This window comes from Balaenoptera acutorostrata, chromosome 3, assembly GCF_949987535.1.
Source record: "Balaenoptera acutorostrata chromosome 3, mBalAcu1.1, whole genome shotgun sequence".
NCBI lineage: Eukaryota > Metazoa > Chordata > Mammalia > Artiodactyla > Balaenopteridae > Balaenoptera > Balaenoptera acutorostrata.
In genome coordinates, this window is record NC_080066.1 from 100,742,581 (window position 1) to 100,814,669 (window position 72,089).

Here is a 72,089-nt window from a genome sequence, read left to right on the forward strand (position 1 = left end):
TTTTTGAATCTAGAATAAATTTGCTAAGAATTTGACTTGGAAAAGTAAAAATGGGATTGTGACTACCCTTCCTCTCATACGTGAGGAGTCAGGAGGATAACTGTTAGAATGATTTGGAAAGAAATTTTTAACTAAGCAAAAGGGTTACATGTCAATCAGAAAGTAAGTAATAGGTTGTTTGCATTGATTGGGTCATGTGTCAATATTTTTGGCACCTATAGTTTAAGCAAGACAGTAATCCTTGATATACAGGGTAAATTGCTTAGCATTTCAAATATGCCTTCAATTTAGGAGAGTAAGTGGTAATGAAGTTCAGAAGGTGGCATGTTGTACCTCATATTCAGTGATGGCTGCAAGTGTTTACTTAAGGGTCTACCATTAGAATCCTGCATGGATTTCCTTTACTGACTCTGTCTCTGGTTTAGTAGAGCTGCTACCTACTATGCCATCAACTCCAAATCAGAAACTTTCCTGCTGCCTCGGTTTCCTTTGCCATAACTGTATAATTTTTTTCTTTCAAACACTGTAAGCTGATTATCAATTTTTAACCCCCAAATAATAGTTGGTATTTTATTTATAATGCACACCCTACTTTTTCCAGAATGGATCTGAGTCAGAATTACAGGAACATTTTAGTGCATGTCTTCATAAATATTGGCACATTTCTGACTGCTTTCTCTCTCAGTGTTTACCTATCTATAAGGATATATTTCCTTCCTGTCTCCTGTCAGCCAGCCCCTTTGGCCATGTCAAGTTGGTTCCTACAGTTAGAGGAAATTAACAACAGCAATGTAAATACCCTTCTCTACCAAAGGACATTATTTGGCTGAGTAAATCCCAGTAGAATGATTCAGATAGTTTTTCCGAAGTTACAAATGAACAATTAAGTGAGATTTTACAAGCTGGTAGAGGTAGATAAGTCAAACTCAAGCAAAACCTAGAGCTTAGGCATAGCCATCCAGGAAAGGAGTGATAAATAAGAGACCACATGTAATAGCTGCTGGTCCAAGTCAGCAGGACATCTTCAACAACAACGTGATCTTAAGACACACCAAATGAATGAATGAATGATAAGTGACCTCGGGCATCTGGAAGTGAATTAGTAGAGAAAACAAACAAACAAACAAACAAAATATACTTTCTTTAAGCCATTCCATACTTCTGACAGTTTCAACTTCCTTAGTTAGTTTCTTTATTATTTTCCATAGCATATAAAAGCACCTGGCTGATATGCAGAAAAAGAGAGAAAGAACATTTGTGGATGTATTTTTCTTTGTGTTAAGAGGCTATATATTTGTCATAGCAATATTCCCTATAAGCTATTTTTTAAACACAGATGAGAAGAAGAGCTTAGATTGTGGTGCCAAAATTAGAATAAGATATGTGGTCACCTGCAAGGAGGAGGCTGTCTCCCAGGTAGGCATGGGAGTATATGCTTTTGTCTTTTTTTCCACCCAGGCTCCAACCCCACTTGAGCCTCCCTTTGGGAGAGCAGCCCCTTCCCTTGTGTGCATTTGTGTTAGGAGTTGGTGCCTACTGCTTTCTATAGGAGCTATGGTGTCCAGACCATCCCCTCCCTGCCTCAGCATAATCAAGGAGACACACCTGACTCACGCTCAGCAGATTAGACACCCTTTTCTGGGAGGTGAATTTAACGGGGTGCAACGAGAAACTCCAGCCTCTTCCTGCTTCAGAATCTGTGCTTCAGTTCTTGGTTCCCAGTCCTCCAGAATTCCTCTCTTCTTGCCTGTTTTTCCACCTGATCCTCCAGGTCCCCACTGATTTGGTAGTCCCCAGAGATTTCCAGGTAATCAGGAAATTCCTTTCCAGCTCAATATAGACAGCCATTTCTGATGCTTGCAGCTATGAACCCTGACTAATACAGGTATAGTTAACAGACACCAATCTTGCTTAGAGTGATATTTGGGTACTCAAGTTCCTTGTTGTAAGTGTAGCATGAACTCAACTTGATGAAATTCTCTCTGGCACTAGACGAGTGACCTACTTAGTCCACTGAGATCCATTAGATCTGACAGTCAGCAAACAAGAACTAAGGGTCACAGATGTAACACCAGAACATAGAACTGCAGGGAATGCTAAAATGAAAGGCAGACTCCACTGTTAACCCAGTGGATGGAATGACCCACTGTGATTCTTTCACTAGGATAGGATAGAACCATAGAAGACTTTCAAACTTTAGGCTGCATAAGAATCACTTTGGAAGCTTGTTTAAAAAATGCAATGTCCCACTACTTTATATAAAATAGATAACTAATAAGGACCTACTATATAGCACAGGGAGCTCTACTCAATACCCTGTAATGACCTATATGGGAAAATAATCTAAAAAAGAGTGGATATATGTATATGTATAACTGATTCACTTTGCTGTACACCCAAAACTAACACAACATTGTAAATCAACTATATCCAATTAAAAATTATTTTTAAAATCCCATGTCCCAATCATCCTCTCAGAAATACTAACCTAAGTGATATGATTTGAGTCCTACTTCATTTAAAGGATATTCCTTTCTCCCTTCCCAAGTTTCCTACAATTTCTATTAGGAAATTGGGAAAATTGGGAGGAAGAGAGAAATAAATATTGTCTATAAAAGGACTCTATTCCTTAAAAAATGTAACAAATCAACATACAGTAGTGTTGTATCCAAAGTGTACTTAGCCTGCGAGGATTCAATTATGCAGGCTTAGAAAAAGGAAACAAAACAAATAGAGAGAAAAACTATAAACAGTGTAAGCGATTCTTTAGAAAAGGGCATGTGTCATCAGCCAGGCTCGGCATCACTGCACCTCTCAAAGTGACCATTTCACCAACTGCAGGTGATTCTAGTGTCTATACATGTGGACATTTCTATCAATATGGTCCCCAAACATGCATCAATTACTTTATCAGGTATTCAACCAAGCAAGCAACAATCTGTCCCAAGCTGTCAGAAAAAAATACCACATTGGATTTATCAAGAGACTTTCTTAGGAATCTTCAGGGTAATTTTGCTAACAGTGATTTTAAGCTACATAATAAGCTCAGAACTTGATCCCCTAGTAAGATGACTCTGCTCTTATTTAGCCCAGCACTGACAGAGGCAATATAGTGTAAATCAGAGGTTAAATGCCTTTTCTTCTAGAGCCAGATTGATTGAGTTCAAATTCTTGCACTGGCATTTGTTAACTGTGTGACTTTGAGCAAGTTGCGTACCCTTCCATGCTCAGCTTCCTCATCTGTAGAATAGTCTCTCTTTCATAAGGAGGGACTCCAGGTTACAGAGTGGCAAAACCACACATAAATCTTGGTGCAGATAAAAGATAGAATCCCTTCTATCTTTATCACTTTTCTATCTTTATCACTTTTCTCCACTTCCCAAGACCAGAGTCCTGCAACAGGGTGCTCGACTAATGTTGCTGCACTGAAATTCAAGCCAAGTGAAAGCCAGGCAAATGCTGGAAAAACATCTGCCTTGGTTTCAGTTGGCAACCACTGTGGCTGTAAGTAAAGCCACAGTCGCAAGATTCCACATGTGTGCTGAAAAATTCAGCCAAGTCTTTCAGGTACCGAATTATCAGAGTAAGGATTATGACTTGGATTAAAACTGGAAGCCTCCCCTGACCACCAGCCTAGATTGGGTCCCCCAGTGGTATACTCTCAAGGCATCCTCTGATTCTCCATGGTAATACTTAAAACAATTTTATTTAAATAATATTTAGTGTCTATCACTCCTCTGTCCATGATATCATTCAGCCCCAATGCCCCCAGAATGTAAACTCCATGAGGATTCATCCACTTCTATATCACCAATATTTAACATAGTGCTGTGAGCAATTCAGGCACACTCAATAAATATTTCCTGAATAAATGAATGTGTGAATGACAATCATATACATGTATAGATTTTAGATATTTTCTATTTTTAAAGTGTAGGCTATGAGTAAGGAATGGGACCAATATCTGTTTCTATATTGTCAGTTTTAAAGTCAGCCATTTCTCCACCATACTAAGTGTTCACTCAATTCATCTGAATTCAACAACACTTCTTGAGCACTACCATGTGCTACAGTGCTCAGGATACAAAGATGTTCTCAATGAGTTTATCCTCCCACACATTCCCTTTTCCCATCAAACACACAGGAGGGGGAACTTCATGTTATTCTTTCATTAAACAAGCCTTTTTCGAGTGATTGTTGTACGCTCTTTCTGTGCCTTCTTTCAATGGTATAGACAAGGACATGTACTCTCTGTGTCATGTATTGTGTGACTTTGCCTGTGAATAATTATTCATTTGCTGCATGAGTATAAATGGGTCACCTGGGTGAGCCACCTGGGTCTGAGGCAATGATATGTTCTTGTCTACAGAACAGATAACATTGCAGTTAAAGACCTCAAAATCTCACTTATTCAAATGTATTTCTTACTCTCCCAAGTTCTTTGCAAGTTCAATGGCTCTCCAGGGCAGCTCTCTTCCAAGTATCAGTGATCTGATCATTTCCATCTTGTGGCTCTGCTATCTCAACATTTAGCTTGCAAGGCTGCTATGTCAGAGGAGTAGAGACAATGAAGAACTCTCATTGCTCTTCTATTCTTTACTCCAGAGAGACATTCTATCTAGAGTCCATTGATCAGAAAGATTCACATGTCCCTACCTAACTGTAATGGATCCAGGAAGGAGAGGAGAACCAGATATGGTTAAATGCTGAAAGTTTCTACCATGTTGTTGTATCATATTCTTATCAGAAGCAATCTCAATCAGTGGAGTGAACGCTGAGATAATAGTAGACCACTAAAGCTGGACTAGATATTAGGGAGTATCTTCCATTCCCCTATTTTATAATAAAGGAGACTGAGGCTGAAAGATCATCCATGGCTTCAGAACTACTTAGAGGAAATACCAGAAGTGGAAATTAGGTGTCCAGAATCTCTATCCAGTATATTCTTCTCACTGCATAATGATCCTCTCAAAACACAGTCCATGTGGCATTCTACGTGGCTTCCCCATCAGTAGGAAGCTGCAGAATGAGATAAAAACAGAGCCTTTACGGTTCAACCAGAGCCGAGTGTCTCATGTCGGTTGATTAAATGGATTAGAGCTGTCTATCTAATTTCAGTAGAAATTCCATTTCCCTAGACTTTCCATTTTCCATACAGTATGTTATTTTCAATGAGAATTTCAGTAGGCAGGAACTAAATTTGTTGAGCCCTGAGGCTTGGATTTTAAATTTTTATTAAGCATGTATGTTGCCCTCCCACATCAAGCAGATAGTTAAATTCTGGTTTGGAAAATTTGCTGGCATTTATTGGGCGTATATGAACTGGATTGTATCTTGCAGCACAGTGAGCTTGTTTTATAGGTTATTCTTCTCTATTTATAATTTTTACTGGTGTTGAAAATAGATTTAAAATTGGCCAGCTTAATTCCCATAATAGCTGAAAACACATTTGGTACAGGCGAAGTTTTAAAAGAGAGTATATTTAAAGTTACCTGATCTAGGGTTCAGTTTATAAGCGGCCAAAGTATACATAATGTCTGTCTCTCTTCTTTCCCCAGAGTCTCTTCTTTTCACATATCTGTACCAAACATGCTTCTCTACTCAAATGTCCTTTTCACTCTGACATAAGCGGTGACAAAGAAGGTGATGGTGGCAAACATCTTCTTGGCAGGAGATGGAAACTCATGGTCCCTCAGACAGACATCAACCAAACCCCAAAGTGCCCCCTGACACAAGTGTGCCCTCTGATGTGCTTACAAAGTCCTTTTAGGGGCACAGTAGCCAGAAGCACATCTTCAGGCCATTTCAAGTTCCGGTCAACAGCCACTTCTGGACATTTCCTAGGAAACTTATCTCTGTCCTTGGGCACTCCTTCAGCATAGCCTCTCCCACCATACCTAGCAGGCCGAATAGTTCTGACACCACACCATTTTCTTTCTAAGTCACACTCACAGTAGCATGGAAGGAAGGAAGGAAGGAAGGAAGGAAGGAAGGAAGGAAGGGAGGAAGGAAGGAAATTATATTTAAAATAGGATTAGGTCTCATTTCCTTCATCCCTTTCAAATTATGTTCTTTAGCCCAGTGCCCTCCAGCTGTGCATGGAGATCAGTGACTTTTTCACATTCAATGCCAATGATCAGTCTGCAAATTGTCTGGCAAGCAGTGCCAAGACACCAGGCAATTGGCTGGTGCCCTCTGATGAATGTACACTTTCCCTCCCCTTCTCTGTAACCCAGTTAGCTACATGAGTTGCCATGACTCTCTCCAGTCCAATCCAGTGCCCAAAGTGGGCATTATAGCATACAATTCAATATGTTCCTATTTAGCAGTAGGACAGCTCATGATAGATTTTATCACAATGTTCTATGAATTATTGGGAGTAGAACAGGTAAGGTTTGTCAGGGCAACTAGATCATACTCAGGAGAATGTCCCTTTACATAGCCCCACAGGAGCACAGCATTTCTCTGTAAGACACCATATTTATCCTTGATACCCTTACCTATCAGCAGACACTAAATTATGAGACATTGGTCAAGTCACTGAACTTCCCTCAGTTTCACCCCTCTGAACTACTGAGTGGAGTTCTTAAGGTACTTGTTCTTCTTTCTCACATGGTATGTAAGGATAAAAATGAGACATAGTTATAAAATGCTTTGAACAATTATAAAATAACATATGATAATTACATGCTCATTTGTTGCTTGTGGGGCTATTAAACAATACAACCACTGAGAACTAACTTGGAGTATTACTGCATTCGTTGGAATTATATCTGGCTGGCTGTGACAGAAAGTCTAAAATAACAAAGGCTTATACAAGAAATAAGTTCATATTTCTCCAATAAAGTCTCAGAGAATAAAGTCTGTTGCTGGTAAGGCAGCTCCAGGAAGTTACCCAGGTTCCTCCTGGTTCTGACTTCCTTACGGCAGGGCCCTTATGCTCTTAGTCCAAAATGGCCCCTAGACCTTTAGTCAACATATCTGTAATTCTGATACCAGAAACAAGGAAGGGAACAAAGCAAAGGAAATGTCAATGGATATATGGCAGCTATCTTTTAAGGTCATATACTGAAAACTGTCATACAACATTTCCACTTACATATCATTAGCCAACATTTAGTTAAATTGTCAGACTTAGCAGCAAGGAAGGGTAGGAAATGTTTCTTCCAGACAACCATGTATCTAACTGAAAATCAAGGAAGAATGAGTTTTAGGGTTGGCAACTAGCAGTTTTTGCTCCACCTAATAAAATTGAACCTGCACGTACCTTATGATCCAGCAAGTCCATATCTGGGTGCATGCCTTAGAGAATCTCTATCACATGGCAAGACTGACAAATGGACAGAAATTTTCATTGTGGCACGATGTCAAGTAGTTAAACTGCCTATCATGAGGGGAATGGATAAATAAACTGTGGTTTATTCTCGCTATGGAACACCATACACCAACATTCACGATTTAAAATAATTAATCTTATTTACTTAAATCAATCTAGATATATCTCGAACAACTTTTGGGGAAAATAGCAAGTTGCAAAATATATATGAAGTATGATACTGTTTATACAAATTTTAAAAATACATGAAGCAGTACTATGTATTGTTTGTGGACAAAAATACATTTATAGAAAATGTTTAGAATATGTCTGGAAATCGTATGAACGTCAGAGTAACTATCCCAAGAGAGAAGGGGGGGGGGGGAAGGATGGAAGAGTGGGCTTTAACTGTATTCTATAACATCTTCTTTTAAAAACAAGCAAAAACAAAGAAAGTTCTGAAGCAAAATGGCAAATTGTTAACTTCTATTAAATCTGGGCTATGAGTATTTTGATATCTGCTTTGTTATTGTCATCATGTTTGAAACATTTCATGATTATAAACAGAACATTTAGTTATAGAATATTACGCACAGCACAGGGTGGTGTTATTGATGGCAGTTGCTGTTTCTTGGCACACACAGAAATTTCTTATGGCAGAGAGAGATTTGTGTATAAGTCCGTGATGGTTAAGAAACGTTCTTGGCTCATACAGAAATTTCTTATTGCATTACTTCTGCAGCCATGCAGTAGGTATCAGTTGAATAAATACAATGGACAGTGAAGGTCTGTCCAGTGGTATACATATACTGATTTCCAAAAATCATTGGAAAGATCTTTGGGACAACCTCTCTTCTGGAAGCTTCCCTGAATAAAAGGAAACAGGCAGCAGTAGGACCCATCGCCAGCCCATTGCTCCAGCCTCATCTTCCTCCACTCACTATTTTATTCTCCATACTTGGTGACACCAATTGTCTTTTTGAAGCCTCAGTCGTTTAAACTTATTGTTTCTCTTACCTAGTATATCTTTCCCCATGCAGCCTCTTTCTCAACACTCAAGGCTCAGTTTAAAAGACACCTTCTCAGAGAGGCCACCCAGGATCACCCTAACTAAAGATGATTCCCTAACTCCTACCCATATCACTCTCTATTCCACTACCATGCTTTATTTTATAATTTCCTTCACATTGATTATCATGATCTGAAATTATTCTAATGATTTTTTAATGTATTTGTCGTCTGCCACAAAGTGCAAGCTCCATGGGGGTAGGTACTTGATCCATTTTGTTTACTGCTGTATCTCCAGAATCTAGAACAGTAGAGGCTTGGCATTATTGGCTCTCAGTAAGTAGTTGTTGAATGAATAATAAATGTCAGCACATGTTGTAACCTCTAAAAATCAAGGAGGGAAGCTTAGAGGTTTTTCCCTAATTGGTTAGGGAAATTAATGGCCCTAGAGGCCAATATTTCAAGAAAGTATAGTTTTTGTTATTGTTTTTTATTTTAATAGACTTTTTAGAGCAGTTTTAGTTTTACAGAAAAATCATGTAGAAAGTACAGAGAGTTCCCATATACCCCTTTGTCCCTTCACACACACCTTGCGTTAATGTGGTACATTTGTTATAATTGATGAGCCAACACCAATACGTTATTATTAATTGAAGTCCATAGTTTACATTAGGGTTTGCTCTTTGTGTTGCACAATGTACAGGTTTTGACAAATGCATAAAGTCATGTATGCACCATTACTGTATCATACAGAATAGTTTTGCCACCTTAAGAATTCTCTGTGCTTCACCTATTCATCCCCCTACCTTTCGCCTGAAGTCCTGGCAACCACTGATCTTTTTGCTGTCTCTCTGGTTTTACCTTTTCCAGAATGTCATGAAGTTGGAATCATATAGTATGTATCCTTTTTAGACTGGCTTCTTTCACATAGCAATATGCATTAAAGATTCATCCATGTATTTTCCGCTCTTGATAGCTCATTTCTTTCATTGCTATTGTAATGTACTGTATTGTAACATTTATACTTAAATATAAAATGTATGTTTATTTTATTTTAATGAATAATGGTCCATTGTATATATGTTTCATAGTTTATCCATTCACCTACTGAAGGACATCTTGGTAGTTTCCAATTTTTTGCAATAATGGATAAAGTTGCTATAAATATTAATGTGCAAGTTTTCGTGTGGACATAAGTTTTCAACTCATTTGGGTAAATGCACAGGAGCACAGTTGCTGGATTATATGGTAAGCTTATGTTTGTAAAAAACTGCCAAACTGTCTTCCAAAGTGGCTCTACCATTCTGCATTCCCACCAGCAATGAATGAGAGTTCATGTTGCTCCACATACTTGTCAGCATTTGATATTGTCAGTGTTTTGTATTTTAGCTATTTTAGTAGTGTATCTAGTAGTGTATCTCATTGTTGTTTTAATTTAAATTCCCTAAAGACATATAATGTTGAGCATCTTTCATAGGCTTATTTTTTCCATCTCTATATCTTCTTTGGTGAGGTACTTATTCACCTCTTTTATCCATTTTTAAAAACTGGATTGTTTGTTTTCTTGTTGAGTTTTAAGAGTTCTTCATATATTTCGGTTATAAGTCCTTTATCAGATATGTATCTTGCAAATAATTTTCTCCAGTTTGTGGCTTGTCTTTATTCTCTTAAGAAAGCACTAGTTGTCATAGAGACAGTTGCCTCAATAACTTTACCTAGTGTCTTCCTAATGTCCTCTGAGAGCCCAAGCGTGCCTGACTCTTTGCTTCCAATGCCTGATTTCTGTTCCCCTACACCCATTTTGCCTCATAGCACTGACATTAGGAGGGCAGGTGGGAAAGCAAAACATCAAGTATTATACCAGTTTCTCTGAATTCATCATATGAAAGACATTGATTTAAAATTGACTAGTAGTTATCCAAAGGCTCTGTACAATCTATTCCAGAGGATGGGGCAGAGACTTGTACCTATAAGAAGGTACAGTTCACTAATTTTTTCTCTTTTGTACTATATTAAAAGCTTCTAATTCCATTGCTAGAGATACTTCCCTTTTGCAATCCTGTGCCACCCCTTCCCACCCTTCAGAAAGGGGGGAATTCAGGGAGACAATGCATTTACAGTTAACTTTCACTAGGAGAACACAAGTTTGTGGAGAAACTTCATCAGGAACTATTGTTAAAGAAAACCCTTCTGCTAATTCTACTGGAGATTACTGAGATACATAATAATCATTTATTGACATAAAGGCCTATACCTACAGAAACAAATTTCTTTCTTTTAAAGTCTTGGCAATCAAACATCCTCTGATTAAACCCTAAATTAAAAACCTTTCCACTGATTACTAGCCTGCTTATAAATTTCAGTTTCCAAATGCCATGGGACTATGTTCTTGGTCTTGGGTATAGTATTTCTTCCAATAGACTCCTATATGTACAAAAAGGTTCATGCAAGTTTAGAGGTTCCATTACAGATTCCCAAAGAGGATTTATTTTCCTTGTTTTTTCCTGGTTTCAGGCACAGTAACTAGAGTTCTCAAAGGAAATTCAATTGTCATGCTAAAATTTGAAATGGCAAATTAAAAATTTTTTTTATTATTTAATAACAGCATAAGTTATTTTCAAAGGGGAAACAAGGTAGGTGTTATTTTTAAAAAGGAATGAAGATAGTGAAAAAAAAATATTGCTTAGTTTCCAATTCTTGAGGGCATGGTTTCCAAAATGCCTCATTTGTATGTCATTTGAATGTCCAAAATTGACACCTTTCATAGATGGAGTAGACACCCTCTGTGACTTGCTTAGAGAATCTTCAGAGTAGCCTCCAAACTAAAACTATTTTCTTCACTGAGTTGTCTCTGTGCCCAAAATCCTCACCAGGTATGTTTTCCCTTTGTGCCTTTACATTCCTTATAAGAATTCTCCTACTCCCTGCTGCTCACAAAGCAACAAAGTTGATAACGTACATTATAATATTGGAGCAAATAATATATTAGATTATCAATAGTTTATTATTTTTGTCATTTCATAGTATTCCATTGTATTATGTTCCACAATCTGTTCATCCATTTACCAGTTGATGACTATTTGAATTTTTTCCACTTGGGACTCTTATGTATAAAGCTGCTATGAGCAATTCATATACAAGTCTTTGTATGAAGGTATGCTTTCATTCCTCTTGGAAAAATAACCAGAAGTGAGATTGCTGGATCGTATGGTAAATGCATCTTTAACCTTATAGGAAATGGCCAAACTGTTTTCCAAGTGGTTTACCATTGTACATTCCCCCCAGAAACGTATGAGGGTTTTAGTTTCTCCTCATCCTCAAGGCAAGTAACTTATAGAGGAGGATAGAAAGAATAACAGAAGGAGATAGAGGGATTGGTACAATATGAAGCCCTTGTCAGGATCTCTCTATATTGGGAGATACCTCCCAACAGCTGCCCTTCTCTCTCATCTACCTCACTCACCTCTACCTGCAGATGCTCAGAAATGGGTATTGCCCTAGTAGGAATTGTCCCTGGATGAGACAAAGGTCTGCCTTAGATTATCAAAGTTGTTTTGTAGCCTATCTACCTGTTTCCTTTCCCCTGCCTTTTCAGATTTCTCAGTCCTCCTGACCCTTTTGCCTTCATTCGAAGCCTTTACCTCTTTTGATCTTAGTTAGTTGTGCCCTCCTGGTTGTCACCTGTACAGTGGGCCTGTTTTACCTTCCCTTTTCATTGCTGCCTGGACTTGGGCTCCTTATGCATGAAACTACTTTGCTCAGCCTGGTGGCTTTACTCTTCAACTCTTTTTGCAAACTGGCCTAAGCTAATTTGCTCACATGTATTTTGACCTTTTTGGTACATAATTATAGTTACTATATATAATTACAGTCATAGCCTCTTCAATAAGAGCACATTTCTGACCAAAGTCTCCCAAATGTGTTGACATTTATTAAACATTTACTAGCAAGCAGGCATAGAACATTTTGTACAGTTTGCTCCATAAGTTCAAAGAAACAAATTCTCTGTGTCTTAAGTGTGCCTGCCACACCTTGTATGAGAGATGGTCATCATCTAGTCACCCCTGAAAACTGAATTTCTGATTAGGACAGTGCATAGCATGTGACTCAAACTAAGAAGTACCTACATACATCACACATGTTGCTTGTTTTTTTTTCTTTTTGCAGAAGTATTTTAAAGTAAATTATAGATATCATAACAACTCTTGAATCCTACCTTTGAAATAACATTTATTGAGTACCCACCACATACCAGGCGGTCTGCTAGGTGTTTTAAAATTGCATTTATATTCTTCAATTAGAAAATTATATAATAACTCAATGAAGCAGGTATCATTGTATGTCCCTGTTTTACAAATAAAAACTGTAATTTACCCAAAGTCATTTGAAGTGATAGAGCTCTAGTTCAAATCTAAGTCTACCTACCCCCAAAGCGATATTTCAGCCATCTTTCAGTTTAAGCAATATAAACATAGTTCTTTAGTATCCACTCAAAGATGTAACTAACTCACTGTTTATTAATCTTTCTTATACTTTCTGGTTAATGAATACCTACCTTCGAGAATGTGATGAAAGCACTTGCATCTCTCCTATCAGAATGGACGTACATGGCTTATTTTGTCAATAACTTCAAGAAATTTGTGAAAACTTCCCCTTTCCTCCCTATGCCCAAATGAATCTCAGATTAAGAATCCCTGCAATAAGGAACATGAAGTGTTTCCCTACTTTAGGACTGTAATCTACACTATTTGCTCTGGTTCCTCTGTTTGCACTTCTGAACGTGTTACTTGTTTCCAAGGTACAGAAGCTATTTACCCTTTCTGTAATGGTGCTCCTATTTCTTTGGTTTAAAATGCCCCTAGACACAGGCAGTCAATCTGCAGATATTAGCAGCAGAAACCCCTTCTTGGTGACTATACTTTGTACTTACAAGGTATAGTTTTCCCTGAATTCATACCTCAGAAACTGTACTTAATGAGTACAAAGCCACTGTGAAAATAGGGTCTTTAACCCAAAGACAATATCCCTGCCCATTCTGAGGTCAACTGCTGCCTGACAGGTTACTTCAGAGAACTGGCCATGAAAAAGCATGCCTTTCATCACCTCAGCACAACAGCACACCTGTATTTTTCTGTTGCCCTCCAGGTTCTTCAATGCTTTTGACATTATATGAACTTTCCTAGGTTTGGCATGTTGCCAGGGCTCTGTGTCATGTGACCAAGGGCCTTCTCTAAAAAGAACGCACAAACCACTCATTAGCATAATTTAAACATTAATTATGAAAACAGTCCCCCAAATGCCATGAAAGCAAATAAACCGCTGAGCAACTACCGAGCAAACTATTTTACTGCTGAGGTTCAGAAAAACAATAGAATGATTAGCAAAAATGCATTACTAGGCCTAGTTATATTTCACACAATATTTGATAATCCATAGGGCCCACTTCTGTTTGCCCATAAATAAGATATACAATTAATGGTTCTCTTTTATCTGACACATCATAGTGAATCTGTGAGAACATCACTTAACCACTTCAATCCATCTTTCAACTACTGTATACTTACATATAAGAATGAACAGAAATGTAACTTTCTTGATTTTATTCTGTGAATATGTACTTCTGTGTTGCCTCTGATAGAGTGAAAAATGTATATTCAAATACAGAAAAATTGCTATTGTCGTACATTAAGAAAGATTCTAAAGCTTATTAAAATATAATAAACTACCGAATTTGGCATTTTTGGTACTTGTTGAATCCATTCCAAGGCATTTCATTATTTGGAATTACTAGAAGAACCTCATCACAAGCTAGCTTTTCCAATAACTCAATCTTGAGGCATGAGTAGAAATTATAGCATGAAAATGAAGCTATAATGCAAACTGAACATATATGAGTTTTATCCTAGGCAGAAAATAACCTAGTGTTATAACTAATCTCTGCTTTAAAGAAAAAAAAGTGCTTTTAAATCATTCAACACTGATTCTTAAAAGAAGCTATTATCTATAACGTGACCATCAAACAAGTTTTGGTAAAACCAGATATAGGCAACACTTTGAGAAGTTGCATTTTCCTAAGAAACTATCTTTTTTCCCCTCTCTAATATTCATAGCATTTTGATTTTAGTTTTTAATTTCATTTACAAAATTTAAGATTCAATGGGTCAATTAATTTTTCTCATATATAAAATGAGGGCAATAATAGTAACTACAGGCACACTTTGGAGACATTGCAGGTTTGGTTCCAGACCACTGCAATAAAGCAAATATCGAAATAAAGTGAGTCACACAAATATTTTGGTTTCCCAGTACATGTAAAAGTTATGTTTATATTATACTGTAGTCTTTTAAGTGTGCACTATGTTAAAAAAAAGATGTATATGCCTTAATTTTAAAATACTTTATTGCTAAAAAATGCTAACCATCACTGAGCCTGCTACGAGTTGTAATCTTTTTGCAATTGTAACAGCAAAGATCACTGATCACAGGTCACCACAACAAATATAACAATGAAAAAGCTTGAAACATTGTGAGAATTACCAAAATGTGACACAGAGATATGAAGTGAGCAAATGTTATTGGAAAAATGGTGCCAACAGACTTGCAGTGTTGCCACAAACCTCCAATTTGTAAAAAACTCAGTATCTGCGAAGCACAGTAAAGTGAAACAATAAAACCAGGTATGTCTGTACTCAACTGGCTTGTTGAGAAAATTAAATATAATAATGCATGTAAAGATCCTGGCATGGAAGACTTCTAGGTTCAGCTCCAACATGGAAACAGCTTGGATGTTGTCACTCCTGTCTCTATAATAAGAAAAAGCTGGACAAATAAAACATCAACAACTTTTTTGGATTCATAAGAGAAATGAGGTCACAAGGCAAACCAGCATCCACAATCTGGAAAGACAAACAAATCTAGGGGGTCACAGCCAAGATCTGCTTACCTGGAACAGAACAGCTGGAGTCATAAACTAGTAAGAACACTTAAATGATAATTTTGATGAATTGTTGAAGGCTGAGTCTGGACTAACATGAGAGTGAGAAACTCTCGGGGGCTGCAGTCTTAGGAAGGCCCCCACACTCTCATGGGTTTTACCTCCAGGAATCTCACAAGGTTCTCATGGTGAAAATCAGCAAAAGATCTCCTAGTTCATGGCTCTGGCTTTGGCAGGAGTTAGAGAAAAGTAATCACTCTGTAGTAAACCCAGACCTTCTCCATAACAAAGGCCTACCCTCAAAGAGAGAAGACTTTGCCAGAGCCTTATCTCAGCTGGGGGATATTCCCCCAATAGCCTTCCTGTCTCACCTAAGATGAAAAAGAAAAATCTACAGGGGTCAGGGCTTCAAAGAAATAGGTTAGGAATGCTGAAGCCAAAGAAGTGAAAGGGGGAGGAGGAGAAAGCTATATCATGGAGAAATACTTGTGAAGATTGCTTCCCAGAGACACAGGCTCTCTAAAAGACTAAGATTTATTCACAAGATTATAGAACACTTCCCTTCCCCCATACCTGACCATCACATTAACAGGGCTCCTATTGATATATAATAGTGATATATTATAGCTAAAGAGCTGCAAGCTGCAGACTCCCTCTGGGAAGGAGTATTTAGGGAAGCCTAAAGTCAAGAAAGGAGACAAAAACTAGGACAATGGAGAAATTTAAACACTCTATTATCTATAGCCACAGCAAATATTAAACATAGTCCAATTACTAGACAGATTAATATAACTCCTCACACTCAATCCTATTTACCTCAGTTCCTATTACTCAATACATTTTCACTTTCAACAGAAATTACAAGGCTAGTGGGAATGAAAAAGTTACAGACATTTTGGAAGACAACTTGGCAGCTTTTGTAAAGCTAAACATAGAATTACCATATAATCCAGCAATCACACTTGTATATATTTACCCAACTGATTTGAAAACTATGTCCACACATAAACCCACATATAAACACTTACAGAAGCTTTATTCATAATCGCCCAAAACTGGATGCAACCATGATGTCCTTTAGAGGAAAATAGATAAGTAAACTATGGAACATCCATATAATGGAATATTATTCATACACTAAAAAGAATGAGCTATCAAGCCACAGAAAGACATGGATTACATAAATATATATTACTAAGTGAAGGAAGCCACTCTGCAAAGGCTAAATACTTTAAGATCTCAGTTGCAATATATTCTATAAAATGCAAAACTATAGAGATGGTAAACAGATCAGTGATCACAGGGGTTCAGAGCAGGGGTATTAGTAAGTGGCACACGGGTGATTTTTTTTAGGGCAGTCAAATTGTTCTGTATGACACTGTAATTATGGATACACGACAAGATGTATTTGTCAAAACTCATGGAAATTTGCAGCACAGAAGCAAACTTTAATATATACACATTAAACAAAAAAATTTAGAATGTTGGAGGTTCCCAGGATGAACTGTAGAATGTGACAAAATAATCTAACTGTATTACAAATATATGTAACAACCTCACTGAAGGAGGTAGAGTGGAAAGGTCTTTACCTTTGTAACTATGGAAATGAGTAGAGTCTGCGTGACTAAAGGCAATAGAAACTGCACATAAGTACTATACTCTAGTTGATTAAGTTGCTTCCCATAGAGGCATGGGTTAACAATTCTGCAACCACTACTTATAAGCAAGAGGTTGAGGCTAGAATGATCCATGATGTAATGGATTTGAGTTAGAAACATCAGTATGAACTCATATTTAGTTTAATATAGATATTGATGGTTACATGTAGAAATATTTATAAATATGTGTATATACAGATGTTAGTATACACATATGTTTCCTTGCTATGTCAGCTAAGAGGGAGAAAACCGACAACACCCCAGTAGCAATGAGCACATCTAGCACCCAGTTCTTGATTTCTAATTCTCCATTGAAAGGAACCAGGGATCCTAGAGAAATTGCTGAGTTTAGGACTGAGGCAGGAAATATACAAGATGAAGCTGAAGCATCTTGTAGTGTCAGAAAGTAAGCAAGTGCTCAAAAAAGAAAAGAAACCCACAAAAATCAGGGCATGTTAAAGGGACTTGGGAGCCAATCAACAGAGCTCCCTATTGCCAAAGTTGGAACAATTTAAGCAGGAAAATAAATAATGTTAGATTATAATAAAAAATATAAAGCAAATACCATGAGTCCATACTGATACAACAAATCATTTGGATAAATAAATAAGTTGGGGAGAGCAGACAAATCCCTCATGTAGAAAAATTCTAAATAATTTATGTATCTACTCCACCCTCAAGGAGGTAGAACATAACTCTTTACTTGTTAAATGTGGGCTATACATAGTGACTTCCTTCCAAAGAACAGTATGGAAGGGGTTAGGGAGGGAGGGAAATTGTAACTTTACAGTTGAGAGAACCTGACACACACTACCTCAGCTAGGTGGTCAAGGTTAACATCAATAATGATGTCATCTTGACAGCATGAACCCTTGATCTGACATGATGAGAATGATACTTTATTCAGTAAAGTATCTTCCTATTATCTTATTAAAGTATCTCTGTTATCTTCCTCCCCAAACCCATAACTTCAGTCTAACCATGAGAACATCAGAAAAATACCAATAGAAGAACATTCTACAATCTATACCTGACCATACTCCTTACAACCATCAAGATCATCAAAAACAAGGAGTTTAAGAAACTGTCATACCAAGAGGAGCCTAAGGAGACAGGACAACTAAATGTAATGTGTTATTTGGGATAGGATTCTGGAATAGAAAAAGGACATTAGATAAAACTAAAGGAAATCTGAATAAATAATGAATTTTAGTTAATAATGTATAAATATTTGGCTCATTAAATGTGATAAATGTACCATATTAATGTATATGTACCAGATGTAGCATTACATGTACATATAATTAATTATTAATAGGTGGAATTGAGTACAGGGTATATGTGAACTCTCTGTACTATCTCCTTAATCTTTCTATACATCTAAAATTATTCTAAAACTAGAAGTTTATTTTTAAAAAAAGGATGTGACATGGGTCCTTCCTCATAAGAAGTACTTGATAAAGGTCCACTGTTATCATCTACACGATAAATACTAAGTTTTCAGGGATCTCTGTGGTCAAAGAGAAGTCAGATAATTATTAGATATTTGAATAGACTATTGACTGTAATTAACCTGAATAATTCAGAAATTAAAAGGAATTGCTGGACCATGGATTAGCCAGATTACCTGTCTCCCATTTTGCTTATGAGTCAACCATAGAATAAATAGTCAAAATATGAGGTAGAAAAAAAGCAAACCTTAAGTGATTTCCCTCTTACCATCCAAAGGAAAAGTGAACAGTATTGCCTCCTGATTAAAAACCCTGTATTGCTTTCAGGGTGATGTCATCCAATACACTTCTGAAGACTTGTGCACAGTTCTCTTAGTGCCATTTACATTTCAGTAGTGAACTCCTACAGATCTAAAGACCCTTAAGATACAAGCAGGCATCCAATACTACTAAGGCTCAGAGAGGCTCTGGAAAAATATGAGAAGGGATAAGGTATGTGAATAATAATGATAGACAATTTCATTGGAAGAGTAATTGAATTGTCTGCTTTAAAAAACTTACTCCTATGCCTTGGCATTCATTTCTTATCTCATCTTTCAATAGATCCCTTTGAGAACTTCTTAGTTGTTGAAGAAATTGTCAATTGACCATTCATTTATAATCAGGGCCACACAGCATGGGGGAAAATGCCAAAGTTTTATTTCTAGTTCACTTTACAAATTTAAGAGAATCACTCAAACTCCTATAACTCTGGGTGAACCACATAGACATAACCTCACCTCTGAATTCAGTGAACCTTATCCTACCATCATGTGTGTTCTCTTCTAGATGGGTTACGATTGTTGATGTTTGCCTCCATCACCTCTGGTATCTCTTTGGATAAATAAGAAGTTAACAAAGTCATGAGGACCTCTGGATTTAAAGGTTTCATTACATTGTAAATAGAAAAGCAGGCACACAACCTTGTCTCTGCCATTGCCTGACAAGGTCCATCTTATTTTAAAATTTTATGAATTAATGAAAACCACTGTCTATTTAATTTTTTTTAAGTAAATACTAAATTTATCTACCAAAGATGAAGCTTCGTGTATAAAAGGATCTGGTTTTTAATGCTCCAAAAAGGAATGTGCCTACCAATAAGTCCCTCTGAATCTCCCTTTCATCAGGATGTACACATGAGAGTGTGCACTCAGTGGCTACACTGGCCAATAAAATGTCCACGTCAGCCTGAATTATGAAGCTGGTCAAGTTAGTCATGGGAAGGCTCTATTTGTCAGCACACAGGTCCCATTCTTAGAAGCACTTGCTTTAAACATGATGTCAGTAAATCCTCTCCAAAGTGTAAATTTATACTAGATTAAAGTATATTACCACCCTTTTCAGGAGTATTTGCATTTTGATAGCAATGCCTAAAGATTAAGAAAAAAATTCCATAAAATTGAAAGGTGTACCTCTCTAATAGTGGAATTTTAGACTCTGTCAGATGATGGAGAGAGAGGAAAGGAAAAATGCTTAGAAAAGGTTTTTGCTCAAAACCTCTTGAATCACAGCAGACAGGCAACCTCCTATTCTTCTGTCTCCCAATTATTTCTCCTTTACATGGCCTCTTGCTACATGAAATGCTTGACTTTATCTACATTATATTTATTTTATAGAGTTTTAACAACATTGAATGACATTTTCAGAATAAAATTCATATATAGTCCCATGTCGAACATAGTTTTTGCAAGTGTTTTTACATAGCTATATTTCAGTGTAATCAGCTTTACTGATTGTGTTTTATTCTTGCTAATGTATTCATTCATTCAACAAACATTTGTTAAATGTCTACTACGTGCCAGGCACCATTCTAGGTGTTAGAATATATCATTAATCAAAACAAAAAAAAATTACTGATTGCATGCAGCTTACATTCTTTTGGAAGAAAGAAAGATATAAACAATAAGCATAATACCTAAAAAAATTGTATATGCTATTTTTAAAAATAATAAAGCAGGGTAAGAAGGGTTGGCAGTGAAGATTGAGGAGAAGGATAAAATTTTAAATATTATATCTGGGGTAGGCATCCTTAAAAAGTGACATTAGAGCAAAGACTTGAAGGAGGTGAGTTAGACGTTGTAGATACTTAGGGAAAGAGACTTCCAGACAGAGCAAATAGTCAGTGCCAATGACCCCTTAGCTGGGGCTGTGTCTTGCATGTCTGAGGAGCAGCAGTGAGGCCAGTGTGGCTGGGGCAGAGTGAGTGACAGAGAGGGTACAAAAAGATGATGTCTGAGAGCTATTGAAGGCTAGAAAATGTAAGGCCTTGTAAGCTATTGTAAGGGCTTTGGCTTAACTATTCTGTGATGTTGGACAAGTGGTTAACCATTGTAAAGCTCAGTCTAATCTGTGCAGTGAGGAACAACCAACTGAAAAGAGAAGTATAGCTAATAAACCAGCAATGGAGAGGAAATGGAAAAACAAAAATTAATTAATATTAAAAAAAAAGCCCCAAAAGGGGAACAAAAAAGGTGGGACAAAGAGAAAACAAATAGTAAGATAGTACATTTAAACCCAGCCATAATGTAATAATAATTACATTACGTGTAAATAGTCTAAATACTTCAATTAAAGAGCAGATTGTCTGATGAATAACAAACCAAGACCCAACTGTATACGTCTATTAGAATCACACTTTGAATATAAGCTACAGAATGGTTAAAAGTAAAAGAATGGGAAAAGATGCTAAGTTTGATAAAAAGAAAGTTGGAGTAGCTACATTAATATCAGACAAAATAGATTTCAGAGTAAGGATTGGGGCAGATACAGTTAGGATTGTCGTGTTTTATCGATGTATTGACCACTTTGTCAAACATCCACATCCATTCTTGATAAAAATGCTCAACAAATTAAACATAGAAAAGGACTTCTTCAATTTGTTAAAAGGTATGTTTGAAAAACTCACATCTAGCATCATACCTATCGGTGAAAGACCTTGTAAGATCAAGAACAAGGAAAGGATTGCCCCTCTCACTGCTTCTATTCACATTATACTGAAGGTACTTGCTGACAAGGAAAGAAGAAAAAAAAGAAAAGGCAGATTAGAAAGAAATAAAAATTTCTTTGCAGAAAATATGATCATCTATATAGAATATTTTAGTCAATATAAATTTTATCTATGCATAGTAGTAACAAACAATTGGAAATTTCAATTTAAAAATACTATTTACAATATTAGGGAATATGTAAAAACTTAGGGATAAATTTTATAAAAGGTGTATAAGAATTGTACACTGAAATCTACAAAATATTGCTGAGAAAAATTAACAATGATTAATAAGTGTAGAGATATATCATTCTTAAGATTATAAGACTCTGGACTTCCCTGGTGGCGCAGTGGTTAAGAATCAGCCTGCCAATGCAGGGGACACGGGTTCGAGCCTTGGTCTGGGAAGATCCCACATGCCGTGGAGCAACTAAGCCCGTGCGCCACAACTACTGAGCCTGCTCTCTAGAGCCCACCAGCCACAACTACTGAGCCCATGTGTCACAACTACTGAAGCCCGCGTGCCTAGAGCCCATGCTCCTCAACAAGAGAAGCCACTGCAATGAGAAGCCCGTCCACCACAACGAAGAGTAGGCCCCATTTGATGTAACTAGAGAAAGCCCGTGCACAACAATGAAGACCCAACAAAGCCAAAAATTAATTAATTAATAAACAAAACCACTCTTACTTCAAAAAAAAAAAAAACAATTATAAGACTCAATACTGTCAGTATGTCAATCCTCCCCAAACTGAGGTATATATTCAATGCAGTTCAACTCAAATTCCAGTAGAAACTCTCATAAATTACTAGTAGAAATGCAAAATGGTACAGCCACGTTGAAAGACAATTTGGCAGTTTCTTATACAGTTAAACACAGACTTACCACATGACCCAGCAATTGCACTCCTAGGTATTTACCAAGTGAATTGAAAATTACATTCACACGAAAACGTGTAGTAGCTTTGTTTATAATTGCCAAAAGCTAGAAGTAACCAACTCAATAATAAATAAACAATCCAATTAAAAATAGTCAAAAAAGAATAGAATTTAACCAAATAAAAGATATGGATGCCAAATAAGCACATGAAAATATACTCAATAACATTAGTCATTAGGGAAATGCAAATTAAAGCCATAATCAGATACCACTACACATCTAGTAGAAAAGCTAAAATTTCAAATACTGACATTGCTAAATTTGCAACGAACTCACATCCATGGCTGGTGGAAATGCAAAATGATTAACTACTTTGGAAAACAGATAGTGGTTTCTTAATAATGTCATCATAAACATTTGCTACAAAGATTTGTATAGACATATGTTTTCATTTCTCTTGGGTAAATTTATAGGAGTGGAATGATCCAGAGGAACTTTCTAAGTAGTGAGTAATGAACTACATGGTAGCAGTAGGAAGAGAGATACTTTCCCAGAATTTCTCAGTGTTAGAAAAGAGGAGAGTTAACAATGAAGTTCAGGAAAGTGAACGGTGTTACCTGGAGCACCATGAACAGTGAGAGAATTGATGAGGAATCCTGGAAAGGGAACAGCTCTGGAGGTAGGTAAAATAAAGGGTTCTATTCTCTAATATAAACTAGAGGGGCATGGCCCTTGAAAGGGGCTGAGAGGAAGAGCTGACTTAGTTAACTTGTAGGCCCACAATCTTTCCAAATCAGTTCTGGGACAATAAGCAATCTCATAAATGTAATAGAAATGTAAGCACCCACAAAAGATCTGAGAATTTATCCTCCAGATCAGGACGCATGCCGCTCAACATCCCCCAAACGTAATGTGGCTCCAAGAGCTCTAGTTGTTACGGGGAAGACGTTCTAGGCTGAACTAGTCGTAGAAGCCCAAGGGCATGCAAGAGCAGTGGGTTGTGTGATAGGACTAGGCACATGAGGGAAACAGTAACTTAACTGACTAGAGCATAAGGTGTGTGAAGAGGAAAATAAGATTGAGGAGAAGTAAATCGAGGCCAGACTCAGAAGGGCCCTGAATGTCCTCCTTATGATTCTAATTCTATTGTATATTTGGTGCTTAATTCTAGAATTTCACAGTTGGAAGAATAGAGAACAACATTTTGTTAAGAAATATAGGATTGCATGGTGAAAACATTATTTTTTTAGGGCTCATATTGCTGTTGGCATACATTACAAGCTGAAAGTGCACTAACTAGTCTTTACTGCAGGGAATTGAATGGCGTGGCTCCGTCTCCCATATGCACCAGAACCTACGGTACTAGCTACAAATGATTTAAAAGAGAGAACTCAGTCCCCTTCATGCCTTTGCTCATACGGTTTCCTCTGCTAAGAATACGTGTCCCTCCATAGGAACCACATCCTATGGTTTAATGGTTAAGAAAAAAGACTTTAGAGTCAAAGAGTGCCTGGTAACATAAGAGCTCAGTAAATGTTAGCTGTTTCTATTAATACCCATCCTTTAAGCCCACATGTCAATCCCTTGATAGTTTCCCTTTCATGCCCTCCATATCTCTCTCTCCCAAGCCATAAGGATTCTTTCTTTCTTCTGAAAATCCATATCACTCTGCCAATGTCTACTCTTTAGTTGGCACTCTAATGATCCGTATACATTCATTATTGCCCTTGCTAGATGGTGAGCTCCTTGAAAGCAGGTCCATACCTGTCTGCCTTCATGTCCCTCACAGTGCCTGAGAGGATGCCTTACAGTAGATGTCATAGTAAGCATTTATTGATCATGATGTCATAAAAAGGTATCATTTAGCTTTTAAAGATACTTCCTACTCTTCGTATAAAAGCTGAAATTTGGTAACATATGAAAGGTAATGATCATTATGAAAGTGTTTTTGAAAATATCAAGGTACTAATATTTGAAACTAATCTGCCAAATAGAGACACAGATGTAGAGAACAAACTCATGGACACCAAGGGGTGAAGGGGGGGGTGGGATGAATTGGGAGATTGGGATTGCTATATATACACTACGATGTATAAAATAGATGACTAATGAGAACCTACTGTATAGCACAGGTAACTCTACTCAGTGCTCTGTGGTGACCTAAATGGGAAGGAAATCTTAAAAAGAGGGGCTATATGTATACATATAACTGATTCACATTGTTGTACAGCAGAAACTAACACAACATTGTAAAGCAACTATACTCCAATAAAAATTTTTTTTAAAAAAGAAACTAACCTGCCCCCTCCATACTGAGATAATCAAAAGAAATAATATCTAAAGAAATCTGCACATCCATGCAGTGTATGATAGCTATACTGATCCAGCAGAGACGACAAGGAGAAGCCACTTCATTTTGTTTTTGCTAAAGAAACACATGACGTTCATCAGCATACTTTTATGTGAGATAATTTTAAGAATCTCACGTTCTTAAAGAAAGCCTTAGTTATTGTTTTTTCTTTATTCTAAATTACAAGAAGAAAAATTTATTACTAATTCCTCAATTATTTCATTATGCAGCACTAATAAAAAGTCTTGACATCTCCATTATGTTTGAAAATTTTTAATAAATAATTTTTGACTAAAGTGATTATTTACTTAAAACAGAAGACGCAGAAGGAGCTTTAAATCATATTTTTCTGGTGCCATATAATAAAATAATTGTGCAATTAGTAATAAACAGCGTGCAAGAATGACAAATCTTTTATTTAAAACTTGGCAAACAAAAGCACATCACTTGTGTTTTTTCCAAGCGAACACAATCCTGTGGTATATTAATCAAAGGGGCTTTTTTATGCCTCTGGCAGCAGTGTTTTAAAGTAAACCCTTAATATCAGATCCCAATCCCCAGTTTCAATTTGCTTTCAATGGAAAGGACATTAGAGTTTATAAAATACTCCTTGATTACTTTTCTGAAGGCCTGAAATCTTGACATGTCCATGACTTGCTCGCACTGCATCAATATACAGTGGTTGAAAGAGCAATACCCATCGTGAACATTGCCACATTGACTTATAGAATCATGCCCTTGAGAAAAAGCCAGAGAGAAAAAAGGAGCAGCAGGCAGTGACAAAAATGAAATAGAACTGTCATCTGGCAGTTCTTCATAGTCCGTCAAGGAAACTATTAAAGATGTACAAAGAGCCAGAGAGTGCTTGGGCAAAGGTTGTTAAACTCGCACTTCAAGGGCAGGTCACTGCAGGCTGCTCAAGACTCAGTGAAAAGACCAGCCAGCACTCACTGAGGGGGCTCTGGGCAAAGGAAATGAAGCTTTCTGTCCCAAGGCAGTTGAAGATGAGGAATTTAAAATAAATTGTAAATTAACTTCTAAGTGTATCCTTTTTCTAGTAGCAGATATCATGGAGATTATTTTTGGTCTGGTTAGGAATTTTATTAAGAACCTTCCTGGTGTCATTTAACCCAGGTTCAAATATCAGTCTGCACAGTTTGCAGCACCTTTACCAAATTATTTAGATTCCCTGATCCTCAGTTTCCTCCTTTTCACACATAGGAAGTATGAAATTAGAACTTGTCCTTTACCTCCTTCCTCATTTGCACCCACTCTATTTTTCTTATCCAGTATTCTGCTACTCCTCTGTGTCCCCCTCATTTGAGAGTTTCCTAAATCCTAAATCCATTAAATCAGATATACTTCACTGGCCACCTATTAGTTGATTTGAAGAAAAGTAGTGGGTCCTTATGGGGATCAAGGGGCATTTTCAGGGAACTTCTCCCCCAACCCTCACCCTCAACACACACACACACACACACACACACACACACACACACACACACTCACACACACTGCCCTGATGTCATGCATATCAGCTTTCTGGAGTAAATGTAATGGTTCCTGAGGCCTTTGTCTATTCCTCCAATTATACTAACAGTCAGAATTTCATCTAGGAAAGGAGGAGCAAAGGATGCCACATCCAGGCATTTAGGAGAGATATTTGGAGAAGGTTAGGCCTTTTTCTTCTCTTCATATCACCCAACATAGATCCCTATCACTCAAAATAGAATTGGGGAAGTTATCTAAAAATGGAATAAGCTCATATATCACACTATGTAAAACACTGGTGACAAATATACCTTGTCCTTAAATCTCATTATGATTTGGGTTTAAAATAAGTAATAAGACATCTTGAATATGAAAGGCAATAGAAAAGTATAATTCAATTCATAAAAATTAAAAGTTTAGCTTCAGTCACATATAGTAATTAAATCCATAAAGTGATTATGAGAATAATGGTAATTCAAATTTTACTCTATTTTTGTTGTTAAATCAACTTTTTATGGTCATTCAAGCTCAAAATCTTTATGTGTGTGTTTGTGTGTGTATGTGTGTGTACGTGTGTGTGGTGTAGGCGACCATTTAGAGGCCTCTCTAGAAGACAGTTTGCTTCTGGATGTAATTTAGAGTATTCACATAATCTAAAAAAAGGAGAGAAATCCAGTTTTTGAGAGTGGGGTGAGAAGAGCTTATTATGATCCTCTTTTCTAGCCATAGTCTTATAGTCATTTTAATTCTAACATGCTATTATTTATCCCAAAGATTTATTTTTCCAAATAGAGAGTACCACATTCAGAATAACTTCTGGTTTTTTATTCTAATGGAATTTTCACCTTCAGCTACCACAGTTTAGTGGGCTATTTTGGAGGTATTTCTTTCACAATTCTCATATTTAAGAAGTGTACTATAGACTTTTAATAGTAAGTATACTGTAGACTTATAGCAATAATGATTTTTTCATTTCCACTAATCTCTCATGCAGATGGGACATATTATTTTATTCTAGGCTTCCCCCATATTTCTTTGGCAAGACCAAACATACACTATTTCAACCCAAAAGATTTTATTTCTCATAACATTAGAAGGTATGCTGTAGAATTCAATTTACAAACTTGGCTACAGACATAACTACAACAAATAATTACAAAAACATAATATAAAATGAGTAATTTCCTGCTGCATGGAAGATATAGAAACCTGCTGTAGAATCCAATTTTTTTGGACAGATCATCAGGGGGCCATCACCACAATTGTCACTAAATACTTTTAGCAGTGACCCAAAGCTTCTGCATTTAAGAGAATGGCCTCTTACAAAAGCTTCTGCATTTAAGAGAATGGCCCTCTGGAAATTTCCTTTTCAAAGGAGATGAGAGACAATAGGCATGGATAGCATTTAATTCACATATTACAGTTTTGGGGTTTTTCTTTTTTTTGGATGGTAGTGCTTTTAAATATGTTCCCTTTTTTTCATTCCCCAGTTAATGTAATCTATAAATTCTTTTTCTGCTAAAAGAATACAAAGCAAATTGTTCCTGACTGCTCACTGTGACCAGAAAGAGGGCCAGGTACATATAAGATATAAGCAAAACTATAGAGGCATTATTAATTTCAATGATCACTTAATACTGAAGCTCTGTATTGGTTAATAATTTTGCCCAAATCTGCACTATGCTAGAAATTGTATGTATATGGTAATAATCATAATAATGAGGAGGAGGAGGAGGAAATCTAATATGGGTAAGGCAGGTATTCGACATACATAGTCATATTTAATAAGAACTTTATGAGAGAGAGAGACTTTTATTTTCCGCTTTTTACAAATGAGGAAACTGAGGCACAGCCAGTAACCTGTGTGAGGTCCTAGTAAGTAGCAGAACCAGGATTTGAACCCTGAACTGTTTGACTCCAGAGCCTTTGCTCACAGTTGCTGTACTTACAACTTGGAGGTATAAGAAATACACATATAGGAGAGTTCATGAATATGGCAGCAGAGCACTGCAGATTGATTCTAGGATATCGGCATTGGACTAGAACCATGTATTTTCATGTTAATGGTGTAACGTAGATAGTAACTGTAAAGGTGATTTATTAAAGAAGAGAGTGATGTGAGTTGGCATCATTGCAGGAAAATGTTCAAAGAAGGCAGAACCTGAAAATGAGCAAAATCTAGATCAGCTGAGACTGGAGTGCAGTAGTGAGAGACTGTACACAAGAGAATAATATGAGTATGGGCACATGGGTGCAAGTTGTACATATATGTCCCTGGGAAAAGGACAGCTGCAAAATTGCCTCGAACTGTCCCAGTCAATCTCTACTACATTTAAATTTTACCCCAAATATTGTATGGGACGTACTTATGTTAAAAAATTATTATTTATCTGATATTCAAATTTATCTCAACAGCTGGTATTTTTATATGCTAAATCTGGCAACCTTATGTAACACTTAAATTTACCTGATTTTCTTAATTATCTATCCTCCCCTACCCCCTATGCTAAAATATTTGCTCCATTCAACCAGAAACCTCACCAGTCTTGTTTCCCCAGCCTATCCTCAGTATGTAGAACATCACCTGGCATCTGTAGGTGCTCAATAGATGCTTGTGAATGAAAGAGAAATAGGCTTTTTACTATTTATTTAATTCCAAAGTTGCCAAGTTTGAAAGCAAAGGGGCAAAAAATAGGAAATTTAAGATTGGGTTGGGGAATGAAGGATCGGATACAGAGAGGCAGTAAATATGAAAATATAAACCTAAGTAAACTGGAAAGGAAAACATGCACAGCACATATGGAAGGGTTTGGGGGAGGAGGAGAAGGAACAGGAAGAGGAGGAGGGGGCAATCCCTTACCTGGGAGGAATATGAAAGGGATGAAAACAGAGTTTTATTGACAGAGATAGGAAAGGATGAGGGGAACAATATCAGTTTGCTTTAATAATTTTAGTGAAAAAGGCAATGCAGAATCCTTAGAATTTTGGTTAAGGACTACAATTTTAAAAAAGAGAGGGAGAGAGGCCCTCTTAAACTACGATGGAACCTGATGTAGATGAAAAATGACATGAATAGCAACAGATGTTCTCCTTATAACTCTTCTTTTTTTTTCTCGAAATACCAAGATGGATTAGAAATGTGCAAAACAAAAGAGTCAAACTAACCCAAATTCTTCTAATTCTCTAACTGCAGAAACAGGGCTGTAACCAATTTTGCTTTTTTCTTTTTTTTTTTTTTAGTTTAAAAATGGGGAATAATTTTATCCAGACTAGTACTTCCATCTTTCAGCCTATGAAATATAATATTGTAGAGTTGCTCTTAACTAAAAAATCACATTTCTGTTGGGTACACATTTAGGCTATTTAAACGATCGTCCTGGTAGATGTATTTGGAGGTTTCATGACCAAAATTGAACAATGCAGACTTTTTCCCAATTCATTAATTTGTAAATCAAATTTCTTTAAAGTATTTTCATCATAGTTTTTCTTGTATATTTGGCACCTGCCACTCCTCATCTATAGGAGAATCTAGCATAAGATGGCATGTGATTTAGCACAAAATGGTACATTACACAATTTTAGCTTTATATGTCAACATTTTATGATGTTCAGTAAATGCCATCATGATTTCCAGATGTTTCACCACCTGAATCAGATTTAAATCATGGTAAAATCTTTGATACAGATGCTTGAGAAATAAAGAGGAGCATATATGTTTGAATATATCATATAAGCCTAAGCTCAAAAAATACCTTCTCTCCAGCCAGGTCACCAATTTCAAAATTCACTTAAAAGTCTCCCCAGTGGGAACTGTATCCCACCCTTTCCTGTTAGTGTTAGCACAGCAACATTCACCTCCCTTTTCCCTGGGGGCCACCGATGGGATTAGTAATGCTCGATGTCATGAGCACTACTGGTATACAGAAGTGATGACTCAATTAAATCAAGTTACCAAATAACTAAAAGACAACTAAAGATAACTAAAAGACAATTTGTGCAAGATAAGGTGCTCTGAAAGTTACCTGCCCTCAATGAGAGCAAAGTCAAATTCACAAAATGCCAGGTAAATATGACCAGGTTAACTTAGTACAACATTTAAGAAAATATTGATTTAACAGATAGTGAAAAGACATACATGTATGCATTTTGACAATAAATTGAAACAGAAAAAGAGTCAGGAATAAAGGGGAAAGATAATGGTAGAAGGATAAATACATGAAAAAAGAAGCGAAATGGAGAAATACATCCAGCTCCTGCCTTTGTGTGTTACAGTGTTCACAACCAAATTACAAGTTTTTTACCTTTACTAGTTGGTTTATAAATTGAAATGTGTATCTTTGTTTTATTATTGCTTCTGGTGAGTACTACCCCAAACTAGTCTATATACTAAAAATATATAACAAAATAAATTATAAAGAGTATAAAGACCATCTTTGTATCTTCCTCCTAAACCCAGAAAGGAGTCAGAAACATAGTAGGTGCTTAATAAATGTTGAATTTATTAATTAGTTAACTAAATGTTGAAATATTATTATTGGTCAGGCATAAAGCTATGATTCAAATATGTATATATTACATAGAATTTCCCAAACCATATTCTATAAAATATTAATTCAGCTAGGTGTACCATTGGGGGTGGGGACACAGATTCTGAATTGAAATAGATTGCGGAAACATGCATAGTCATACTTTCTCTCTCCAAGATATCCAATGCATGTTAATGTAAAGAGTTTGAATTGTAATTTTTCTAGCTCCAAAGTGGAAAAAGTTGTCATGCAGCTAAGACAGCTTAACTTAAAAAATATATATACTGCCTTTGTTACAAATAAAATATAGAAGGAAGAAACTTCTATAACATCAATCTGATTTACATATAATTGTTTGGTGAATATTTTATGGGTAATAATGGTCACTCTATGGCATTCAAGGAACACATAAATCATGGAGCTCAGGAGTCCAGGTCGGTCATTTTTGGGCTTCAAAACATTCTATCTGATACTTAAATTTATGAATTAAAAATTTTTTAAATAGTAAAGAAAATGTGAAAGGAGAGCTCTCATGTACTAGATATATATGTATACTACACATATATTTGGGAGAGACCAAGTATGCAACAGTCAGTCAGTCCATCTTGGCACAGCTGGCTAATTTGGACAATGACAACAAAATATCAAATTCACCAGGTAGCACAAGTGTATGTGAGGCCATACTAAAGACCATATTAACTTAAAAAAATGATGTTCTGCAAAACAGGTACAGAATAGTTCCAATCACAGCAGTAAAACATCAAGAAAGTCACTTCTCCTGCCTTATAAATTACACGAGGGAAGTCTTGCATTTAAGCTCTGTTGTTGTGACTGAGTGTGCTACTTAGATACATTCAATTATCTTTTTGACTTCTGGAAACTGGATACATGGTGGTTGACAACTATGGTTAAGCATTTAAACAAATTACAAATTATTATTTAAATGTTCAATGGTAAATGATTGTGGGTCATGGGACTTGATACCTCAGTGAATGAGATCAGAAAGAGACTCAGCTTTAGGCTATATGTAGTACCTGACTAGAGAGATCTATATATTTTTATTTTTGTAGCCCCCATCCCCTATCCTAGTGAATGTCATTAATTGTTTTGAGCAATTTTTTTTCAAAAAGTGTGATTCTTTTGCTGTATTAATAAACAAACTATGTCTTTTGATGTTTGTATCCCCAGGGCCCAGACCAAGGCTATGTATGTATATACTAGGTGTTCAATAAATTGTTGTGTTTAACAGTGAATGTGAATTAACCAGAAAGCTATTTCAAATTATCTATCCCTTAATGTTAGGCAGCAGTGGTAAAAGTTCTCTGTGATTGTACATTTCTGAAAACGTCATCACAGCATCTTCCTGGATTGATTAGGCACCCTGTCCAAGTTGCTTATCTGATGTATATTAGGATTAGAGGAAATGTCTATGGAAGTTCCACAGAAGGCATCTGCAAATCCCTGCCTCTGCTTAACTATTGAGAAAGGCTTGCAACATGATATTATGTAACACCCCAGTACCTTAAGACAGTGTTTACCAAACTTTAATCACTAGTAGACCAACATCATAATTGCTCAATCCCCAGACTCCAGAGCATCTTACAATTGCAACTGCAATTCATATGGCCTAGATGAATTGTCATGGCACTGCCTACCTTACACTTAACCTAAGCACTGCTATCCATAAAACACACTGAGTTCAACAAACTTTTATTAGATAAATATTTTCTATATGCCAAACATCATGTACTAAAAGTAACTATAACTGACAGAACATTCATTCTTAGGAATTTATATTCTGGAGTAGATAAAATTTTAAAATGCAATATGTCATTAGGGGATATATGAGTTATATTTTGCCATAATAATGTGGCATAACAAAGCACCCCAATATTGAGCATCTTAAACATAATCATTTATTTCCTCCATGAGTTTGTAGGTCGTTTATTTAGGACTTGGCTGTTCATCTCTCTTAGTCTCCAGCGAATTTGCTTACAAAGCTGAAAGTCAGACAGCTGTGGGCTACTCTAGACTGCTGTGGTTGGGATGAGAGGGTGATTCAGTCTTACTCCAGGAAACTTATCCTCCAGCAGGTATTCATAGAAAGTGCATAAGAGCAACATTCAAACAGAAACAAGCACACACTTTTTCAAGCTTCTGCCTGCATCATATTTGCTAATATACCATTGGCCAAAGAAAGTCATATAGCCAAGCCCAGTGTCAGAGTGAGAGAGATTAGAGTCACATGGCAAAGAGGGCAGATACAGGATGGGATGACAAATAGAGGCCATTTCTTCAGTCTACCACTGGGCATAACAGCTATGGAGAAACACAAAGCAGAGTGAAGAGATAGAAAGTGAAGTTACTAGGAAAGGGGCCAAATCAGGTGATATTTGAGCAAAGTCTTGAATTCAGTGAGGAAGAGAGCCATGTGAATAGTTTGGAAGAGAATTCTAGAAAGAGGAAAGAAAAGAAATTCCAAAGGCCTGAAACCAACTTACATTCAGCATGATGGAGAAATAGCAAGGAAGCTGAAGCAGAGTGGCAGGAGATAAAATCAGGCAAGTAGCCAAAGGAAAGACCTGGCATGGCTTGTGGGCCAGGGCAAGGATGCTAGCTTTAATTTTGAGTGAGAGGGAAAGCCACTGCAAGATTTTGAGCTGACAAAATCAGGACCTAACCTATGTTTTTAAAGCTTATCTCTGATTCCCATGAGAAAGATCAACTGCAGGTAGGAAGAGTAGAAGCAGGGAGGTCAGTTAGGAGACTATGGTCTTAATTTAGCAGAGATATCACGGTGGATGGGTCATGAATGTAGTGTGAAGATGGTGAGATGACATACTGGATATTTCTAAGGTACTGCTAACAAGATTTGTTAAAAACTTTATACACACACTATATATGTGTGTGTGTGTGTGTGTGTGTATTCAATTACTCATTAAAATATCTACATAGTTAAAACAAAAAGTACTCATTACTGTAGCACCTAAAGTCATCTCAGGTACCACCCAGAGGTGATTATGTGAGAACTAACCTTGGGAAACAATGCCTTGCCTTCAGACAAACATTTAGACTAGTCACCTAAAACTCCTAACATGAATTAAGTGGTCAAAGGCTCTTGGATTAAAAAGTCACAGACACTTAAATTGTCTTGATCAGTCAAAATATAAAATCAAAGTAAATGACACATTTATTTTACTAGAACTTTGTAAAGGGAAATTTCTCTTGTCCTCAATGCTTTCCATGTCTTAATGATTTCCCCATTATCACAGAAATTTCTGGCATTGACTCCTCACATCAGAGAAATTTTCTCAAATTGTTTAATAACCTAGGTTTTATTTCCTTGGTTTATTATGTTCATAACTTGTGAAGCTGCCCAAGAGTTCTTTCTTATGGGAATAGAGGCACACACAATCCTCAAAATTTTAAGTACCCACTACTGTTGGGAAAGGTGCTATGTAAATGCAAAGAGAACAGAGTACTGCCGCTCCCCCTAAAAATTATAAGAATCTACATGTTTTATTCTTGTTGTCACTTTATTAAAATGAAAATTCGTTTTCACAGGGATTAAATTTTCATTTTGCCGCAGAAAAAAGCGAAATTTTCTGCAAAAATTATAAATTTCCACAGCAGCAACTTCATAAAAATGTATGATCTTGCCCCTCAGGGTGACTGCTCGCTTATTTGAAATGAAAAGCTGTTTGTATTCATGGTTAGAAATACACACATGAGGAAAAATTAGTCATGCAAATATTTATAAAGTGGGAACAGTAATTGTTGGGAGCCTCTGCAGTGAGCTGGGCACAATACCACAGATAGAAGTGCTAGAGAGAATTCCAAAGGACAACTCATTTGACAAAGCCAGGTCTGAAGTCCCATCTTATGGACTGACAATGCTATAAAAAAAATCCCGGGTGTACTTCTTACGAAATTAAGTTTTGACAGTCATGATGCCAAATATTATGAGAGATAAAATAATTTTCATTAAACGTCTGCTAATGGTACAATGGTAGGCAAGATTTAGAAATTAGAATGGGCATTTTTTGTGGAGGGTGACTATTTGCTCTGGCAATGTTCTTCTTATCTTTATCTGAGGAATATTATTATGAGACTTCAGATTTATTTGATTTATAGTTTTCAAACGGGAAGGGATACTATTTTTATTCTGTAAGTCACTTTAATGTTTATGGGAAATCTAATTTAAAATAAAATGCACTTGTTGTTACTTTAAAGGATAAAAAGTTGACTGGTCCCATTGGAAGAGTATTACCAAGAGCACTGGGAAGGGATTTTGATGAGTCCTGTGATGGCCCTGTGTATGACCTGGAACATGATGCTGGGTCTCCCTGGATGAAAGTCTGGAGAGCTGGACATGAGACATGCTTAAAGGCCAAACAACTCCCTTATGTATCTCTGCCTACAGATCTCTACATTCCTTCTGCTCATAAGGGATGGAAGAAGAAAGAAAGCAACTTAGTATGAGAGCAAATCAGAGGTTCCTGACAGGACTGACCACATAATGAGTAGGGACCAGTGCAAAAGGAAAATGTGAGGCTCTTTGTTCAAATATTATTAAGAAGCTCAAGATGGCAGCAGCAGAGCATGAAGCAAGCACGGAGCCCTAACTGCACAGGTCACATACCCATGAAGTTAGTATTGGTTCCTAATACAAGAAATGTAGGCCTCAAGTCAAGAATCTTATGCGTTTTTGGTATTCAGGCCAAGCCGCTAATAGGACATCTCTGATCTGAAAGGAAGGTACTGAGGGACTCACTTGGAGGGGTTCAAGAAATGTATTTAACAAGGCTTTCTGGATTGGGTGTTTTGAGAACTATAGAATCTTTGTGCTGTCCTTTAGTTTCCCATTTAAAATGGCATCTTGGAATAAGATGAAAGCCAGCATTACATTTTCTAAACACTAGAAGTTTTATTTTATCTTATATCTTAGAACTTGAAGGCCACAAGCAACTGCTAAGTCATTCTACATCCTCAACTACATAGGTGGTCATGAAAGCATCAATACATGCTTAAGAGAATCATGCCAAGACCCCTCCCCTGATTTCCTCTAATCCTGGATTTTTTCTTTTTCTTTTTTTTTTTTTTTTAAAGTGAAGGGGATGAGATTTTTTTTATATTATTTTTTAAATTTTATTTATTTATTTATTTATTTTTGGCTGTGTTGGGTCTTCGTTTCTGTGCGAGGGCTTTCTCTAGTTGCGGCAAGCGGGGGCCACTCTTCATCGCAGTGCGCGGGCCTCTCACTGTTGCGGCCTCTCTTGTTGCAGAGCACAGGCTCCAGACGCGCAGGCTCAGTAGTTGTGGCTCACGGGCCTAGTTGCTCAGCGGCACGTGGGATCTTCCCAGACCAGGGCTCGAACCCGTGTCCCCTGCATTGGCAGGCAGATTCTCAACCACTGCGCCACCAGGGAAGCCCCCTGGATTTTTTCATCGTCAAGAATTCTGTATAAATATCTATTATCCACTTAAGGTAGATGTCCCAAAGAAGGCATGAGAAATTGCCAGAAACAAACAATAAAATTCAACCCCTCAAATATGTAAATAAAATGAAAAAATAGGCAAAAAGGAAATAGTATTTTAGGTATGGACTTTTTGTTGCTGTCATTTGGCTAAATCTTTATTTGCTTTCTGATTTTCTTTTAGTGATGATACATGATGATTTCTTAAGCATTCAAACCACTAAACACTACTATCAGTATATTCCAATAATTATAGTGATTGCTGTTTACAGTGACCAAACTTTCTTGATGTGGCGAAGTCTGCCAATTTTTGAAGTTGGAGAGAAAAAGGTATTTTGTTCTTTTATGATGCATCAGTAGTAAAAAAATAAGACACAGTTTCTCTATTAGGTGCTCTTCACATATCCAATCAGCTCAGGAACATCAATATTCTCACCTAAAACCAAGATAAAGAGAAACCCTTGAGATATTCCCTCATCTTGGCATATCTTCAAGGCTGACCAGGGTGATCAAGTTGTGCTGTTAAAAATGTCATTGAAGGAGGGTGAGGAAGAGTGCAACTTTGCCCTCACTCTCACCTCTGGTGACCCTCTGATTGTGGTGTCAAATGGATTCTAAACAGTCAACACTCCATTATCTGCACTGTCAGTCCTCTGGTGTAATTCTTGCTTTCATGTTCGGCTGGAATAACTAAGCTTGATACGTGGACCCAATTAACTATCTTTTGCTTATTTTTACCTCCCTATGCAGCCTGCCACCCCAGCAGGAGGACTTCAAATTCCAACACTCAATTACCTTCTCCAACCCAGGAGAGGTGTGAAAAGTAAATAGAGTGAAGTCAGTAAAGAAAAATCAAGTTTTATTAGGCTGATCCATCATATGAACTCTCAGTTGACTATAGTTTTTGGCACAGAGTAGGAAGCAGACAACAATTCTATGCAAGGAGTAGAGTGCAAGCACAGCCTTCAGCTTCTCTAACCAATGACAGTGCATCACTAAACAGCTTTGTGATGGAGTTTATCGTATAGGAATGGCTCCTGCCAAAAGAATACTATTGACTCCAGAAATGACAGACAGCAAGGAAGAAGTCACAATGAGGATTCTGCTAATTCCACAGGCATCATTATCAGGAACCTCCAAAATACCGTATACAAAAATTTTATTACAACCAGTTTTAACTTGCAGTAAGCTTGTAGAAGATATCTCTTTTGGTAACTCTTCATAAGATACAGGTCTGAGTGGAGAAAGTGTAAAAGCTAAAGGGAGTCAGAAGAAAAGAAGCAATCTCAGCCAGCAGCCTCAGTGTTCATCTCTCATATGTGTAAACACCACATAAGCATTTCTTGCTGTTTAAACTACAAAAGATATAGGGTTATGGGCCCTTTAAGCAATCATTATTGCTTAAAAGTTTGGAATTTAAATTTCTATCACTGATTCAAAGTGTTATGAATTCCCAGAACATCAGACAAATCCTTATGATTGAGGACATATGTGATGTCAAATACACATTCTAAAACTATGTGATTCTAGATCATCCTTGGTGGTGCTCCCCTCCAACTAGCTAGATTATCCAACAAATACATGGATACACTATTGTCAGAGGCTTTGATCCAAGAAGAAAACTAACTGTGGCACCATTACAAAGGCCTGACTTTATCCTGACCAGTCCACCTGGAAACACCAGAAACCCATTTATATTTTGGTATCTTATTAACTAGATTAATAACTTTGATGTTTGAAGGCTTTTATGTATAGAGGGGAATGTCAAATTGGGTCACTTGTACAAAATGTTATGCTCATTGCCTTATTCTTCCTACCCACCACTACTTATGAGACAATACACTTTTCAAACTTGCTAAAAATGCAGTGACAACATTAATCACCCAAACTAGACCCTTGGACTACAGAGCTGAACTTTCCTACAGGCAATGCTGCAGTCTTCCGAAAAGTTCAGGGATCTCTCTAATTAACTGTCTAAAGGGGAAAAAAGAGGATTTAATACTTTATTTTGCCAATCAAAAAATATCCGTGGTATGGCTCTTGGCATTATAGCTCTTGGCATCACCAGGACTGCACACCTACCTACTCTATCTTGTTAGTACTTTTTGGTCTTTCATGTGACAATGACTTGTAATGTGTAGTTGCTGTCTCCTAGCAGGGAGTGAGGTGGGGAAAGAGGGGAAAAAGCCCAGCAATTACTGTGCAATACTCAAATCTGCCTGCCAACAGGAGAACGGTGATTTGTGAGACACATCAAGAAGTGCTGGCAAGATCAATCCGCGGAGATCCCTCTGATAGTGGAATAATGAGTTGACAAAGACCAATGTTCAATTGGGTCCAAGCCCAATAAGATTACTGTTCAGCATCATCAATATTGTCTCTGTTTGGAACTGACACAATCAGACTGGAATCAATTGTATTTTCCACAGCACTGTCACACATGATTTTTAACTTTGGCTCACAACTCTGTAGAGGAGCTTGCAGATGTTGGCAGATTTTTGCTAACTTACAGGATGTCGTTATTAAGTAGGAGTTGCACCCCACAGTAATTTGTGGTTCTGTAGTGTTTCTCTGAGGTCTGTATATTGAAGAGAGTAGACAAGGAGGAAGAGAAGGAGGAGATGAGAGATTAGCATGACAGAGAGATTTTCTGTTTAACCTCCCTGCTTTTGTTTTTGTTTTGTTTTTTAGTGTAATGACCAAATACCATATGTAAATATGTAAGCTAGTTCTTAGCTTCAGCTCAATTTAAGTTGGGGATCAAAGATTTTTAATGAAACACAGAATCATAAAATTTTTTCTGCTATGAAGCAACATAACAATAAAATTGTTATGTTTTACCATCCAAAGGCAGAGCGTATATGTAAATGGCTCTGTCTAGAAAATATTAGAAGTTGTTCAAGGAGCTGGAAAATCTAATAAGCGATTTGATTTTTAAGCAATCTCTCCAGTCTCCTCCAGTGTGTTTTATAAGTCATTACTCCCACCAAAGAAAGCGATCAGCTTATTTCATGAGATGAATTTGTGCCTCTAGTCTTGCCCAAATGGGCATCCTAGACCCCTGATACTAGCTGACAGATCAAGTTATCCAGTAATATAATGTGGTTCATGGCCACAGAATTAATATTGGAAAAATCCGATAACGGACAGGGGCTGGATTTCTCTTTTGCCACAAGCATACATAACAATGGCATGACTAGATCTTCCCCCACTGAGATCCACCTAAATGTAAATTTTGTGAGAAGTAAGCGCTGTGGAAAGACAACGAAATTTGCTATTCTGAACTCTCCAACTTAATAGGCTTAAATTTTACCTAACAAACTCAGGCTTTTAAACCTGATCAAATGTCAGTAATCCTGTCCCTTCAAATCTAATCCCAGTTGTTAGAGTGTATCTCTCCCCAGTCCAGGATGACATCAGTGTTTCAGAATATTATGTAAAGCAGAAATTTATGGTGGCCTCTCTGGTCTCTGATCACCCCTGACACGGTTTTTGTCCAAGCCCATGTTGGTCCCTAAGAGGCAGGCATGTGCCCACATTCTTGGGCAGGATATCTTTGTGGAGCTTGGGAACCTTGTTACCTATGGTCCAGCCTCCTTAGGTGAATCACAGTCATTTCCTCCTGATGTCCTGCTTCCACTCCAAGGCTCTGTGAAGAAATGAAAGCACCAATTCCAAGGTATCTCAGATCGCTGCTGCTTCTCCTTTGGGAAAGTCTTCCTTTCCCTTCATGCTCACTGCAGCAAACATTCCCCTTCCCTACAATGCTCTCACTGCTCTCCATTTCCCTGGAATAACCCCCTCAAAGAGTTCAGGTTAGAAAACAAAGGTGGGTTACTTTGATGTTGACCCCATCACAAAGGGCTCAAGAACAAAAAGGCCAGGTTACCATTTCAAGATGAGGTTGGAAAAATTGAGAACAAATTGCAAATTAAAATCTTAATGAATAATTCTGTCACACCTGCGGCTAGGTGGCCTTGAAAAAGACCTAGAAAAATCCCAAATCTACAGCCTCATCATAATCCCAGATCTAAAAAAAGAAAAATAGTACTTGTGAGGATCAAAGGAGAATATGCATGCAAAAATGTCTTGTTGATACTAAAATATGAGTGGCATCAGTTATTCTTCATTGTTTAATGCCTCTTGCAAAGCAGATAGCAATTTGCAGCTGAGAAATGAGAGAGAAAAAAGAGAGACCAGTCTTCCTCATACTTGATTTCTTAGGTGGTTTGGATCTAGTCTGAACAGCCTGCTCTATTGGGCTCCAAGCTAACTGAAACCCCTGGAGACTTTGCAGTCATTGCATTCAGCACTCCTCTGGCAGACTAAGAAATGCCAGTTGCCCCATTAGGCAAACTCACAGAGGAGCAGCTCCATTCTCATGGGAGTTCCCAACATCAGCTCGGCCTTAAATATTGTGAGCATCTAGGGAAGCAGGGGCAGGAAAATGTCAGTGTGCGTGCTTGGTTTGAATCTCTATGTGTGCAGCATTAAAGACTTGAGTGTCTCTGGAGGGTATTTAAATAAGTTCCAATGTTCAGGGCTGGCCTTATATATAAGTGAATTAAGCCTCTGCCTATTGGGTTTAAACATACCAAAGCATCCCTGACTGAAAATGGAACTCCTATCAAGTATTTCTATAGCCCTGGAAGTACTTCCTTAAGGAAATGCTTAATTTAACTTGGATTAGATATTACTTGATACCTTATAGAGAGCAGCAAGGAACAGTTTATCTGACCATCACACAGCAGAATTTTGTGTCTTGAGGGTCCTGGACAGAGGAAGAGTACATTATCTTGTGAAGAGGAGAGAAAGTCAAAGCACAAATGGGGGAGTAGGTGTTGTGGGTGCTGAGTGGAACAGGTAGAAAACCAAAGCAGAAGACATTGTGCATGTAGGAAACAAGCAGTGGGCTCAGGCACCAGATCGGAGAGCAATGAAGAGAGAGGAAGTGCCAACTGAAGAAAGAAAGGAAAAGCACACAAGATTTGCCTCTGCTACAAATGCTTGCCAGGGTCTTTCCCTCATTCTCATTCAATTCAACAGATATTAATTAAGCATGAGTATCATAGACAAATATTTTCTACAAAATATTTTCTGTAAAAATTTGACAAACATGGGCTGAAGGCAGTATTCAAACACTAGGAACCATGTACCTGGTCTGTAGTTCAAATCCACCATATATTAGCTATATATTCATAGCATTTACGTTATCTGTCTCAGTTTCTTCAACTAGAAATTGATGAAATTGATGATAACAGTATCTGTTGGACTTGACAGAGTAAATCTAAGCATATCCCCAAGAGGATCAACCATTTCTCCCACTGACAATATGCAGTCAAAGAAACAACAAACTCTCCTCCACTATTCTTCTGGCAATAAGATGTAAGAAAATGGGTTAACATGGTAAACTGAGCCCAGGCTCACTGCTGGGTCTGTCTCCTGCTTAGACTCCAAAGTGGAAATCACATTTTAGGGACTCCAGTTGCCTGTCTAATGTGTTTCCATGTTTTTCACACATTTTTCTCCATGAACTCCATTGATAAGCAGCTGTGATGAGAGCCCAAAGGAGGATACAACCCCTACACATGGATTGACATTTACAAATGTTCCTTTACTATCCGCCCATTTCTGCTTTTCTAGGTTCTATCCTGAGAGTCTCACCCTGTGAGTGAGACTAAGAATTGCAATTAGGAATATTCAGTGAACTACTCAGTTCTTTGCTAGACTACTAGCTTGACCTGCTGAAGAGTAGTTCTTAAACTATGAGGTTCATAAGAATCATCTGGAGAATTTTTTTTAATGCAGATGATTCCTGAGGCCTTTCAATCTGCTAGATTTTACTTTCTCCTGTGAACTTTCCAGAAAATGCTCTTGGATCAAAAATTATTGCCTCTTCATCCTTGTCTTGCTACAATTCAATTTCATTATTTCCTACTCAATATGCCTAATGTCATGGCCTGGATAGATATAATTTGGTGTTATTTTTCTGAGGGTAAATGGCAAAAATATCATTACAGAAAAATTTTCAGAATTATCCTAGCTTTAATGATACTCCAGAACCTCAGTTTTACCAGACAGTATGAACATTATAATGAACACAGATTTTTATATTATATATTTAATTTTATGCTCAAATAAAATAAACTTTAACACGTTTATGTACATGCATTTTATATTGAATTTTGTTAGATATTTTCCTTAAGTCAGCATACCACTCCTTCAGCAAGTTTCTGCATCTGCTATAGTGGGCCACATTACTGAATATTGTTATAACTGGAGAAAAAACTAAAATGAAGGAACAGAGAGTGAGGTAGTATATTTCTTAGCTTGTGAGTCTATGTAGTTCAATGGTCCCTCTATTAAGTCATTTCCCCACTCTCCTTGGATATAAGGGAATTTTCAGTCTGACAGTCTCTTGTTGGGTTATACCTTTCTCATTTCTCCCCTTCCTGGGGTGAACTGACAACATTAACAATAAAAGAATATGGAGTTTCTCAAAAGCAATAGCTTTGCACTTCATTTTAGGAAGAGTCAGAATAGTAGAATGGTTAAAAGCATGGCTCTGGAGACAGATGGTTCTGGTTCAAACCATCACCCTGCCATTTATTAGCTACACAGCCTCTCTTTATCTCAATTTCCTCATTTGTAAAATGAAGATGATAATAGTACATGTCTCACAGGAATTCTGTAGGACTAAGTGAATTAATACATGCAAAGCACTCAGAGCAGTGTCTGGGACATGGACAGCAACAATTAATGTTAGTTATTTTATGAGAAGATATAGGTGCTGTGTTAAGAAATTAAATACTATATATGGTGAACCCTCATTATGGGTATTAAATGTTATTATTTATTAAAATGTTAAATTAGGTTTTAAAATTAAAACCACTAACAAATTACATTTAAATAATTTAGAGGCTAACAATATGGAAAAAGATTTCTAGGAGGAGTATATTCAAAACTTTAAAAAAATTCTACAGAAAGACTACTGAGTTATTTCAGTTAATTGAGACAGACTATGACAAAGCAGACCTGGAAACACAGAGTGGAAGGAATTGCAGACTATGAGATAAAACATATCAATTAAAGAGGAAGTTAATAAATGGATATTAGGACAAGCACTAAGGGCTCTATTACCACATAATAGGGAATGCAGAATGGTAGTTCAAGACCCATACCAGTGAGACAAGAAAATCTAGGTACAGTAGTCCCCCCTTATCCATGGGGGATACGTTCCAAGATCCCTTATTGATGCCTGCAACGCAGATAGTATCAAATCCTCTATGTACTATGTTTTATCCTATACATACATACCTATGCTAAAGTTTAATTTATAAATTAGGCACAGTAAGAGAATAGTGGAATTGCCAGCATCACTACTCTTGCACTTTGGGGCCATTACTAAGTACAAATAGGGGTTACTTGAACACAAGCACTAGGATACTGCAATAGTAGATCTGATAGCTTAGATGGCTAAGTGACCAATGGTGGGTAACAGGGATGATTGACCTCCCAGACAGGACAGAGTAGGACAGTGAAAGATTTCATCATGCAACTCAGAACGGCGTGCAATTTAAAATTTATCAATTGTTTATTTCTGGATTTTTCTATTTAATATTTTTGGACTGTGGTTGACCGTGGGTAACTGAAACCACAGAAAGTAAAACTGCAAATAAGGGGGGACTACTGCAATGGTGATATATTCATAAATCTTAGCTAGGCAGGCCTTGGGAGAGATCTGTGAGCAGATAATGGAGAGCAGGGTCCCAGCTTAGAGCTGGGATATAAGATCAAACTCCTGCCATTGGAGTCAAGTCTGACAAGAATAAAGGATCCAAATCTTTTTGTGATGTGAAGGCGGAAATTTGGTCTAGGAAAGAATAAAAATCCAGTTATGAGAAACAGAGCATGAGTTGGTGGCCTAAACCAGTGATATTCTGGTAGATGTTCCAATAACTCTTCAGGGGAAAGGTCTGTTTTTTTAGAGTTTGCCAATTTCTGTAGTGTAAATACTCCCAACATGGCTGATTTCAAGCTACTATGCAACAACTGCCAGCTTGCATAATTCCTCAAAAATGAAAAACTGATTTCCATGAGCCAATACAAGTCAGCTCCAGCGCACAGTAGGAGTCCTGGTTTTCAGAATTGAGGGAGACGTTTCAAGAATATCAATGATAAGTCAGAATATCAATGCTGAATCACCAAATGGTAAACAAGACCTTCTTCTTTCTTATGCTAAAGGTCGAGTATGATCTTGAGACACAGGGCAAGGCTAAGCTTTTAAGGGAGGCAATCAGAAAGCCCCAGTGGAAAGAAGAGAAATCAGCTAGCTCCACACCCCTGGGCTGCCTACACTTCAGCTGCCCCCATACTGTTTTATCTGCATGGCTTAGACTGGAAAAAGTACAACTATGTAATCCTGAGCCAACCACACTGGCTGACCGGCCAGTAGGCTCAGCACAAAGTCTGGACCAGCAAAATGGACTCACCAGTTAAGCACCACAGACTGGGAATTGGTAAATGCTCTTCTAGGAAAGGACGTGTTATCTCATTTCTCCTTTTGTAAATTATACTACTTTCTCCCAGAATGAAGTCTAAAAACAACTGGTGACAATAATAACATTAATAGTTAGCATTACTTGAGTAAATATTACATGGCTGGCATTGTTCAAGGTCCTTTACTTTCATGGTCTCCAATAACCCATATCAAAGTGGGTTTCTGTCACTATTCCATGGAGCTCAGAGCTTCATGGAGATGCCTGAGGGGTTACCCGAAGAAGGAAGACAAGGCCAGGGCATGGGGCTTTGTCAGCATAGTAGCTCCGCATACATATATTTATGTAACGAAGTTTCACATAAGATGCCTTTTCAAAAAGGGGCTCTATTGATAAAAAATTTTTTTGAGAACAGTCAAAACTTAAATAGTCCTACAAGATTGTTACATTTTTTCTTGTTTAAAAAAATGTTTAAATCTATCTAAGGTAAAAGACAAATAAAATCACCTCCTTAAGATAACTACTGTTACCCGTGTGTTGTATAACCTTCCAGATTTGTTTTTTAAGGTACACATATTAGGGTAGGTTTTATTTTCTACATTTAACAGCTGAAGAAATTTATTCTTGCTCAGAGTAACACAGATGAGAAGGGATCCTAACTCAGGCCTGTCCCTATGTTCCTATCAGGAAAAACAGGCAGTTACCTCTTATTCTCTCATACAAAGACCATATAGGTTAGTCCCTTTGTCTTTCTATGAAATCTAGTGTTACAACTAAGGATGGCATTCACATCTGCCTACTCTCTCACTTATAACTGAGTCAATTGTCCCCCAGAGGAGAAAGCCCCACACTAAATTCCAGAACATATACTGCATACTCATGGGAAGAAAGCAGACCAGATAGACAGCTTATACCCTGGACCCATGCGTTGGTATAGTTCTTCAATGTTATCTCTTCCTTAGGCCAGGCTTTTATCATTAACCATTAATATCATTTAAAAGGGATAAAAATTGTTATAAACTTTGAAAGGTTTCAAAAGCAAACAAATGCTAGCTTATCAATTTCACCGTCAAAAAATATTAAAATTAGATTAAAAATATACAATTAACCTAATACATTTTGAATTTGGACTAATTGTTTGACATTCAAAAGGGCCCCAGGATATTTTTCACTTGAAACACAGAAATAAAAAATTCATACTAAACAGTCAGAGTTTGCCCTCAAGGTTGAAAACATTAATCATCTCGCATCTAACTGTTAACTGTAAAAAATCATTTTTCTTCTGATTTAAAGGGAATTATTTAGTGAGTGTTTTTAACTTCTCAGCTTTCTCAAGCAGAAGCAGTAACACAGGGTCAGGTTCCAGGCTCCTCTGCCCCTTCATGTCTCCCTTCTCTACAAAAAGCTGCCTTTGATATACAAGGAAGCTCCTGGCCCAGAAAAGAATACACAAAGCCCAGGAAGAGATGAGAGTCTGCTAGGAATGTAATTGAGATTTAGTTACTAAATTCAGGAAATGACTGGAGTTGAACAGTCTTTCTAAGAAGGTAATACTAACCCCAAGTAAACATGAACTTGAGGTGACAGATGAATCAGTAGGGATGAGTCTTCACAGAACTTCCAAGTTTCTGAGAATCTTTCCATAATTTTAAAAAGATCATCAAGCTAGAAGTAACCACTTTAAAGAAAAAGTTGGCTTTCCATAAAATGGACAGGCACATTTCATATCAGGAAGGAAGTAGAATAAATCAAATATATTAATAGCCTATTTGTGCTGCTTTCTTATGGTGCCAAGCCATCCCAACAACCTGACTGGTCTATAACATTATGCTTGGGCTCTTCAGTATTGAAATTGCCTTAGGTGGGATCCAAGATAGCTTTCCTGATATAAAACTATATTCCACAAGTAATGTTGGAATAACACTGAAAAGGATTCTTTATCTCTGACTTTGGGGTTGATATTTGGCTCACAAGGGAGTTTTAGATTTTTTTTAAAACTTCTGGCTCTGGACAGCATTCCTTTCCCTGTATAGGTATTAATTTTAGAAAAATGTCCATTGTTAATTAGCTAAAAATTTTTTTCTTTCAAACTGCAACATAAAGGTTAACTAAAAATGCTTGATTATATGTTAAAGCAAGTTTTTAAAATGATTCTCCTTTCTTTCTCTTCCTAAATATATGGAGCCATGGAGTTTGTTATAAAATTTAAGGAATCTAAGATAATAAGTGCTTAAAGTCACTGTCATCCACCCTCTAATCCATTCTTCTATAGTGACCCCAGAATGGGACTATAAAAGAATAATGCAGGGACTCTTTGTATATAATTATTATAAGGAAAATACCCCACGCTAGTAATGATGTTTTTATATAATATTAACCAAATCTCTGGGCATATGCTCTCTTCTGAAATTAATCCTCATCATATCTTTGACTAGTAAACTAGATTGTTATTATACTCCTAAATAGCATACTGGATGATCAGAGATTATAGCAACATGTTCGCAGTCTAGTCAAATTATAGAAGGTTCACTTTAGAAATGTGGATAATTCAGAGACTAGTTTTAACATAATTTCAGTATTCTTTATTTTATACCTTTAAAAACGTGAAATATATTGAGCAATTTACTTAGTATGTGCTAGGTCCTGTGCTACTTAGGGACAAGTACTGCTTTGCAGGTATTGATAATATTACTACTCACATAGTTAAAGAAAATGCTAAATTTTATTAGAGGTTAGTAAAAATACAAGTATATTTTCTTCCCATTGAAGTTGTGGACTCCCTGAATTGCATCCATGGACCTACATTAAGACAGAGCCTTATAAGTTATTGCAGCCACTATCATTACTCTGCACATATCTCCTTAGATTTCTTTACTAATTAGATGCATACCAGCTTCCAGTGTGCTTTTATGCAAACAGTCTCTGCATCTGTAACTGGAAAGCAGGAAGTATACATATTTATGTCACCTTGGGGACATCCCTTAAACAACAACTGAGAGATACAGGGGTCAAAATATTCTAGCTTCTTTTGCCCCAACTTTAATCCTTCTGAGGTGTGACCAACATGGTCTTCAGAGTCCCTCTGCATCATTATGTCAAAGTTACAATTCTTGGATCTTGCGTCCTTCTCTTCTAGGTCCCTATCAGTTTTTCCCAGGAACAGTTCCCAATAAAAAACATTCACAAGAATATTCATCAGAATATCTCCTTCTGAACCCAAGGCAGTGACACATCATGGTTAAGACTCAGATCAACAAGATGTAAAATATTGACATATATGATCCAGCTTACTTTGTATAAATAATCAATCATTTCCCAAATAAAATTTAATCTAAACTTTAACCATAAACTATTCAAACTCATAAAAGACTGAGAAAGATTTAGGACAAATGTAAGGAGAATACTTCCACTTACAGTAATAGCAGACCAGGTAATTCAGATTAAACCACCTCCTTAGGAAGTCCAGAGGCTGAACAAAATACACATCAAAAAATATATGTTTAAAGGCATAGGAGAGCTACTAAAGTAGCAAAGACTTATCAGTTGAAGATCTAGGGAAGAACAGAGACCCAGGGAGATGAGTGTATTTTGAGGGCCCCTTTTCCTCCGAGGGCATCTGTTAATTTTAAGAAGGGGAAGCCTTTTAAGTATAAGTGACCTGTATCAGAGTCCATGGGTCTCCAAGGAAAGGGGCTCTATGAACTCTCCCTGCTTTGGGTTAGGATCTAGAAAAGCTGTACTGTAAAAGCAAGGGTAAACTAGAATTAGATAAGACCTTAGAATGACTGTATGGCAGCTTTAAAGAATCCCAATGTCAGACACTGGATTAACTTCCCTGCATGAAAATTTCTACAGAATATTCTCCAGGCATCTGGAAGAAGCAAATAAAGTATTATCTAGAAGACATCATCCTAGTTTTCATATTATTTCTGTAAACAATTTTTCACATACAATAAAAAAAACTAACCAGGGACATGGAGAGACAAAAATAATGTAACTTTAAAAATAGTAAAAACCACATTAGAAACAGACTCACAAGGGCTCAGTATAGATCCTGTAGATCTGGTTAGACACAGATGACACAGTTAAAAGATCTAGAGTTTGAAATATATAGTTCAAAGTCTGAGAAAGAAAAGAAAGAGAATGAAGCAAGGGTAACATTTGAAGACATGATAGCTGAGAACATTTTAAAACTGATGAAAAATATCAAGCCATAGATTCAAGAAACCCTATGAACCCCACAAAAATAAATACAAAGAAAGCTATACCAAGAGATATAATAGCAAAACCACTGAAACATTGCAGATTATAGCCTATTTCTCAACAGAAACAATGAAAGCCAGAAGATAATGCAAAAATATCTTTAAGGTATAGGAAAAAATGTTGCTGTCAACTTAGAGTCCTAGTTTTCTATAATTATTCTTCTAGAATAAAAATTATTCACCTAGAATAAGAGCGTAATACAGTTCAGACAAACTAAGAGAATTTGTCAGCAAGAAACCTACAATAAATAATACTCTAGGGCTTTCTTCATAGGAAGGAAAATAATCTTAGGTGGAAGCCTGGAAACTAAGCAAAAATTGGAAACCTACAAAACACAAATATTAGAGTAGATATTAATAAATATTTACTACAAAAATAACTAAATTTTTTCATTTACATTTATATATAAAAGGAGAGGGTAGGGGCTTCCCTGGTGGCGCAGTGGTTGAGAATCTGCCTGCCAATGCAGGGCACACGGGTTCGAGCCCTGGTCTGGGAAGATCCCACATGCCGCGGAGCAATTACGCCCGTGAGCCACAATTACTGAGCCTGCGCGTCTGGAGCCTGTACTCCGTAACAAGAGAGGCCGCGATAGTGAGAGGCCCGCGCACCGCGATGAAGAGTGGCCCCCGCTTGCCACAACTAGAGAAAGCCCTCGCACAGAAACGAAGACCCAACACAGCCATAAATAAATAAAAATAAATAAATTAAAAAAAAAAAAAGGAGAGGGTAAATGAAACTAAATTATTCAAGAAGAGGATAAGAGCATCAATTAATATTAGGAATTTGTAAGTCAAGGATGAATGCTGTAATTTCTAGTGTAATCATCAAAAGGACAATAAATGAATTTATAACTTCTATGCCAACAGAATCAAAGTAAAATTATGAAAAATAATTACTCCAAAAGAAAATAGTAAGGAGAAAAAGGAACACAGAGCCAATGGTACAAATAGAAACCACTTGAAACAATAGTAGATTTAAGCCAAATATATCAATAAATACGTTAAATGTAAGTGGACTAAATGCTTCAATTAAAGACAAATTGTGAGATGATTAAAAAGAATGCAAAGGAAACCATCAACAAAACAAAAAAACAACCTACAGAATGGGAGAAAATGTCTGCAAACAATGCAACTGACAAGGGGTTAGTATCCAAAATATACAAACAGCTCATACAACTCAATGTTGAAAAAACAAACAACCCAATCAAAAAATGGGAAGAAGACCTAAACAGACATTTTTCCAAAGAAGACATACAGATGGCCAATGGGCACATGAAAAGATGCTCAACATCACTAATTATCAGAGAAATGCAAATCAAAACCACAATAAGGCATCACTTCACACCAGTCAGAATGGCTATCATCAAAAAGTCTACAAATAATAAATGCTGGAGAGGGTGTGGAGAAAAGGGAACCTTCGTACACTCTTGGTGGGAATGTAAATTGGTGCAGCCACTCTGGAAAACAGTATGGGGTTTCCTTAAAAAAACTAAAAATAGAGCTGCCATATTATCCAGCAATCCCACTCCTGGGTATATATCTGGAAAAAAGCAAAAACTCTAATTTGAAAAGATACATGGAGCCCAATGTTCATAGCTGCATTATTTACAACAGCCAAGACATGGAAACAACCCAAGTGCCCACCAACAGATTACTGGCTTAAGAAGATGTGGTATGTATGTATGTATGTATATATATATACATACATATATACACATGTATATACATATATATACACACTCACAATGGAATATTACTCAGCCATAAAAAAGAATGAAATCTTGCCATTTGCAACAACATGGATGGACCTAGAGGGACACTGTAATGATTAGAAGTATAATTCAGAAATTTATAGCAATTTAAAATGTTTGTGCCCTTATCATAGTCTCAGATATATAAAGAAAAAACTGACAAAACTAAACAAATAGACAAATGGACGATCATAATGAAAGATTTTTCTCAGTAACTTGATAAAACACACAGGCAAAATTAGAAATTATATAGAAGTATTTAACAATATGATCATAAACATATTTAAACATGGCCATCATTTCAGAATACACATTCTTTTCAAGCATATAGGAAAATTTCCCCAAACTGACCATTTCTTGGGTCATAAAGCAATTTTAACAAATTTCAAAAGAATGAAACCATACAGAATATGTGCTCTCATATCAATGCAAATAAACTAGAAATAAGTGAAAGCAATTTAGAAAATCCCCATATGTTTGAAAATTAAGCAATATACTTTAAATAACTCATGGATGAAAGTAAAATAAAAATGGAAATTAGAAAATATTTTGAACTAAATGATAATGAACTATGACCTCTCAAATCATGGAATGTTGCTAAAGTTATTTACAATGGAATTTATAGCTTTAAATGCATATATTAGAAAAGAAGAAAAACTAAACCTCAATGAAGTATGCATCCATCTTTTTAAATTACAAAAGGAACAGAAATTTAACCCAAAGAGAATAGATGGAAGTACATAAGGAAAAGGGGAGAAATTGCAAATTAAACAAATGTATAATAGAGAACATCAATAAAATCAAATTTGTTTTTTAAGACTGATAAAATTGATAAACCCCGATAAAACTGATAAAATTAAAAGAATGGTAGGCATAAATAATCAATATCAATATTAAAAAGTGACTTCCGTATGGATGCTACAGATAATAACAATGTTATGCCAATAAATTTGAAAATTTAGATTAAATAGAATATCTAGAGAAATTAACTTTAAAAAAAGTGACCAAAGTTTTAAAAATTTGAATAGATTACCTGTTCATCAAAATACACTAATTTGAGGGTAAAAAGACAAACCAAGCAGTGGAATATCTGGAGCACATAACTAATAATAGGCTCCTTTACAAAACATTAAAAAATGAAAACTGTGACAAATCAATAAAGAAAAGACTGCCTCTCACAAAAAGTAAACCAATGCATACATGGAGTATTCAATCCCATTACTAATAAGAGAAGAGGAAATTAAAACCACAATAAAACACCACAAGAATGACTATTATTTTAAAAGATTAAAAATAACTAATGATGACAAAGAAGTAGAGAAATCAAGACTCTCTAATACTTCTAACAGAAGTGTAAATTGATTGGTACAGCCACTTTGAAAAACAGATGGACATTATCTTCTGAAGTTGAGCATGCATATACCCTATCTCTCAGTAATTCTTCTCATAGACATCTACCCAACAAAAGCTCATGCACATGTGTACCAGGAAACACGTAAAAGGTTTAAGGTGGCACTTGTCTGAAATCATTTCAAACTGAAAAGTAACCAAATATCCATCCATTCAATAAAATATTATACAGTTCCTGCAACAACATGGAACTTTACAAAGAGCCAGACACAAAAGAATGCACATTGCACGATTGAATCTATGTAAGTGTAAAAAGCAGATAAAACTAAACTTCAACTTTAGGTGATAAAAGTAAAAGAAAAGAAGTAAGGATGGTGATTACTGTGATGGGAGGCAGGGGAAGGCAGTGATTGGAAAGAAGTTTCTAAGATGCTGCAACTGATAATTCTTCATCTGAGAGGTGGCCACCTGGGAGTTTCCTTCATGGTAAGTCATTAAACTATACACACTTGCTTCATAAATTTTTCCATATACATGTTATATTTTTAATAAAAGTCTTAAATAATCATTTTAAAAAGTAAAATTATAAAATTAATTCTTACCATTGGAAATGTTAATGTTACATAGTCTTTGTCTTTGTTGTTATCCTTTGAATGACCAGATTCTACTTCATAGACTATTTCAGAACAATATAATATTGGGCAGCTCACAAACCACTGGTAATTGGCATTTCTGAATACAAGTCTTTAGAAAATTCCAATAAATGTGGCTTCTTTTAAGTCAGGCCTGTTCTCTACTAGACATGGAATAGGGTATTTGGGTTATTCAACTACTCTAAATAGTAGAGTTACTATCTATATCATATACAAATTATATATTTTTAAGATGTTAGAATCCATTTTTTAAAAATCACTTTATACTAACAAGACTGGGCATAATTAAACTATTAGTAATTTGAAAAGCAAAAATTTACCTTACTTGAGTCCCTTTAGGATAATCATAATGAGTATCAATTGTCATTGTACTGTTGAGTCTTAGAAGGGCCAGGTAAAAGTAAGTTTTGGTTAATGGAACTTAAAATAAGAGCATTTCTAGTTAGTGTCTCGAAGGGCAATTATAGTGTCTCCCTATCTGGAAAACTGAAGTTCCATTTGGACAATATTCAAAGCATATTTTGCCTTGAGTTTCAGTGACAGAAGAACTGCCTTTCTGCTCACCTCTTTCCTCTGACATTACAATAATCTGTCCCAAACTTGAGCCTTATTAGTGTATGAACACATGCATGTGCATGTGCGTGCATACACACACACACACACACACACACAGAGAATGGTTTTGAGTTTACATTTATACAGATTTTTAGAGTATGCACCTGTTTTCTATCACTCCCAAAGACTTTTCAAGATTTATTTTTAGAGGGCAGAGGATCAATACATAGATAATACAAAGATGTTGCTATGAATTCAAAGACAGTACTACTATGTGTCCAAGACATTGCAATCCTAATATTAAAGAGATAAGGGTAATAATGTAAATTACTCTAGGGATGAAACTGCCTATTATAACCTTTGGCTGATAGTTTTATACAAACCCTGAAAGTGGTCTAAAATTTCTAAGTTCTGTGTGTAAGTTGAAATGTAAAAGTCTTTTGATGTTTTTCCTTTCACTTGGTTTCAAAAGCAAGGGCCTTAAAAATTAACAGTTTAATCTAAGTTTAGCCTAAAATTATGGAACTATCCTCTCTCCAATATCATCATATAACCTTCCCAACACACACATACACACACACACACACACACACACACACACGCTATATCATAAAAAAAAAACCTACTCCCAATCTAACTTACCATATTTTTATTATCATGGCTAAGGTTTAACCAGGACTTTTAGCCATCTTGTAAAATTTCAGTGACAGTCAAAAGTAAGTAAAATAGTTCAAAGGCAGGGTGAACTAACTCATAAAGTGCCCTGCCTCAGAGAACAATAACGAATGGTATCCTTCTAAGTTCAGAGACTAAGAAAAAGTTTGAGCTAAATCCAGATGATTTAAATTTTTCTCGCAGAGAGAAAAGTGAATTTCCTCTACCTATACTGTTCTATTCCTATAACTGAGTTTGACATGGTTCTAGTTTAAATACAATAGAAACAAAGAGAGGAAGTTATGCTTCGTATCTTTAACATTTATGTCTTCAAGGTTGTTTGGAAATCTTTTAGGCAGTTTTCCTTTCTCCAAAGTTCTCTTCCGTTGTTTCTTTAACTGGAAGAGGGTTTTTTTTTTTCATTTTATATACTGTACATTTCCAAAGTATATATATGGTTCTGGGCATGGTATTTGCTTTCCTTAGAGATATAAATTGCTTTTGTTCATTTACTTTCTTTGAAATTCATTTCTAGTAGCTGCAGAACTGCTGCTATGAGTGTTAATAGGCTTCTCTAACATAGCTGTCATTTCAAGTAATAGGTGCCAAGCTTTCAGCAGCTTATTAACACATTATAACAGCAACCCCTATACTAAACAAACAAATTGCACAGAGGAGGACACAAGCAAAATTAGTGTATATAAATATATATATTCTTATGTATACATACATACAGTATATACTTAGGACTTACCAACATGTTTGGTTCCATACATGATTAGCCCAGAATTGGCACTTTGTTTTTTATGAATATTCACAGGGAGAAAGAGTGGATCGGATTTGTATTTGGTCCCAAATGTGAGACGAATACAAACTGGTATAATTACTGAAAGATTTCCATCCTCTCAACCCAGCTATGCTCTCAAGACTGAAAAATTGCAGACTTGTGGTATTTCACATCATGGAACTGTGCTAACGTGATCTTTCAGCGCCACTTCATGGGGGATGTTGCAGAGGAAGAAAAAGTGGAAACAAGCAAAGAAATACACCAACTGGCAAAACTACTGAGAAAGGAAGACATGCAAATATGAAAATTTGCTTCGAAGAGTCAAAATTTGCATTTGGATATGAACACTGGACCAACTCTCTACAAACACAAATATATTCTTCCAGATGCAGGGGCAGACAGATGTACAGATAAATATGAGAGTGTGTATTCACACATGTTTTATATAAATATGTATAAATACACGTACACACACTTATATACATATGTATGTATATAGAGATACACTGTCCTTTACAAGTGTTTGCATATTTAATGGTTTCATAAAAATTTTTAGCAGCTTTCTTGAAGATGTATTTCAATAAAGCCTCTAAATTTTACATTGTAGTAAAAGCTGACCTCTTTTTTGAGTATTAAAAAAAATCCCAAAGCAATTTATAATCACCTTGTAATATATTTGGAGGTGGTAAATATGTTAAATTCAACTTTTAAGTCAGCTGGATCATTTTCTAAAATTTACTAAAATCTGTAGTGTTAAGGAGGATGACTTGATGGCCTCTAGCTGTCTTGCAAGATTTAATATGTGTTACCTTTATTGTCACTAATAATGACAGGTGGCATTATTAATTGTTCAGTAAGTACAAGTGCTGAGCTAGTAACTTTATATTACCCTAAATGTTTCTACTATCTCCAGACAATTTTTAAATCTTGGGAAATGAGAGAAATTCAAAACAAAAAAGCCAAATTTAGTGATAGAATTTCAGTTAACTGACTAATGATTGAGTTTTTCAAAACAAACAATTCCTCCCCAATACTATTCTTGTTGGACTAGATGCAACTTAACATCATAGTTGGACGGAAAATTATTTTGAACCTTATCATAAAAGACAATAATTGATTTCAAGAAAATCTGCTACAGAAAATGTCCAGATCATGTAGTACAAACCCAGGACCGACTGTAAGAACCTCTTAAAGCTTACTTTCCATGATGGCACAATTCACAGGAATAATTAATGCCTTTTAGCAAAGAACATTTTCTTCTCAAGGTGGAAATAGTAATATGTAAGTAACAAAGTCCCAAATCTGGAGATCTATCCCAAGTTTCTCTCAATCACAGTCCTTACATTGGCTCCCATATACCCTGTCTAACAATAAATTTTGTAATGCTACCTTCATTGTGCTCATCTTGTGTTTAATACTTCAAGTTGTTTTTTATACCTGAAAAGCCTTTGAAAACTAAATAATTTCTTTTATTTGATACTCTGGAAGTCCTTCTGTGAATTATACTCCTCTCTACTTCACTCGTTTCTAAACATCTCAGATCACACTAGTATACATACACACTACTCACAGCATTATAAAAGAAGCTATTTAAAGATGGCATCCTCTAGATGCAAGCTCCTTGGGAGAGGTCTGTCTCTTGTTTGTCTTTGTTTCTCTCTGCCAAGTATAGTACCTTGTGCATGAGAGCTGTTCCTTAAGTGCTGAATAAATGAACAAATTAATAAATAAAGACTAGGTCTACTCTATTTTTTCTAAACTGTCTTAGCTCTTGCTGCTTAGTCAAATTCAATTTCATTTTCCCATAAATATCTGCTTCTAGTTCTAACAACGATCTATACCTTAAGTTAGAGCCAGAAAAAGAGAAGTGTCTGAAAGTTAGGACCTCATCTTTCTCTAAGAACTTCTCCTGTTTCTTTGCCTGAGTAAATCGATGCCTACAAAAAATAAATATGCAGTAGGGTCAGGGCCAAGGGTCCTTTTGTATGATTTTAGTAAAACATATTTTTTTTTTATAGAAAAGTATCTGCAATAGCCTCCCAAGAGTTTGGTCAAATCACCCCAGAATTTGGTTTCCAATGACAGTTATATGATATATGTGTGAAAATAATGGGCAATGGTTTCAGATTATGAATGTTATTTTGGTTGACATTCTGAGCAACTACCATGATTTTAAAATGGGAGAGCAAAAGTAAAAAAATACATAAATAAGAGAAAAGGGACGAAAACAAAAACAAAACAAAAAAATTCTAGCTATATCTCTACAGAAACTATTCCAGCCAGTTTGGAAAGGCTGAATGCCACATGACCCATAAAATATGAACTTTGAGTTTCCAAACAAACTATGAGGGGAAGTTGTTCTGCATTTCCACCGGAGTATTTTTTAAAATGTCCCCTATAAATATATACATGGTTGGACTCTATGATTATAACACACTAATAAAGGTTTGTAGGAAAACCTGTTTTCCACCTCAACGTTGTTTATGCTATTTTAATAAGTTGAATAAACTTAGGAGACTACGAAAATGTCACTTTTCTAACTCTGCTAGGAAGGAATCTGACAACTGTGACATAATCATTGAAATGCTGCAATTTGTTAAAATGCTCCTAATAATTTTTTCCTGACTTTTATTCAAAGACTAACATATGACAGAGAGAAAGAGAAAGAATTAGGCTAATGATGATTAACATATTGCAGGAGGGAAGGTTACAACGACGTTTAATTTCAGAGTCAAAATGCTAGGGAGTTGGCACCTTCATAGAATCTGTGATCATGGGAGGGAGCAGGAGTTTGAAAAGAGTGCAGAAAAACATAGCCTTTAAAATAATGAACAGCTTTCCCAAGTCTTTCCATATCACAAAAACACCCATATACCACACATGCATACAATTCCCAGGGTCTCATAAATTACTTTAGTGACAAAGATTGTACCCTGAGTGATAAAGGTCCAGTACTACTATTATCTTATGGATAATTGGGGCCATAAAATAGTTCCAAAGCACCTTTTATTTGTCATTTGTTGACAATTCAACCAACTCTCCTGTCTGCCATCCTCTATATTTAATGGGTCCCTATCGAAGTATGCAACACACTCGTTTGTATGGGAAGGATGTCTTCATATTGCTGTGCTGTTGCATATCCTTTACTTCCCTATGTTGTTCATCAGTCTACCTCCTGCTCTTTTTTCCTGTGACACCTCTGAGATGGTACCCATAGCAACACCTCTGAGAATAGGGTGAAAGTGAAGATGCCGCAGTCATCTGCAGCACACAGTCCTGGCAATGCCAGTCATTAATGCAGCAGCTTCTGCCTACTCAGATCTCCCTCGCTCCTCTCTGGTCTTGTTTCCCTCCAGTGGCAGCCACAGAGCTCACTCACGGAGATCCAGAGACTTGCTGTTAATGATTTGTCACTTGTTTAGAACACCTCAGGATGGCAGCTCTGTATAATCTGCCCTCAATGGCACTGCCAGGTTGCATTAGGAAACAATTACCTAGTTTATGACTAGTAAAGTAGGCGCCAGAATTTCCAATTAAACTCGCGTGTTTCCAAAGGAGCCTGGGTGCCCCTATATTTGAGGAAAGGAAGAGAAACCACCATTACAGATAGTTCTACTCCCTACTGCTTCACAGTAAGCCAGATGAGACTCAGTGCACTCTAGATTAATAAACTGAGAGTCACAGAATATATAGAATGATTTTATGTGAATTGTCATTGCCATTTATTAGGTTCTCACCCTTTGTCAGGATTTGGGTAAAACGAAACAATGCACACACTTGCCTAAATGCTTTTACAGTAGAGAACCAAAAAAAAAAGAGAGGCTAACATGCAACTTTATTACTTCAGTCACTGCCCTCCTGTATGTGCTTGCTCACACGCATGTGTATGTGAGCACATGATAATTATGGAGTTATTTCTTTCTTTTACACTTCGAATAAATGCTAGAATTTGTAGGTTTTTATCAAAATGAAAAGTATACTGCATTACAAAAAGCATCTATGATTGAATGTTTAACATCAAATATAAATATTAACTTGCATAAATTGACTAATTTAAAATATTACATTGAACAGACCTTGACTTAAATATACCCTATGGATCTGGAATCACTATATTTATTGAGACAGAATAATATTTTCTTCAGAGGTAAGAAAGGTCAAATGTTATTGAATGTCAACTCCAAAAAGTTACAGTCCAGATTTTCCATGCAATAGCTCTCATAATATCACATAATAATAATAATAATAATAATAATAATAATAACAATAAACAACTGAGAGTCTTACTTAAAATTCCCGAAAAAAAGTATACAGACATTTAATAAAAGGTATGTGTACACAAATATCACATACTCCTATATATCTATTCTGCCCCCTCCAAAAAGAGGAAGAAAACTAACCATTTATCAGTAGCAGTGTGAAAGGAGAAGATTTATCATTTAAAAATTTTCATTGCAGATGGTTTTCATTTTAAAAGGCAGGGAAGTGATTTTTTTGAAATCATTTTTTTTCCCTAATGCAATTGAGCCAGACATCTCTCATAAATCTTGTTGCTTTAGTAGACAATACTCAATTCTCTAAACTTTATATGCAATAGCCAGCTTTTTTTTTAAGATGCTCGTCTCCCAGGCATGAAAATGAAAGCCACCTGAAAGGTGGCATCATATCCAAAGTGTGCCCCCCAGGCCACTCCCCTTTTCCTTAGCTCACAGCTCTAGGATATTCATCTTTGTGCTCAAACAAAATGATAATTTTTCAATAAAATTTTTAAAGATTCCTGTCTTCCATTCTTCTTCTTTATTTTGGTTTTTGTTTGTAAATAGGGAGAAAATATATGAGTCTGCCAGTCAATATATCTTGTGAGTCAAATAGCAAACTGCACCCAGTGATTCACTAAGTTCGTTGGGTCAGGGAGTCAAGACAAAAAAAAAAAAGCAACTCATGAGGGAAAAAGCAGGGAGGGGATGCTGCGTTTGTAATTAAAACAAAAAAAAAATCATTTAATACTGGATTTGAAGTTCTTGCATGATGTCACCTCCTTTAAGGAAGAACAATTTAACATTTGTGGTACAGCGCTGGATATTCCCACTGAGCAAATGACATGATGGTACTGTACTGACTAGATTCATTGTTATTCATAAAGCACATTTGCTGTTAGTTTTTGAGGCCATGGCATGCCTAGAATCAAAATGCTCATTAAAATGCCATCAATCAAAAAAAGAAAAATACTATCAATTGTCTTCACATGAAAAGTTTAGTCATATATATATGTATACATATATATATACACATATATATATATACACACACACACACATATATATATATACACACACACATATATATATATATATATATAAAATCTTCTTCTAATGGGAGATTACTTCCCATTTGCCCAGACCAAAAACATGTTGCTTTTTTAGAAACTGAGGTTGTTTCTCTTGTGACCATTTATGTCTCCAGCTTCAAAGATACCAAGGATTGAATAAAATACAATCATTGGTTGGCATGTATTTTGTAAGCTCCAAATGGGCAGATCCAAAGATGAATTCTACCTAAGATTTTAGTAAATCAAGATTCACATTTGCAAATATTTCAAAGAGACCCAACCAAAAATCAATACCTACAGAAAATCCTTCCTTTTAGAATCAACAAAGGTGGTGAACGGTGGCCAAGATCTCTTTGATGGGAGTGATAGAAGGGGTACTAGATTCTCAGCCCCCTGATATCCAGTTCCGTGCTCCTGTTACAACCTGTGGCTTCATACAGAAGTGAGTGAATACTGACCATATAAGAAATGCAGAAAATGATCTTTAATCAACTATCTTTAAGTTCATTCCAAAGAGCATGTCATGACATTTGTTTGCTGTAGCATAGAATACACTTCTGCCCTCTCATTCCCTTTTACACGTATATGGCTTTCTACTATCAAAATATGAAAATTACTGGGAAAAAATAATTCCATTTTTTGAGGCCTCTATTTCCCTATAGCAAAAAATTACAACATTTATTTGAAAGACATTTTTCCTAAACATCTGGAAAATATGCCAAAGTGATAAGCTGAGATACAAAAATCCTTTGCTCCAAGAATACATTCTTAAATATAATGCTGGAAAGTATAAACAGGAAAATGAAAATCACCCATAATCCCATCACTAAGAGATTATATATCTTGTGTGATATATATTTATTTTTCTAAATCAAATCACATTTGACATAGAAACTCACTCCCTAGGGTTTGATAGAAATACAGTTTAAGTCACCTTTTATTTCCACTCCTTAACAATCTTGCACAGAACTTAGGATTTAAAATCCAGAAAATTTTGGAAGAGGGGCCTCTGTCCTTGAGTCATCTGTAGTCTCCATTGCAATGATCTCAACTCAAATGTATGTTCCTGGCACCTTCTCTGCTATGCCATCCCCAGCCATGTGGACACATTGCTGTAGCTCAAGCCCAGGTTAAATATTCTTAAAAGCATATTTTTTATAGTTGTATAATGTTTCATCCTATCACTCTGCCATGATTTCTTCAGCCATCTTTGTATTTTTTGATATTTGGATTCCTTCAAGAATTTTTGTTATTGCTGATAACCCTACATAATACTACATTTATACATAAGTCTCTGGCCACATCTCCAACTATTTCATAAGGATAGATTCTTAGCAGTGAGATTTCTGTATTAAGGAGTACAGACAGTTTTAAGGATCCTTATTCAAACTTCAAAGTTACTTTTCCAAAATCAAGTTAACATATTGATGATTTAGTCCTTTCAAAATATTTGTTGTAAATTTCCTTCCTTGTCTACCTTTCACATTTTTTGAAACAAATTGAAGTTTTAAGTTGTTCTGTAGTTCAATTATGCTATATGTGTAGGAATTACTTCTGTATCCTGAGAGCAAATATTATTCTCTTATACTTTAATTTTATTTATTTAACACTTTAAAATATATTTGCTACAAAGAATGAACTTAGGGTATATTTTCTTAAATAGATAAATCAATTCTCCCACCACCACTTTCTTTCCCCAGTAATTTATAATACTATCTTTCACAGATGACCTAAATAGCCCTATGTTGGGACCAGAACTTGGAGAAATGAATGAGGAGCTTACTTGCAGGGCAAAATTTAAGGAGGCACTAAGAAAACCTCAATAATCAAGATAAATAATATTTTGATGCAATATTTTAAAAACTCAAAACTAATGCAAAAATTTGTAATAAGCAATATATTAAAATTTTAAGTAGAGACAGAATCAAGTCCTGTAGCTTTCTGTGGTTATTTTTTAAAATAAAATCTACATAAAGTCACACGATTACTAGCAGTCTTCCCAATATTCCAGGGATTCCTGTGGAGATTTACATTCTCTGGTGCTCACCTCACATAAAAATCTTGCTCAATTGTCAACCACTTCTAACCATCTCATCACCACTCTGCACAGCTTCATTCTCAGCATGGGCACAGTCCCTTCATCTTTATTTCCCAAGGCACTGCTAACACAGGGCTATTATGCATAACAGATTTTTACTGAAAGTTTGGAGATAATTGAAGGAGAGTATAACATGGAAGGGGAAACACCCTAAGATTCATCATAAAACATCACTGTGTCTAAAATTTCACAGCAGCACCCTCCAATCACTGTCACAAAGATTTCTCCTTAGATTGCCCAAATGCCAGTTGCTTTCTCCCTACTGAGTTCTCTCACCTGTCATATGTCTTTCCTGAGCTCAGCAATTATCAACCATCCTTCACCACCTTTTTTCAGTTCAAGTTATCACAGGAAAACTAAAAAGTCTGATTTCTTTGCTGTGCGAAGTAAATGCCTAGAGTACTGGCTTTTGTATCAGACACACTGCTATTTCTTCATCTATATCCCCTTGCCCTTAGCACTTCAGAGCTTACTGGCCTGACTTCCAGCTGCCAACACCTGGATTTATTGCCTGAGGCATTATTTGGCCACCAAAGTTTGTTTGGTCCATGGGAGCAGACGGTTGGAAGTACCCAGAGATTACTGCCTGCCCCTTTCCCAACCCAGCATCCCTCGACAAATAACTGTTGTGTAAATACCCAAGTTCTCTTACCCTTGATGGGTTGGAACAGAAGAGTCTAGGTGCATGTTTTACACCAGCTCCCAGATTTTCCCAGCGAGATCAGGCTCCATTTGCCCACAATGGTAAGGTGGTTAACAACAAAAACTTTCTTGGCTGCCTTCCTTCTCTGTCTTATTTCTCTATTCCCTTGACAGTATTTCTTAGGATTACCTCCCAAATCAACTACTTGCACTCCAATACTTATCTCAGGGTCCTCTTCTTAAGATAGCATTCATAACCAAATGGGAAGTCTAACTTAGCCCCATGGCTTTAGCTTGGGGCCAAGTTAGACTTGGGGCCAAAGAACAGGCAGAGCTTTGGAATCAGAGTTTGTCTTTAAAACGGCTTCAAATTTTGTGTATTAAATCCTTTGGTTGAATTAATTTCCCACTAACACCTCTATAAGCAAAAGGGGAGAAGATATTGGGCAGGGTCTGAAAGACAGTATTTATTCTCCTGCTATCCAAAGCAAATTCCAGAGGATGTGGCTTTTTTTTTAATCTTTCCATTTCACTTAAATTTTAGTATATATCGGGACTTACCTGGCGGTCCAGTGGTTAAGACTCCACGCTCCCACTGCAGGGGGCACAGGTTCAATTCCTGGTCGGGGAACTAAGATACAAAAAAAAAAAAAAAAAAATTCTATATATATATATATATATATATATATATATATATATATATACATATACAATATATATATACATATATATTGTACATATTTTTTATTATTATACCTATTATCATGGGTTTTTAAAAATTACATATCACTTTTCCTCTATACCTGCCCCCCTGCCTTATTTTCTTGTCTAGTATCACTCTTTTATATTTTCAGGTCAACTTAAAAATATCTAATTTAAGGGGAAAAACACTTTCTAGGATCTAGAATACTTTCTAGGATCTAGAAAACTTTCTAGGATCTAGAATAAAATTGAATTAAACCTGGAAATCAGGAAGAAGTTAGTTTTTGAAGAATTCTCTTTCTACATTGAAACATGGTGTGTCTCTCCATTCATTTCAGTCTTCTTTTATGTCTCTCAGTAAAACATGGGTTATTATTTCAAATAATGAAGCACATCTTTCTTATTGCAAACATGAAGTTCATTTGGCTGCAAATATGAAGCCCATATTTTTCAAAGCGAAATTAGACCTACAGCTAAAAATAAAGGTTAAAAAAAGATTGTTTCCATTATAGTGAATTCATTCACAATATGGTACAATGAAATGGATACTTGCTCCAAGCATAGTGATCTATTTCAGTTTACAGATAAAAGTTCAAAAATTTTTAATTCAAAAATGGCTTCTAGCATACAGGCAGTTTTTACCAGTCTTCAGTGCAGACTTAATACTATTAAGTATCTGCAACCTTTGATTTCAGAGAAAATCAACAGAGTAGACAATGTAACACCAAGTTTATGATTGATAATTTCATTTTTTTGAAATTTCAAATTTAACCCATTCCCAAAAATGACTTGAAATAGCTTAAAACAAAGGACATGAATTATAAGGTTAATTAAATAAGAACCAAGAAAAGGAAAAGGAAGCATTTGTTTTCTTTCCCACAGAAATATTTATTTAGACTCAGCCTTTTTCATTTAGGTACTTTTAGGTTCTGTGGCCAGTACCAAGTGATCTGACAGTTTTAAGCATAAGACTACAATATGACTGAGAGATCATAAACTTTAGAAGATGTATAGACCATGAAAAACAGGGGCAATGCCGTAAACTCATGAGAACCTAAAGTTACAAGTCTTGCTCTCATCTGTGTAGGAGAATGGGCTTCAAAACCTGCCTTTGCCTTTAACTCTCTGTGAGATATTGGCCAGATTATACAACCTCTCTGGGCCTCTAGTTTTTGCAACCAGAAGAGTTATAAATTATCTTCCAGCATTCAAACCTTTAGTCTAAAATGACACTTTGAATAGCTACATCTGGGTGACTTTCTAAACAATTTATGCGTGTTTGCTGATGTTTACTCACTTGCAGCAATCCAGGAAGTATACTTATTTTTTTTAACACCTTTATTGAAATATAATTTACATATCATAAATTCACATCACCCATTTAAAGTGTACAATTCAATGGTACTTTTTAGTCAAAATTCCATGATTTGGGTAAAGTGGGAGGGGTCGTCTAGACCATAAATTCTTCTTTTTAAATGTATGGCAAGTTCACTAAACCTATTGGTAGAATGAGAAGGTCACTGAAGTTATATTTTTTCAGTGTCCTTTCATTTTATTTGATGCATTTCAAATTCCTATGATATCAGACATAATACTCCAATATGTCTACAAATATTTCAGAGACAAATGAAATGTATTTGGGGGATACTCAGGACTCTGCTTAAGACATTATGATAGGCAAACCAGTTTCAGATAATAAATAGTCAGAGACTCACAGACAGATGGTATGGCTCAACATCCTAACAACACAAGAAAAAGACATGCACCTGACATTAAACTACGCCTGCTCTGTGACCGTTGGCAAATTCTCTATGCCTTTGTTTTCTCATGTTTGTTTGATAAAATACAGTCAATTATACTACAACCTCTCTTTATAAGTCTGACAATGATAGATATTTTTATTAATTACAATAAATATCATATGATATTAATTTTAACTATTCTCTAAAATTAAATCTTGGCCCTCAGATACCATAAAATATATAGGCTTTGATGGGAACCAGTGGCCATGGTTGGAATTTTATGCAATTGTGATTAAAGAAAAAATATGTGGAGATTAAACAACATGCTACTGAACAAATGAGTCAAATAAAAAAATCAAAGAGAAATTTTAAAGTACCTTGAAACAAATGAAAATGAAAGTACACCAAAATTTTTGGAATATACCAAAAGCTGTTCTAAGAGGGAAGTTCATAGCAACAAATATTTACCTCAAGAAACAAGAAAAAAGTCTCAAATGAACAACTTAACTTTACACCTCAAGGATCTAGAAAAAAGAACAAAGTCCAAAGTTAGTAGAAGGAAAAGGAAATAACAAAGATTAGAGAAGAAGAATAAATATATACTAAATGAAACAATGTGCTAAGAATAAATGAAATAGAGCCCAAAAAGACAATAGAGAAGACCAATGAAACAAAGAATTGGTTCTTTGAAAAGAGAAATAAAATTGACAAGCCATTAGTTAAACTCACCAAGAAAAAAAAAAGCAAGAAGACTCAAATAAATAAAATCAGAAATGAAAGAGAAGATATTACAATGATACCACAGAAACATAAAGGACCATAATAGACTACTCTGAACAATTACATGCCAAGAAATTTGACAACCTAAAAGAAATGGATAAATTCCTAGAAACATACAACCTACCAAGACTGAATCATGATGAAACAGAAAATCTGAACAGACTGATTACTAGTAAGGAGATTGAATCTGTAATCAAAAACCTCCCAACAAACAAAAGTCCAGGAACAAATGGCTTCACTAGTGAGTTCTACCAAACATTTAAAGAAGAATTAATACCAATCTTACTCAAACTCTTCCAAAAAACAGAAGAACAGGAAATTCTTCTAAACACATTTTATGAGGCCATCATTAGTCTGATACCAAAACCAGACAAGGATGACACAAGAAAAGAAAATTACAAGGATGCCACAAGAAAAGAAAATATCCCTGATCAACACAGATGAAAACATGCTCAACAAAATATTAGAAAACCAAATTCAACAATACATTAAAAGGATTGTACACCATAATCAAATGGCATTTACCCCAGGGGTGCAAGGATGGTTCAGCATCTGCAAATCAGTCAATGTGACATACTGCATTAACAAAATGAAGAATAAAAACCATATGATCATCTCAATAAATGCAGAAAAATCATTTGGTAAAATTCAACATCAGTTTATGAAAAAACTCTCAACAAAGTGGGTATAGAAGGAACATACCTCAACACAATAAAGGTCATATATGACAATTCTCAGCTAGTATCATACTCAGCAGTGAAAACCTGCAAGATTTCCCTCTAAGATCAGGAATGAACAAGGATAACCACTATCGCCACTTTTATTTATGGTATTGGAAGTCCTAGCCAGAGCAATTAGGTAAGAAAAAGAAGTGAAAGGAATACAAATTGGAAAGAAAAAGTAAAATTGTCACTAATTACAGATGGCATGATAGTATATATAGAAAACCCTAAAGACTCCATCAAAAAACTCTTAGGACTAATAAACATTCAGTAAAGTTACAGGGTACAAAATCAATAAGCAAAAATCTGTTGCATTTCTATACACTAATAATGAACTATCAGAAAGAGAAGTTAAGAAAATAATGCCATTTACAATTGCATCAAAAAGAATAAAACACCTAGGAATAAGTTTGACCAAAAAAGTAAAAGACCTGTATATTGAAAACTACAAGACATTAATGAAAGAAATTGAAGAGTACACAAAGAAATGGAGAAAGACACCATGTTCATGGACTGGAAGAATCAATAATCTTGAGATGTCCAAACTATCCAAAGCAATTTACTGATTCAATGCAATCCCTATCAAAATTCCAATAGCATTTTTCACAGAAAAAGAAAAAATAATCCTAATATTTGTACAGAATCAGAAAAGACTCTGAAAATCCAAAAAAATCTTAAGAAAGAAAAAATGTGGAGGCATCACACTCCCTGATTTCAAACTATATTACAAAGCTATAGTAAATAAAACAGTATGGTACTGTCATAAAGCCAGACACATAGATCATTGGAACAGAATAGAGAGCTCAGAAATAAACCCATGCATATTTTGTCAATTAATTTATGATCAAAAAACCAAGAACATACAACTGGGAAAGGATATTCCCTTCAATAAATGGTATTGGAAAAACTGGACAGTCACATGCAAAACAATAAAACTGTACCACTATCTTATAGTATACACAAAAACTAACTCAAAATGAATTAAAGACCTGAACATAAGACTTGAAACCATAAAACTCCTAGAAGAAAACATAGGTGGAAGCTCCTTGATATAGGTCTTGGTGATGATTTTTTGGATGTGACACTAAAAGGAAAAGCAACAAAAGCAAAAATATAGTGTGATTACATCAAAATAAAAAGCTTCTGCACAGCAAAGGAAACAACAAAGTGAAAAGGCAACCTATTAAATAAAATATTTACAAATCATATATCTAGAAAGAGGCTAATATTCAAAATACATAAAGAACTTTTGTGCGACTCAGCAGTAAAACAAAAACAAGCAATCTGATTTAAAAAGGGGCAGAATATCTTTGCCAAAGAGGACATACAAAGGACCAACAGGTACCTGAAAGGATGCTCAACATCATTAAACATCAGGTAAACGCAAATCAAAACCACAATAAGAAGTCATCTCACACATGTTAGAATGGCTATTATCAAAAAGACAAGAAATAACAAGTGTTGGCAAGGATGTGGCCAAAAGGGAATCCTTGTGTAGTGTTGGTGGGAATGTAAATTGCTGTGGCCACTATGGAAAACAGTATGAAATTTCCTCAAAAAATAAAAATAGCAACAGAACTATCATATGATACAGTAATTCCACTTCTGGGATTTTATCCAAAGAAAACCAAACCACTAACTCAAAAATATATGTGCACCCCATATTCATTGCAGCATTATTTACTATAACCAGGGTACAGAAACAAACTAAGTGTCCATTATTGGATGACTGTATAAAGAAATTGTGGTATATATGCACAATGAAATATTATTCAGCCATGAAAAGAATTAAAACTTTCCATTTGTGACAACATGGATGGACCTCAAGGGCATTATGCTAAGTGAAATATGTCAAACAAAGAAAGACAAATACTGTATGATCCCTCTTATATGTAGAATCTAAGAGAGAAAAAAAAAACAAGCTCATAGATACAGAGAACAGATTAGTGGTTGCCAGAGGTTGGGGGTAGAGGGTAGGGGTGGGGGTGGGAGAAAGGGGTGAAGAAAAGCATTTTAAAAAACTAAATTAAAAAGTTATGTGTTTTGATGGGAAACAGTGGCCATGGTTAGAATTTATGCTATAGTGATTATAGAAAAGAGATAGGAAAAAAATGTACTTGGTCAAATTTAAATCAAACTAAAAGATTCATATTCTTAATTTGAGAGTAAGTTATATACAAATGCATTTAGTTATTTTTGTAGTGAATAAAGATTTACTATATTTATTTAAACTCCCCTGTGCAAGAAGTTTCTGAGATGACCCACTATATTCAGGGGAAGTCAAATTTAATTTCATGGTTGATCTGTATGATCTGCCAAATTCCATGTTTGAAGGCATTCCACTTATGATACAAAATATTGATTTAACATGATTTTTGGCTAGTGTGATTCCTGCTTTCCACAGTGGAATTGTTGTCTGAGTGAGCTGGATAGAAATGTCAGGGGAAATGGGTGGTGGTGAACATGTGGACCCTGAGCGCTTCCAGTATGAGTTATCGAGTTAGTCTTTGCTCTCCATGCTGCTGCACTGAAAGAAGAAATTCAAAGGTGTAGACTGCACATAGATGTGTTTCAAAACCGTGTGGTCTGAATAATAAACAGCTCCTCACATTAACAATCAGTAAAATATTTATTGAACACATACTATAGGCAAAACCCTGTGCTAAGTGTTGTAGCATATGCAAAGATGGATGATAGAAGGTCCCTGGCTTACAAGCGAGTAGGGAGTATGCATAAGTAACCATAAATCAAGGCAGACTATGAGAGAGTATTATAAGAGAGCAGGGGAGACAAACTGACTGAGGGTTCAAGGAGGCTTCTTGAAAGAGAGATTTAAGCAGGCTTTAAAGGTACCATGACTAGATACATTTTAATTCAAGGCCTTAATCATCAGAAAAAGATTTGCCAAATCTTCTATGTGTATACAAAGTAAATATTAAGCCACATGTTATGTATATTGCTTTTGTAGAAAACTCTATAATATGAATGTTAGAAAAATTAAAGCATGATAGTGAATGTAAAATTGGAAAAGTTACTCCTTCATGTATAAAATATAATTCCCATGCCTAAATATTCAGATACAAACTCTATCCTATGGCTTCCAGCAGATATGATACAGGAATAAGAGGCTGATTTTTTTTTTTTTTTTTTTTTTTTTTTTTGGCCACATTGTGTGGCTTGCGGAATCTTAGTTCCCTGACCCAGGGATGGAACCTGGGCCCACGGCAGTGAAAGTGCCGAGTCCTAAACACTGGACCACTAGGGAATTCCCATGAGGCTGATTTTTTTTTTAAATCAAACAATAGCTTCTTAAGTAATGTGGAAAATGCATAATCAAGTGCAGGAAATTTTAGCCTGGAGTTTAATGCACTGGAAATAGTTGGGTCTCTATTTCCAGTGTTCCTCTTTCTTGACTGTGCAGGTTTCATGTCATTATCTCCAGTTCCAGGTCAGTGGCGACATCACCCTCCAGGCCACTGCCCCACCCTCACTTGCCCAGGATGCCATTGATGTATGATGCCGAATCATCATATAATGAAGAACCAAGTACTCAGGCTTTTCTAATTTTCACAGAAAATGAACTTTAACTCAAAACTACGCCTGGTTAATTAAACTTTCCTGTGATCTAATTTGCTCTAATTATTTCCATAAATTGAGATGTAACAGGGGTTATATAAAATTATCGTAACAGAAAATTGAGTTTTAGTCTGAGTTTTAAGCTAGGATGAGGTTTCTGAATTATTGCAACCTGTTGCTGAATGTAAATACTCTTTTTTTTTTTGTAATTTATTTATTTATTTTTGGCTGTGTTGGGTCTTCGTTTCTGTGCAAGGGATTTCTCTAGTTGCGGCAAGCGGGGGCCACTCTTCATCGCGGTGCGCGGGCCTCTCACTATCGTGGCCTCTCTTGTTGCGGGGCACAAGCTCCAGACGCGCAGGCTCAGTAGTTGTGGCTCACGGGCCTAGTTGCTCCACGGCATGTGGGATCTTCCCAGACCAGGGCTCGAACCCGTGTCCCCTGCATTGGCAGGCAGATTCTCAACCACTGCGCCACCAGGGAAGCCCTGAATGTAAATACTCTTAAACAAAAATCAGAACTGTACAAGATAAAATAAGGTTTTTCTCTTCCTCTTTGAAACCCTAAGGTAAAGTTTCACTCTCTTAAAATACTAGAGACTGAGGTTATACTGCACAAGTAAAGCTGAACAAACAATTTTGAACTAGAGCCAATGAAAAACTGAGTAATCTAAATCTAATACATTTACCATCCAATACTAACTATAAGCCAAACTACTTCCTACTTTCTGAAGGATATAAAATCTAATTATACTCTGTATTAAAAAGCATTCACATTCTCTATCAAATTATATTTTCATATCTCTGTGGCACTAGGATGGCAACTTTTGAAATATTCCCAACAGTTTTTTTGTTGAAGAGAAAGAAGGTAGAAGGCAACAACCTATGGGGGAAATAAAATGATTATCACAAATGGGAACATGTTAAACTGAACCACAGAACTTTGCCCAGAGTTAGAGCCAACACTCAGAAGAAGATATGAATAGAATGAATTCACAACCCAAATCATTAAAACAAGCATGAGTTTGGACCTTAGAATATCCTTCATTGTGGCTAACTAAATCACTTTCTACTCATGCTGGTGTAAATCTGGCAATAACACAGAGCCTGGACTCCACCAGTGGGAATAACAGACATCTATAGAAGTCTTATGAAACTGCCTGATAAAAGTTTTTTGTAAGCAATTAAATAAATATATTAAATTAAACTCATCTATATTTTTAATGTACCTCATTGTAGTTCATTATGTAAGACCCCCAAATGTTCTGTATCATTAGTGAAATTCTCAGTGGTGTAATGATGTAGTACATACACATGGGGTAAAGTAATGCATTTTTCATTTCTTCTACACATTACATTACAGGGTGGAGATGCTGCAATTTTTCACTTAAGATTCCATTTTGGTGTGGGAAAGGCGAAATAGACCCAGAGCCAGAGCTGCTTCCAATTTCTCTAATTTCATAATTCAGCAACTGATAATTTGCTGAGGATAACTTTTCTTAATAGTTCTCTTCCCATCAGTGCTCAGGAAAAGAGTGATAGAGGTTGCAGTTGCTAGCATTTTTTCTTTTCAAACAAACCCGTGGTGTTTGACTTCTGAAGAAAATGAATTCTTTCATTCCCATTGCCAGTTTTGCCAATAATAATTATAATTTTTGATCTAATTCCTTAAAGGGAAATTCCAGTTTATGGAAGATGGGAAATGTAGGATCCCATACCGCTCAAAGTTAGTTCTTTGCTTTAGGGATTATCCATTAGTTTACTTTTTTTTTTTTTTTTTTTTTTGCTTGATTGGTGTAACTAGAGTTTTTTGATGACCTCAACAAAAGTGACTGCCCCACAGCGTAGTCTATAACTCTCTAGGATGATATGA